Source organism: Salarias fasciatus, chromosome 18, assembly GCF_902148845.1.
Source record: "Salarias fasciatus chromosome 18, fSalaFa1.1, whole genome shotgun sequence".
Classification (NCBI taxonomy): Eukaryota; Metazoa; Chordata; class Actinopteri; order Blenniiformes; family Blenniidae; genus Salarias; species Salarias fasciatus.
The window spans coordinates 16,719,444-16,787,960 of NC_043762.1; the positions used below are offsets into that span (position 1 = coordinate 16,719,444).

The following is a 68,517-nucleotide window of genomic DNA, read 5'->3' on the forward strand; positions in this document are numbered from 1 at the left end:
TACCTGCAATTTCACATTTAATTTTTTTTAGATTTATATCTCATATGTAATCTGGTTTTATATTGCTTTATAGGCTGTAGAAAGTAGAATGAAATATATTTATATGTATATAATTTACTAAAGTAAGTGTCATGTAATGTTTATTGAAGTGACTTAAAAAGACTTTTTTATCCTACAATGTTTAATTTTCATTGATTTCTTCTCCATGCAGGTTGGCCCTCATCAGTATTATACTCTGAAGTTCAAACTGATCGGTGAGCTGTGCTGATCCCACAGGTAAATTTCATTTTTCTGTGACTTTTTCTTTCCGATATAATACAGAGATAAAGCTCCAAAGCTTTAAACAAAGATGTAAATAATAGGAAATAAAAATGAAAGTTTCAAATGAAAAAAAGTTTCATAGAATTAAATAAAAATATCACATCTGGGATAGACGGAGTTAAGAAATAGGAATTGATTGAGTCTTTTGTGTGTGCGCCAGTGTAACCATGGGGGACGCAGAGATGTCTGTGTTTGGGAATGCCGCCCAGTACCTGAGGAAGTCAGAGAAGGAGCGTATGGAGGCCTCCACTCGGCCCTTCGACATCAAGAAGGAATGCTTCGTCCCGGATCCGGTGGAAGAGTTCGTGAAGGCCACAATCACCAGTCGAGAAGGAGACAAGGTCACTGTGGACACACAGCATGGGAAGGTAGGAGGCAAAATCCATCAGAAATATGATTTATACTGCTACAGTCCCATGTATTGATTCACTGCGCTGAATACCTTACTCTAAACTGGACCATGATCTTTCAGGCTGTCTTGAATATATTCAGTCTTTATCTTTGATATAGTTATCTTGATTGCATTATAAAACCACTTACAACATTTGTAGATTTTTATAAATAAAACGGGTATTGCTATTACAAAATCCAATCAAATCACTAAATAAAACATTTTATGTGAAGTTGCATTTCAATATATGAGAGTATCCGGTAGAAAATGTTAATCTGCATGTGAATCAAGTATAATATAAATTTTGTTTTGTTGTAACCATCAGAGCCTGTGCGGCGGTACAATTAAAGCGTGTCAAAAAACTATTACAGCGAGCGGGTGGGTGATGATACGAGACAGTGCTGCCATCTGGCAGTAACAGTGACATGTTGATGTTGTTTATTGCATGTTGACAACACGACTCTGGTACAAGCAGGAAACAGGCCCAGAACGAAGGGCGTTATATGGTTTAAACACTCTAATTCCCCTTCTTCCAGACTCTGACCTTCAAGGACAGTCAGATCTTGCAACAAAATCCTCCAAAGTTTGACAAGATTGAAGACATGGCGATGCTGACCTTCCTCCATGAACCAGCCGTGCTGTTTAACCTCAAAGAGCGTTACGCAGCATGGATGATCTACGTGAGTATGCTTTCAGAGACCGATGAACAACTAAAAGCATGATTAAATAAACTGCATTTTTAGAAAATATTTCTCTGCAAGCATTGCATTGAGTGAACTCAGAGGAAAGTCTGTAGTGTTGCCATCAATATAATGCTCCTGTTTGTGTTCTCAGACCTACTCTGGGCTGTTCTGTGTGACTGTCAACCCCTACAAGTGGCTGCCAGTCTACGACCAAGCGGTGGTTGTAGCTTATAGAGGAAAGAAGAGGAGTGAAGCTCCTCCTCACATCTTCTCCATCTCTGACAACGCCTACCAGTACATGCTGGCAGGTAAAGATGCACGCAATTAACATTGTTTCCAATCAACTATGCTAAATATTAAGCAACAGAAGTGTATCTTTCTTATATGTGTTTTTTTGCAGACCGTGAAAATCAGTCAATTCTGATCACGTATGTATATCTTATACTTGAAAAGCATCTGCCATCAAATGACGGTTGTGAATGAGGTCTGATCAGATACTGTTTCAGAGTCACGACTGACATTTGAACTTTTTAATTTCAGCGGAGAATCTGGTGCAGGAAAGACTGTCAATACAAAGCGTGTCATTCAGTATTTTGCAAGTATTGCAGCTGGAGGCATAAAGAAAGACCCCAACGCCAAGGACAAGGTAAAATCAGAAATGCAAAATAATACTTTTTTTTAATGACACATTAAATGGAGAATCACAAAGCCAGCAAATAACTGCTCAAATTGCCTTTTCATCAAATGCAAGCTTGATATAGAATGGGATTTCTCAGATTACAAAGTTAGGAGGGTCTTCAAACTTGTGAAGGTGCTTGATTCCACTAGAGGGTGCTGGATGCTGGATGCTGGTTTGTCTGTAACAGGGTACCCTGGAGGATCAAATCATCCAGGCCAACCCTGCGCTGGAGGCTTTTGGGAATGCCAAGACCATCAGGAATGACAACTCATCCCGTTTTGTGAGTGTCTAGTATTTGTGCGACCCTACATTGCAAATGTGTCATTTTCATTTCTCTATTTGAGTCATTAGCAGGAACAAGAATTAAAAAGTCTTTGAAAATCTAAAAAAAATACTTTGTTTCAGGGTAAATTCATCCGAATTCATTTTGACACCAGGGGGAAATTAGCTTCTGCTGATATTGAAACATGTGAGAATGAACCTTTTCATATGTACATTTTCAGTTTTTTGTTACATATTACAACATCAATGAAAAGCGTGATCTCTCTAATTGATTTTCTGTTCAGACCTTCTGGAGAAGTCTCGTGTGATCTTCCAGCTCAAGGCTGAGAGAGATTATCACATTTTCTACCAGATCTTGTCAAATAAGAAACCCGAACTTCTGGGTGAGTGAAAATACAGTGGAATGGGAGCAAAAATACAGAACTGCCATTGTCCAAGATTCGGCACTGGAGTCTGGCCACCTGTCTGAGTTTGTCATGTTCTCTGTCTGCTTTTGTTTATTCTGCAGAGATGCTGCTGATCACCAATAATCCCTACGACTACGCCTTCATCTCACAGGGGGAAACACAAGTGGCGTCCATAGATGATGCAGATGAACTGATGGCAACAGATGTCAGGCCATTCATCTTTTCTTGTTTGACACTGTTTGCATTAGTAACTGCATTAAGAGCACTCTTAGGGCAGCTATCAATCATGTACATCTAACTTTGGAAAAAAGATACAATCTGCAGAGATGCCAGAAAGTCTGTTTCTATGCCTTTCCACAGAGCGCCTTTGATGTTTTAGGCTTCACTCAAGAGGAAAAGAACTCTGTGTACAAGCTGACTGGTGCCATCATGCATCATGGCAACATGAAATTCAAGATGAGGCCTCGAGAGGAGCAGGCCGAGGCCGATGGCACTGAAGGTGAGGCGTGCCGTTTGTGTGTAACATGTGTGTAACTGACAACTTGAAACTCAATGAGTTTATTCACTGTCATTCCTCAGATGCTGATAAAGTGGCATATCTGATGGGCCTGAACTCTGCTGACCTGATCAAAGGTCTCTGTCACCCAAGAGTCAAAGTAGGAAACGAGTGGGTCACCAAGGGACAAAATGTCGCCCAGGTACAGTTGATGGGAATTCCATGATGGCAAATAGAAATTAATAGAAAATTAAAATACATTAACAGATAAAACTAATTCTGTCACTTTTCTCAAGGTGAACTATGCTGTTGGAGCTCTATCCAAAGCTGTTTATGAGAAGATGTTTCTGTGGATGGTAGTAAGAATCAACCAGTCACTGGAAACCAGGCAGCCACGACAATACTTCATCGGTGTGCTGGACATTGCTGGATTTGAGATCTTTGATGTAAGTAATCTTATGAAATTGAAGTAAACCAGGCCGATTTCCACAAAGATGGGCCAAAAAAAAAAAAAAACCCATCACTAATACATGTTCATCGTTGCAGTTCAACACCTTTGAGCAGCTCTGCATCAACTTCACCAATGAAAAACTGCAACAGTTTTTCAACCATCACATGTTTGTGCTGGAGCAAGAGGAGTACAAGAAGGAGGGGATTGAATGGACTTTCATTGATTTTGGTATGGATCTGCAGGCCTGCATCGACCTGATTGAAAAGGTGAGATGATGAAATGCTCACAACAATAATGTCACATTATTTTTCTTTTCTCAATAAACAAAACAAAAAAAACTCTAATTTCTTTCCTCATAGCCCATGGGCATCATGTCCATCCTTGAAGAGGAGTGCATGTTCCCCAAAGCATCCGACACCACCTTCAAAGCGAAGCTCTATGACAACCACCTGGGAAAATCCAGCAACTTCCAGAAGCCCAGAATCGTCAAAGGAAAACCAGAGGCTCATTTCGCCCTGGTTCACTACGCTGGAACTGTTGATTATAACATCAACAACTGGCTGGTGAAGAACAAGGACCCTCTGAATGAGACCGTTGTTGGACTCTACCAGAAGTCGAATCTGAAACTACTCGCAACATTGTTTGCAAATTATGCTGGAGCGGATTCAGGTACACTCGCATGAATATTTATTCCCAAGAATTCCTGCATGTACATATTTCCAGACAGTGATAAAATTGAACTTTTTTACTCTGAACAGCAATGGGTGAAGGTGGTGAAGGTAAAAAAGAGAAGAAAAAGAAGGGATCATCATTTCAGACTGTGTCTGCTCTCCATAGGGTATTGTACATGCAGGTCTTTTTTTTGCATATTTGATATTTTGCACATGGACGGGAGTTAATAATTTGTCTTTTTTTCAATTTTGAAGGAGAATCTGAACAAGCTGATGACCAACCTGAGGTCCACTCACCCTCACTTTGTGCGCTGCATCATCCCCAACGAGACCAAGACTCCTGGGGCCATGGAGAACCCTCTGGTCATGCACCAGCTGCGCTGTAACGGCGTGCTGGAAGGCATCAGGATCTGCAGAAAGGGATTCCCCAACAGGATCCTCTACGGAGATTTCAAGCAGAGGTATCATATCAAGATAATTTTTGAATCAAAAGTATTTAAGGTACCGTTCTTAAACTTTTTTTTTTTACTTTTTTCCAGATATCGCATCCTGAATCCTGCTGCCATCCCTGAAGGCCAGTTTATTGACAGCAAGAAGGGAGCTGAGAAACTTCTTGGGTCTTTGGATATTGATCACAATCAATACAGATTTGGACATACCAAGGTAGAGTATTCCCTTTAATTTCTCTAAAATGAACAACAATGAACAAGTCTGACAGACTGTTCAAAGGGATAACACATTCATTTTTATTCTTAGGTTTTCTTCAAGGCTGGACTGCTGGGTCTGCTTGAGGAAATGAGAGATGAGCGTCTCTCCAAAATTATCACTGGAATTCAAGCCAGGTCTCGGGGTCTTCTGTCCCGTATTGAGTATCAGAAGATGGTGGAGCGCAGGTATCTTTCTTTTGTGCTAGGCAGAGCAATTCAACTTTCTGAAGACGTACTTCTTTATTCAGATCTTACTGTTCACCAAATCTCTTGTATCATTTAAAAATCCACTAGGGATGCTTTACTGGTAATCCAATGGAACATCCGTTCCTTCATGGGAGTCAAAAATTGGCCCTGGATGAAGCTGTTCTTCAAGATCAAGCCTCTGCTGAGATCTGCTGAGGCAGAAAAGGAGATGGCCAACATGAAGGAAGAATTCCTGAAGTTGAAGGAGGCTTATGCAAAGTCTGAAGCCCGTAGAAAGGAGCTTGAGGAGAAAATGGTCTCGCTTCTCCAAGAGAAGAACGACTTGCAGCTTCAAGTCCAAGCAGTAAGAATTCTACTTTAGGTATATTTTCACTTGAATTTTTTATAAAGGAATATTCTAATTCAAATAAAATGTCTGGCAGGAGCAAGATAATCTCTGTGATGCAGAGGAGAGATGTGAGGGGTTGATCAAAAATAAGATTCAACTCGAAGCAAAAGCCAAAGAGCTCACAGAAAGATTGGAGGATGAGGAAGAAATCAATGCTGAACTTACAGCGAAGAAGAGAAAACTGGAGGACGAGTGCTCTGAGTTAAAGAAAGACATCGATGACTTGGAGCTGACTCTGGCTAAAGTGGAGAAAGAGAAACATGCCACTGAAAACAAGGTAGTGCAACTGCTTGACCAGAGACACGAGTCAATTTCCACATTTTTACAAGAAAATGCTTTCTAAACTTGATGAAATTTACAGGTGAAGAACCTGGTTGAGGAGATGGCAGCTCTGGATGAAATCATCGCCAAGCTGACCAAAGAAAAGAAAGCCTTGCAGGAAGCTCATCAGCAAACACTGGACGACCTGCAGAGTGAAGAAGACAAAGTCAACACTCTGACCAAGGCCAAGACCAAGCTGGAACAGCAAGTCGATGATGTAGGACATTTTTTTTTTACAGTTAAAGTTAAATCGTTAGATAATGTAGTCAGTATTATTATTATTCACACATGCTGTTTTCAAATGTATTTGCTTTAAGCTTGAAGGATCTCTTGAACAAGAGAAGAAAATTCGAATGGATCTTGAAAGAGCCAAGAGAAAGTTGGAGGGAGACTTAAAGTTGACCCAGGAGTCTGTGATGGATCTAGAAAATGACAAACAGCAGCTGGAAGAGCGTCTGAAGAAGTACACATTTATCAACAACAGCAAAAGTCAATATAATTATGAAATGCATTTGTTAGTACTGACATTGACATAACAAACCTGCAGGAAAGACTTCGAGATCAGTCAGCTGAACAGCAAGATTGAAGATGAACAGGCCATCATCCTTCAGCTCCAGAAGAAGCTGAAAGAGCTGCAGGTGATGAAGTGCAATATCTCGTTCAAATTATCGCCAACTATTCACTCATTCACACAAGCTACTGTGACTTTAGGCCCGCGTTGAGGAGCTGGAGGAAGAGCTGGAAGCAGAGCGAGCTGCTCGAGCCAAGGTGGAGAAGCAGAGGGCAGATCTGGCCAGAGAGCTGGAGGAGATCAGCGAGAGGCTGGAGGAGGCCGGAGGAGCAACATCCGCTCAGATTGAGATGAACAAGAAGAGGGAGGCTGAGTTTCAGAAGCTCCGCAGAGACCTTGAAGAGGCCACTCTGCAGCATGAAGCCACGGCCGCCACCCTCAGGAAGAAACAAGCCGACAGCGTCGCTGACCTGGGAGAGCAGATCGATAACCTGCAGAGAGTCAAGCAGAAACTGGAGAAGGAGAAGAGCGAGCTCCGGCTGGAACTGGACGACGTGGTCTCCAGTATGGAACAAGTAGCTAAGTCCAAGGTATTTCAACAATTCTGCAAGATGTCTAAATGATGAGTTTAATGCTGACATAATGCATCATGTTCTTGCAAACAATGTGTATTTGTTTTCAAGACCATTTTGGAGAAGACCTGCAGAACTTTGGAGGATCAAAACAATGAATACAGGAACAAGTGTGATGAGTACCAAAGATCCATTAATGACTTCACTACGAGCAAAGCTAAACTTCAGGCTGAGAATGGTTAGTGTTGTGCTTTCTTGTTATTGACTAGGTTATCTACATAGAAAAGCAATTCACAACTTCACTCCCATCTTCTCAGATGAGCTTGCCCGACAGATGGAGGAGAAAGAATCTCTGATATCACAGCTGACCAGAGGGAAGAATTCCTACAACCAACAACTTGAGGATCTAAAAAGACAACTCGAAGAGGAAATAAAAGTACAAAAACATATGTCAACATGTCAATTCATAAACAAATAAATGCCAAAAACAGTTACATGTTCAAGTAAATAATCATTATATTCATCTAGGCAAAGAACGCCCTGGCCCATGCAGTGCAGTCTGCTCGCCACGACTGTGACCTCCTCAGGGAGCAGTATGAGGAGGAGCAGGAGGCCAAAGCTGAGCTGCAGCGTGGCATGTCCAAAGCCAACTCAGAGGTGGCTCAGTGGAGAACCAAGTATGAGACTGATGCCATCCAGAGGACCGAGGAACTGGAAGAGGCCAAGTGAGTCCATTGCATAAAAGAGAATATATCAGAATGTGATGTATACTGAAGAGTTGAATAGTACAACTGTTTCAACACCAGAAATAAGTCAAGCACAACTAAATTTATTTACTTTTTATATCCAGAAAGAAGCTGGCTCAGCGCCTGCAGGATGCTGAGGAGGCTGTGGAAGCAGTGAATGCTAAATGCTCCTCTCTGGAGAAGACCAAACACAGACTGCAGAATGAGATTGAAGATCTCATGGTGGATGTAGAGAGGTCTAATGCTGCTGCTGCTGCTCTGGACAAGAAGCAAAGAAACTTTGACAAAGTATTGTTCCTCCCTCAAATGCTCCAAACACCACCGATGTTTCAATCTATCAATCACCATTAATTGAGCTGCAACATAATATTGTAAACTAGAACCGAAGACTCAACAAATGCGACATTTTTCTCAATAACAGGTCCTTTCTGAGTGGAAGCAAAAGTATGAGGAATGCCAGTGTGAGCTGGAGAGCTCTCAGAAGGAGGCGAGATCTTTGAGTACTGAACTCTTCAAACTGAAAAACTCCTATGAGGAATCCCTCGAACATCTTGAGACACTGAAAAGAGAGAACAAGAATCTTCAGGGTGACAAATCCTAGAAGGCAACAAAGGAAACACATACAGTACAAGTGTAAACTTCTGTTTAACTGTGACTCATTTCATTCACAGAGGAAATTTCTGACCTCACTGAGCAACTTGGTGAAGGAGGTAAAACCATTCACGAGTTGGAGAAGGTCCGTAAGCAACTGGATCAAGAAAAGGGTGAGGTTCAGTCGGCCCTTGAAGAAGCTGAGGTATAGTAAAAACCTTCAATTTAATGTGCATATCTTTTACATGAAACTAGTAAACATCACAGTTGATATTTGACCGACTAACTCCTCATATCTGCCTTAGGCTTCTCTTGAGCACGAAGAGGGCAAGATCCTCAGAGCTCAGCTTGAGTTTAACCAGATTAAGGCTGATATTGAGCGGAAATTATCTGAAAAAGATGAAGAGATGGAGCAGAGCAAGAGGAATATGCAGAGGACAATTGACACTCTGCAGAGCTCTTTGGAAGCTGAGACTCGCAGCAGAAATGAGGCTCTCCGTCTGAAAAAGAAAATGGAGGGAGACCTCAATGAGATGGAGATCCAGCTGAGCCAGGCCAACAGGCAGGCGGCCGAGGCCCAGAAACAACTGAAGGCTGTCCATGCACATCTCAAGGTAATAAATGGCAAAATGCAAAAATATTTTGCATTTTAGGATCCTGACAAGTTGATCTTACTTGGGGAACTTAAATCTTTTCCAGGATGCCCAACTCCAGCTCGACGACTCTCTGCGAGCCAATGAGGACTTAAGGGAAAACACTGCCATAGTGGAAAGACGCAGCAACCTGCTTCAGACCGAAGTGGAAGAACTGAGGGCTGCTCTGGAGCAAACGGAGAGAAGTCGCAAACTTGCTGAGCAAGAGCTTCTGGATGTCAGTGAGAGGGTGCAGCTCCTGCACTCACAGGTAAAACCAGCTCTCATACTGCGGGCTACCAAAAACTGTTTAATTTAATTTAATTTGCCTGTATTTTGCCACATAAACTTCCATATCCTCAACACAGAACACCAGTCTAATCAACCATAAGAAGAAGCTGGAGGCGGACACAGTCCAGCTCCAGTCAGAAGTGGAGGATGCAGTGCAGGAATCCAGGAATGCAGAGGAGAAGGCCAAAAAGGCCATCACTGATGCTGCCATGATGGCAGAGGAGCTGAAGAAAGAGCAGGACACCAGCGCTCACCTGGAGCGCATGAAGAAGAACATGGAGCAAACCATCAAGGACCTGCAGCACCGTCTGGATGAAGCTGAACAGATCGCCATGAAGGGAGGCAAGAAGCAGGTGCAGAAGCTGGAGGCCCGGGTGAGTACACAATTCATTTGTGTGATTTTAATCTTTTATGATAAGCAGTTATGTAGAGCAAGGTCAGTGGAAAGTTGCCTTCTGTCCGATCAGGTGAGAGAGTTGGAAAATGAAGTGGAAATGGAGCAAAAGAAAAGCAGTGAAGCTGTGAAGGGTGTCCGGAAATATGAGCGCCGCATCAAGGAGCTTACCTACCAGGTGTGTGATTTAACTCAGGTTTAACTGTTCTAAGTTTGTTGGAATAAATCTATAAAGAAAAGCAACTTTACTTCCTTTTTCACAGACTGAGGAGGATCGCAAGAACATGGCTCGACTCCAAGATCTGGTAGATAAGCTGCAGCTGAAAGTCAAAGCCTACAAGAGATCTGCTGAGGAGGCTGTAAGTTTGGCGAACTATTTTCTTCTTGTCGACCCATCCTCTATGAACTAGAATCCATTTTCGTAATTCACTTCCAACAGGAAGAACAGGCTAATGTCCATCTTGGCAAGTTGCGCAAGCTGCAGCACGAGCTGGACGAGGCCGATGAGAGAGCTGACATCGCCGAGTCTCAGGTCAACAAGCTGCGTGCCAAGACACGGGATGTTGGCTCCAAGGTATAAAGCATGCGCTCTGCAGTCGGAGCACGGCATCTGCCCTTGACACACGCTGCCCTCCCTCGCTGGTTATCACTTAAATGCTGCTCTGCTATTTATCTATTAGCATAATTATATTTTATGTTGATTGCAGTGCTTCAGTGCTAATAGCATTGTCTTCTTCTTTTTCTTTTCAAATTCCCTGGCTGCAACAGAAAGGCTTTGATGAGGAGTGAAGCTCGGGAATCCACTGAGAGCCTTTTTGTGTGCTGTGTGATTGTAGATCCCCTCAACTGTCACAATTCACAACCTGTAGAGATAATAAAATTTCATCAAGCTGTTGCAAATTTGTTGTCTTATTTTTTGTAATGGAGTCATGGGCAATTTCACTTAAAATATTTAGTTTTCAGTAACGATACCCTGATTGAATTCGATTCTTGTAGCATGCACTCAAGAATGTGCTGCACTAAATATCAGAAATCTAACGAGGTGACCACTAAAATAGAAGGAGATAAAACAAATCCGCTGTTCTTAATATAGAGTTCAAGAAAGCCAGAGAGCCTGGGCCTTAAAGTCAACAATAAACCAATGCTGATCATAATACCACACATAATCACTTGCAGCTGGTCAGTGAATCCCTATTTAAGCTGGTGTGTTTCTCCAAAATGCTGGCGGAGAATTTCAGGGAAACTAAGAAGCAAATAGCTCCTCATACTAAAACGACTCCAACAAGAATAGAAACAAGTAGATTTTGTCGCTATGCTGGTGCACAAACTACCACGTGTCCAAATGATTATTTATAGGCATTGAAAATCAAAGTTGAATCCTAAATCCTAACACACAGACCTGGAGTTGTAGTTTTCTTCAAAAAAAAAATGTGAAGTGACTACTGACTTATGCCCTGATCCACAAATTATTTGTGAGTGAAGGAATTTCAAAGGGAAACAATGTGCAAATATCAACAAATATGGTCTCAAATCCTAATTGCTTGGCTTTGGCTTGTTTACAGACATGAATGAAACTTGAACGCTCATAACTTTCACTAACACTGCTCACCTGACTGTCCAGAGCCCCGTCCAGGTCCTTGTGGGACGTCTGGGGTATTTATGCTTCTGCCGGACAGTCAATGAGGATTTGAGGGAGGAGGCAGGCAAAGGGAGGCGTAAGCCTCCACTTGTGTGAAACTCTGGGGGCCTTCTGTCTCTTCTCTTATTACTTGTCATGTCTTGAACTCCAGAGCAGAGAAGCAGGTAATGAGCTAATGAAAGCACATTGACACCTCTGCCTAAAGAGGTGGACCACATACAGCAGAATGTGTGTGAAGGATTATCAGTACGATTAGCAGGATATCTGAGCTCCTGTGAATAAGATCAGGCACCAAGGAAGGACAAGTCTTCTGCCTCTTTTATTGGACTTCCTTCAAGACTATATACAGCCTGAAAAGTGATTGCTTTTGCTCTTTAAGTTGTAAAAGATTGCGAAGTACTTTTACCAAAAGCTCTCCTCAGCTAAAAAACTAGATATTTATCATTATGAAAATTTGAAAAAGTGAATTCAAACCTGTTAATAGAGTCAAAGACCAGATACATTCTGTTGATAATTTATTTTACCTTAGTCTCCAGTTAAATTGAAAGAAAGCCATATATTTTTGTTTTCTTGCATCCAGAACTCCACAAAAAGTTAAACAAAAGGTTTGTTCCTGGAGGGTGGGCACTGTGGCAACAGCAACTGCATAATTTTACAGAAAAACCTCCATTAATACCTGCCTTAAACCTTTAGCTGTGATAAGAAACTCAATGGTAATTTGCTTCCTTGAGCACAATAAAGTTAATGTACAATGTTAGCAACTATTATGATGACAAGCTTTCTTTATGCAGAACACTGACTCATTTTAATAGAAAATAATGGAGAAAAGGACAAACTATAATGAACATTTTTGTAAAATAGCAACTCGTAAACAAAAAAACAGGAATAAACTTAATGAAATGAGTCCACTTATAGCATCTTGGTCACTCCTCCTCTAAACAACGCTTGGTGTTGATTTTCTTTTGTCCTCTGGGGTTGAAGGCCGTGCAGGGCCATGTGACTAAAACTGCATTTCAACACCGTTTCACAGTTTGCTATTAATTAAGGAGACGTGGTCACAATTTGTGTTTGTTTTGACATATACAGAGTGTTTAAATCATATATCCTTTGATGAGTTTAACCTCGAAGGTCGCCATTATCTTCGCTTGCTCTTTAGTGGGCACATGGAATCTCTCACTTCCATTTGCCACCCTGACGCCAGCTGTCAGTAACAGAGTCAGGGAAGTTATCAGAATGGAAATAATCTCAGCACTTGTCAGCGGCTGTTGACCCTCCTTTTATCTCCTAACCTCTGGAGGGGCTTTGATTGCTGGTGACGGGGACTGGCAATGCATTGTAGTTCCTAAATGTAATTACAGTGTGGGATGGAGAAGTCATAAATCATTACAGGTCACTGGATTCAGTCATTAAAAACAAATAAAATTCAGAAGCCTCGATAAAGACCATCTAGAGGTGAGTGTTTGCTGGAAATACTCTCACTCGTCACTTCCTAAATTGAACAGCCTAATGGAATCCACTATAACAGCTATTCTCTAAATTTAGCCTTTATCAGCAAAAGCCAATCCAAGTTTGTTTGTTTTTTTTTGGGTGGTGCATCAGTCAGTACACTTCAAACAGATTACTGACAAACTGAGAAACAACAAAAAAAAAAAGAGTGTTATAGAAAACAACAAATGTGTGGCAATTGAGAAAAGCATTTTGAAATGAGGTGCTTATAATGAAATAAATCAAAAAAGAAAATCCATCAGTGAAACCTGACAGCAAATGACATAAATGAAGTTAATTGTGTAAAATGGAATCAGTAAAGACTATGTACGTTGATCTAAAAAAAAAAACAAAAAAACAAAAAAACCCCCTGTACATTCTAGCATTGAACCCTGACCTCTCTTTTCACTGGATAGCAATAGTATTCAAAAATGTCCCTCATAAACTGGCCGGCGCGTGTATATTTCCAAGACTTGTAGCGCAATATAATCTGAGGGAGTTGATTTCAGAGATCTCAAAGTTACCGTTGGAAGTAAATCCTGCTATAAAACAGACTCCGCTTAGCTAAGACTCCACGCAGGAGTACGAATTTAAACACTGCAAACTGATTGGCTGCGACAGTCAGTAAGAGGATATTTATGTGAGCAAGAAGTCAGCGTGATGCCATCATCCGCTGCAGTTGATCCGAGAAGCAGGCAGGAGCAGGATCCTGAAAACCCTCCGTGGCTGTTCTCCTCAATCAGTGCCGGGTCCTCGGCAGGAATTTCACACAGTTATCTTTGTACTCAAAGACACAATGCCGTGTCAACAGGACCATAACCGAGAGGCCCGCTTTCACTCGCGGCTCCCTGATAATGGGAGAAGGCTTCTGCGGCGACCTTGGCCTCACATTGGAGCGTGTTGCGCTGGCACAGCCCTCCATTGTGTGTCATCATTACTGCCTTCCAGTGAATCTCAGGCATGTCACCTGTGGCAGACCTCTGTCTGTGCTGCCTCGCACTTGTCGCCTGGTTAATCTCGCAGACTAATGTTCTATTTTTAGACCGACCCACTCAGAATGTGATAGCTTTTTTTTTTTTTTCCTTACCAACCGAGTCCACTGTGAGATAACTAAATGTAACATGTTAGCGATGCCTTCCTCTGCCTCCACATAAGCCCTGTGAGTAACTGAGACTCCAACATGAGATGCTTCTCAAAAATATCTCTGGAGATATTTTGTGTATCTTTCTTTTGTGCTTAGACAACAATACCAGCTGCTAACAATTAGCTTTTTTTTTTGTGCTGTTAACGTGACAACATTCTTGATACAAGACAATATATTTATATAAAAAAAAGCCCTTCAGATTTTAAATAAAAAAATAATCTACACATCACATCCATTTTTATTTGGTAACTCTTGTTTACAGTCAGATTTGCTTTTTTGCAGTTGGATTTTGTAGGTTTATTTGTACATAACACCATCAAGTAAAAAGTTTGTCTTGAACTAGTAGACGTGGAATTTGTTCTTTGATTTACAATTTAACATTAGAGCACATAACTGGAATACGATGTTATCATCACTAATATAGTACGTGAAATTTAAAATTGAAGAGGCTTTGACACCTTGAGGGTGACCACGTAGTCATACTTGCAGCAGCTACTGAAATCAGACCTTATTTAAATATATTTAAACGTTTTTTAATGAGTATTGGTCTTAAGTGAGGATGCTCTAGTTGAGCACTGCGTGTATTGTTCCAGTGACAAAAGCAGACTTAAGGGATGATGGGAGAGAAATTCCTTGCTGCATCTATTTAAAGACTGAGTTGTGGTCCCCTGGCTGCTTGAGGATACCTATGATTAATCACTGCTCCAAATGGAGCTCCAAATATGGGCTCGCCTGGAGACCCCATCACTGATAAGACTACGACCCGCTGATTTCTATATTGCCCACCGCAACTCATTAACCCCCTCCCTCTATGTACACCCCCCCTCCAACCCAACTCAGACACAATAACATTCCTCGGCCCTGAACCACTCCTCCATATTTGGAAGATGGGCTTCATTTATAAAGAGAACTCATGGTGAAACCCCCAACAGGTCACCATTCTATCTCAAGGTAAGATGTGAGGACAATGGCTGTGCAGAGACACAAAGCCCTACCTAGGTTGGTGTGGCTTGCAGCCTGGACTCAATCATTTCCTTTATTTCCTTCCTCAGGACCCTACCACCTCAGTCAACCCAGGAGGGATTATAAAGGTAAGAGCAGTTTACAATATGGACATCAACAGTTTTTTTGGGGGGGAAATTAGCCTTCATGGAGCTGTTATACAGAATACAGACTTCTGTTAATCTGTACCTACAACTGTTTTTTGCAGACAAGGTGAAAAATGGGTGATGCTGCCATGGCAGAGTTTGGGGCAGCAGCTCCATATCTGAGGAAGTCAGATAAGGAGCGCCTGGAGGCCCAAACTCGTCCGTTTGACATGAAGAAGGAGTGTTTTGTCCCTGACCCTGAAGAGGAATATGTGAAGGCTTCCATCACCAGCCGAGAGGGAGACAAAGTCACCGCTGACACTGAGAAAGGAAAGGTCAGTGAGCTGGATGCAACTGTTACCCTGACACAGACACGAAAGATTCTCATTTGCTGTTTCGGTTGTAGTGCACTGATGCAGCAAACCCTCACAAAATCATGGAAATAATGTATATTGTGAACACCTGTCTCTATTTTCAGACTGTCACAGTGAAGGAGTGTGACGTCCACCCTCAGAACCCGCCAAAGTTTGACAAAATTGAAGACATGGCGATGTTCACCTTCCTTCACGAACCAGCTGTGCTGTTTAACCTCAAAGAGCGTTACGCAGCATGGATGATCTACGTGAGTTAAAGATATTAAAGAGATACATGAGGCAGAGAGTGTAACCCACTGACTCTAAAACTGCACACTGTACGCCCACGGAATGATGCTGCTTTAAAGTGTCCGGTCTTTGTTTTTGTAGACCTACTCCGGGCTGTTCTGTGTGACTGTCAACCCCTACAAGTGGCTGCCAGTCTACAACCAAGAGGTGGTTGTAGCTTATAGAGGAAAGAAGAGGAGTGAAGCTCCTCCTCACATCTTCTCCATCTCTGACAATGCGTATCAATACATGCTCACTGGTAATTTACCTTTGTTTCATGAAGTATGCTCACAATAGGCTGAGGAAATCAGTAAGAAATCAAGCAGAAATAAATGATCTTCTCTGTTCTTTTTCAGACAGGGAAAACCAGTCTATTCTTATCACGTAAGTCTCTTTTTCAGTGTATAAACATTTTTCGATCAATTTTAAAAATTTTCAATGAAAATTTGAATATTAAAAAAAACAAATGTCCAAATCTAAATTGATGTATACATTACAACTGTGACTTTCATTTTTGTTGATGGAACAAGTTACGGGCGACATGAAAAGCAAAACTATTTGATTTGTGTCTTCAGTGGAGAATCAGGAGCTGGGAAGACTGTCAACACCAAGAGAGTCATCCAGTACTTTGCCAGCATTGCAGCTGGAGGAGGAAAAAAGGATGCAAGCTCTGATAAGAAGGTTAGAGAGCTGAATTTACAAGAAATACAAGCTGTCAGTTCTGTACTGTTTAGCATGTTTTAACTGTGTTGCGTCACTGAACTTTCTCAGGGTACTCTGGAGGATCAAATCATCCAGGCTAATCCTGCTTTGGAGGCATTTGGGAACGCAAAAACGATCAGAAATGACAACTCTTCCAGATTTGTAAGCTTCTAAATGTAACACGTCTCTAAGTTCGTCGGTGTATGGTATGCATCGTCAAATGAGATTAAAAACTGTTCTGCAATACTTCTCAGGGTAAATTCATCCGAATTCACTTTGCGGCAAGCGGGAAGTTGGCCTCAGCAGACATTGAGACATGTGAGTGGTGAATTCTCCGTAAATTCCTCTGTCTTGTTCACATGTTCACTGTGGTCCTTGCTCCGCCTACATGTTGCAAATGTCTTTGCAGATCTGCTGGAGAAGTCCCGTGTAACCTTTCAGCTTAAGGCTGAGAGGGATTACCACATCTTCTACCAGATTCTGTCTCAGAAGAAACCCGAGCTGCTTGGTAAATCACTGTTCTGATGACAACTTGGAATTCTAACACCGCTGTATCACCAGACTGTAAAATTAAGAATGTCCTCTTTCTCTTTACAGAGATGCTGCTTATCACCAACAATCCTTATGACTACGCCTTCATCTCCCAAGGAGAGACCACAGTAGCCTCTATTAATGATGCTGAAGAGCTGATGGCAACTGATGTGAGTAGAAATGCTACGAAATGTATTTAAGTAATCATTGCAATATGTGTAATATGGGTGATTAAATGTGTTCTGTGTTTGTAACCACACAGATATTTGTGTTTTTATTCAACAGACAAATTTCAGCGATTAGAGAACAGTAAGGTATTAAACATCTGGTCTTAAAATTTTGCAATAGTCTAACAAAAAGATGGTTAAATCGAAAATAAAGGTGGCTCTTTATAAAGTAATCCTCTTCTGCATCCTATTGGAAAAAAATACATATATATATTAATGAAGAGTATGGGCTGTTTTTGCAATTTATGGAGGGAGGATCCATTTTTAGGTGCAAGGCATTGCTGGCATTTTTAGTTTTGGTAAATCTGGAGCTCAAGTGGGTGTAGCTGCAGATATGAAAGCTTTCAAAGTTGAAGATCCAATGACGATTATGCGGGGTGTTAGATCCTGTAACTCAGCATCTGTGCGCATATATGTAATGAAGTAACAAAACAAGCCTAGTGAGGAATTTCTTAACACAATGTATGCACTGACTCAAATTATTTTTGACAGCCGGATTCATCTGATTCAAACATTTTGGAATTTCTCTGACGGGAAAACCCATTACAGTCTACAAGCTGCCACCCAGCCCACTCACGTATACTTTTAACGTTGATGTCAGTTGTAACCGAGTACCACTGAGTCCCAATGATGTCTGGATTAGATCCGATGTCAAGATGTCCGTCACGGTTTAATGTGGGATGCTGGTGGAATACACGGCCTTATCCCCCCGGATCTCACTTGTCACTCGGCAGAGGAGATCCAGGGGATAAGGTAGCATGAAGAAAAAAAAACCTCAGAGACATGAGAAACTGTAAGCCCCCCCTATTCTCTTTCAGGACGCCTTTGATGTGCTGGGCTTCACCCAAGAGGAGAAAAACGGCATTTACAAGCTGACCGGGGCCATCATGCACTACGGAAACATGAAGTTCAAGCAGAAGCAGCGAGAGGAGCAGGCAGAGGCTGACGGCACCGAAGGTAGGCGACCCTGCCACCTGCTGCTTAACAAACAGAACAATTCTTTTTGAGGAATCAGTCATTTAATGTCAACTGTTTGACATTTTTCCTCAGATGCTGATAAAGTGGCATATCTGATGGGCCTGAACTCTGCTGACCTGATCAAAGGTCTCTGTCACCCAAGAGTCAAAGTAGGAAACGAGTGGGTCACCAAGGGACAGAATGTACAACAGGTGGGGGAAAGAAACTGCAGCTTAGTTTCCCTCGATGCGTTGAACATAGCTATCCCGTTTTTACAACAACCAAAGATGTTAAAGTATATAGTGCTTTCTTTCTTCCTTTTTTTTAGGTGTACTATGCTATTGGTGCACTGTCTAAGGCAGTGTACGAGAAGATGTTCTTGTGGATGGTGGTGAGAATCAACCATTCCCTGGACACCAAGCAGCCACGACAATACTTCATCGGTGTGCTGGACATTGCTGGATTTGAGATCTTTGATGTGGGTAGCACTGCTTTATGCTTCAATAATCTGTATTCTCAGGTTTAAATCAACATTTTAGCACACTTACTGCTGTAACTAAAGAAGATGGTCTCTCTCTTGTCACTTTTCAGTTCAACACCTTTGAGCAGCTCTGCATCAACTTCACCAATGAAAAACTGCAACAGTTTTTCAACCATCACATGTTTGTGCTGGAGCAAGAGGAGTACAAGAAGGAGGGGATTGAATGGACTTTCATTGATTTTGGTATGGATCTGCAGGCCTGCATTGACCTGATTGAAAAGGTGAGATGATGAAATGCTCACAACAATAATGTCACATTATTTTTGTTTTCTCAATAAACAAAACAAAAAAACTCTAATTTCTTTCCCCATAGCCCATGGGCATCATGTCCATCCTTGAAGAGGAGTGCATGTTCCCCAAAGCATCTGATGCCACCTTCAAAGCGAAGCTCTACGACAACCACCTGGGAAAATCCAACAACTTCCAGAAGCCCAGAATCGTCAAAGGAAAACCAGAGGCTCATTTCGCCCTGGTTCACTACGCTGGAACTGTTGATTATAACATCAACAACTGGCTGGTGAAGAACAAGGACCCTCTGAATGAGACCGTTGTTGGACTCTACCAGAAGTCGAATCTGAAGCTTCTGTCTTTCTTGTTTGCTGGATATGCTGGAGCTGATTCAGGTATTTTAACATTCAGGAGTAAAATATAGTAGGAATGTAAATCAAATAATATAATTTTGATACAGACACTTTGCAATTTTAATGTATTCTCTTTATCTAAAGTCACTAGAATTTAGCTTTTGTATTGTAAAGCGGTCTGTTGATAAATTTTGATCATCTCTATTTAGCTCAGGATGGTGGTAAAGGCAAAGGTGGGAGCAAGAAGAAAGGTTCATCCTTCCAAACTGTATCAGCTTTGCACAGGGTGAGATATATGTTGTGCTTGATCACACACATAAAATATGTACATACGTTTCTGTAAAACACTAATAACAACTCAAGACACAAGGAAAACAAAAACTAAAAATGATTAATAATTCACCAGAAAAGAACAAAACAAATTCAGCTCACATTAAACACAAACAATTTATGCAAGTTATTTGTGGAAAACTTTACAGGAGAATCTGAACAAGCTGATGACCAATCTGAGGTCCACTCACCCTCACTTTGTGCGCTGCATCATCCCCAACGAGACCAAGACTCCTGGGGCCATGGAGAACCCTCTGGTCATGCACCAGCTGCGCTGTAACGGCGTGCTGGAAGGCATCAGGATCTGCAGAAAGGGATTCCCCAACAGGATCCTCTACGGAGATTTCAAGCAGAGGTACTATCTTAGGTCAATTAATGTGTTAATTCAGATTATTTAAGGTACTGTTTTTAAATGTTTTTATGTTTTTCCAGATATCGCATCCTGAATCCTGCTGCCATCCCTGACGGCCAGTTTATTGACAGCAAGAAGGGAGCTGAGAAACTTCTTGGGTCTTTGGATATTGATCACAATCAATACAAATTTGGTCACACAAAGGTAAAAAAAAATTAACACAAGATGACAGAGATGCTTCATCCTGCTTCAAAACTGAATAATCATGACGCTCAAACCCCTGCGTTTAACACCTGTTGGAAATGTGTGCTCCTGAAAGGTGTTCTTCAAAGCTGGTCTTCTTGGACAACTGGAGGAGATGAGGGATGACCGTTTGTCACTTATCATCACTGGAATCCAGGCCAGGTCAAGGGGTCTGCTTGCAAGAGTGGAGTTCCAGAAGATTGTGGAGAGGAGGTCAGGCTTAACAAAACCTAAAACCGGCACAAAAAAGTTTTCTTGATAAGTTTGTAGTAATGATCGGTTTACTATTCACAGGGATGCACTTCTTGTGATCCAGTGGAACATCCGTGCCTTCATGGGAGTCAAAAATTGGCCCTGGATGAAGCTCTACTTCAAGATCAAGCCTCTGCTGAGATCTGCTGAGGCAGAAAAGGAGATGGCCAACATGAAGGAAGAATTCCTGAAGTTGAAGGAGGCTTATGCAAAGTCTGAAGCTCGTAGAAAGGAGCTTGAGGAGAAAATGGTCTCTCTTCTCCAAGAGAAGAACGACTTGCAGCTTCAAGTCCAAGCAGTAAGTCTCAATGAGAACGCTACAACAGTTAAATGTGAAAACACAACACTACAATGCACAAGATGTTAAAATTGTTGACATTGCTGCATTTCAGGAGCAAGATAATCTTTCAGATGCTGAGGAGAGATGTGAGGGGCTGATCAAGCACAAAATTCAAATGGAAGCAAAAGCCAAGGAGCTGTCTGAGAGATTGGAGGACGAGGAGGAGATAAATGCTGAACTGACTGCCAAGAAAAGGAAGTTAGAGGACGAGTGCTCCGAGTTAAAGAAAGACATCGATGACTTGGAGCTGACTCTGGCTAAAGTGGAGAAAGAGAAGCACGCCACTGAAAACAAGGTAGTGCAACTGCTTGACTGCAGACAAAAGGCAATGTCCAATGTCTGACAAGAAAGACTCTTAATTAACTATAATGAAATTTACAGGTGAAGAACCTGGTTGAGGAGATGGCAGCTCTGGATGAAATCATCGCCAAGCTGACCAAAGAAAAGAAAGCCTTGCAGGAAGCTCATCAGCAAACACTGGACGACCTGCAGAGTGAAGAAGACAAAGTCAACACTCTGACCAAGGCCAAGACCAAGCTGGAACAGCAAGTTGACGATGTAAGGACTCAAATATAAGTCATCTATATCTTTCTTTTTCTGAAGCCATTCAGTGACCTTCTCATGTTCTTTTATATTCATGTAATATCATTCAACTTTACGCTATGCCGTTCAGCTTGAGGGTTCTCTGGAGCAAGAGAAGAAAGTCAGGATGGACTTGGAGAGAGCAAAAAGGAAGCTGGAAGGAGACTTAAAACTGACCCAGGAGAGTCTCATGGACTTAGAGAATGACAAACAGCAACTTGAAGAGCACTTGAAAAAGTATGTACTTAATTTTATAACCAGCATATTCAACAAAGCTCCTGAAATGAGCAGATATATCCTGGTGTTCTAACTTGTGATATATCACCACAGGAAAGACTTCGAAGTAAGTCAGCTCAATAACAAAATTGAGGATGAGCAGGCCATCGCCATTCAGCTTCAAAAGAAACTGAAAGAGCTTCAGGTAATACACTTCATATATACAGTATTTTAAAACCGGTCAAGCAAGTGAGAGAAAGCAAAATAACTAATAGTAATTTTGCCTTCAAAGGCCCGCATTGAGGAGCTGGAGGAAGAGCTGGAAGCAGAGCGAGCTGCTCGAGCCAAGGTGGAGAAGCAGAGGGCAGATCTGGCCAGAGAGCTGGAGGAGATCAGCGAGAGGCTGGAGGAGGCCGGAGGAGCAACGGCCGCTCAGATTGAGATGAACAAGAAGAGGGAGGCTGAGTTTCAGAAGCTCCGCAGAGACCTTGAAGAGGCCACTCTGCAGCATGAATCTACGGCCGCCACCCTCAGGAAGAAACAAGCCGACAGCGTTGCTGACCTGGGAGAGCAGATCGATAACCTGCAGAGAGTCAAGCAGAAACTGGAGAAGGAGAAGAGCGAGCTCCGGCTGGAGCTGGACGACGTGGTCTCCAACATGGAACATATTGTGAAGACAAAAGTGAGCCCAAACTTGTCTGAACTTCCATTATCTTGCCATTGTTGATATGGAGAGGCCAGTATCACACGCTAATGATGTGACTGATCTGTTTTCAGACCAACCTGGAGAAAACATGCAGAACTCTTGAAGATCAAATGAATGAATACAAGACCAAGTTTGAGGAGGCTCAACGCTCCCTTAATGACTTCAATATGCAAAAAGCAAAGCTTCAAACTGAGAATGGTAAATGAATCATTTAGTGCAAATCCTACATTTTGGTATAAAGATGGATGATGGATCATTCTGTATTTTTCCAAACCCCAGGTGAGCTCTCAAGGCAGCTTGAAGAAAAGGACTCATTGGTGTCCCAACTGACCAGAGGAAAAATGTCCTACACTCAACAGATTGAAGACCTGAAGAGACAGCTGGAAGAGGAGACCAAGGTTCACTCCCCTCAGAAACATTGCCAGATGACACTCAGCAGTCGTTTCTGTGAAAGGATCCCTCATTAACCATGTGTTGTTTTCACAGGCAAAGAGCGCTCTGGCCCATGCAGTGCAGTCTGCTCGCCACGACTGTGACCTCCTCAGGGAGCAGTATGAGGAGGAGCAGGAGGCCAAAGCTGAGCTGCAGCGTGGCATGTCCAAAGCCAATACTGAGGTGGCTCAGTGGAGAACCAAGTATGAGACTGATGCCATCCAGAGGACCGAGGAACTGGAGGAGGCCAAGTGAGTCCCCTGCTGAATTCACACTGGCGTTCTCAGCATTAAAGCACATCAAAGCTGCATTCTTTGCATGAATCTTAGCCACAACACTGCACACAATTAATGATATACTTTCTAATTCCTGAGACTTTTGACTTCGTCTGGCAGATCAGCTTTTTGTTTGTGTTATGTTCCGACTAAAATGTAAGACGAACAAAAAGTTTGTCTGTTTGATGAATCAGCAGCCAGTCATAGTGGTTCACATTATTACAATAACAACCTCAACGCCAGCAGGAGTAATTGAACAATGTCAATAATTATTCTTTAAGGAAAAAGCTGGCTCAGCGTCTGCAGGATGCTGAGGAGGCTGTGGAAGCAGTGAATGCTAAATGCTCCTCTCTGGAGAAGACCAAACACAGACTGCAGAATGAGATTGAAGATCTCATGGTGGATGTAGAGAGGTCTAATGCTGCTGCTGCTGCTCTGGACAAGAAGCAAAGAAACTTTGATAAGGTGAAGTACTGTGAAATATTTGTTATCAGCAAAGGTTTGGGATGACGTTGTATTTTTGAAAATATACAATTTTTTGGTTTATGCATCTTGAAGCTCCTGAAGGGCTACATGAATTGCAGGAATCTTAAATGATTATCTTGAGGACAACAAGACTAATTAAAAGTAATGAAAAAATACGTGGTGGCATTAAAACTCTAGAATACCTCCTCAGGGAGTAATTATCATAATTCATGGTATAGTGAGAAAGTTTACTATGCTTGTTTAGTATAAACATCCCTGTTGTTCACAACAGTGAGCTTTCCAAAGCTGTATTACTTTCTCCATCTACTCGTTATTAAACAAATGCTCTTATCACGGTCATTCCACTGCAGGTCCTGTCTGAGTGGAAGCAAAAGTATGAAGAATCTCAGTGTGAGCTGGAGAGCTCCCAAAAGGAAGCCAGGGCTCTGAGCACGGAGCTCTTCAAACTGAAGAACTCCTACGAGGAGGCTCTGGATCATCTGGAGACCATGAAGAGAGAGAACAAGAACTTGCAGGGTAAAATCTACTGAGGGTCTTTATGAACAGGCACATATTGTCTGAACATGTTTAAACCAACTTTGATGTATTTCTTGTTGTTCAACAGAGGAAATTTCTGACCTAACTGAGCAACTTGGTGAGGGTGGAAAAAGTATCCATGAACTGGAGAAGTTACGAAAACAACTGGAACAGGAGAAGAGTGAAATCCAGTCAGCCCTCGAGGAAGCTGAGGTGCTGAGCCTTATTTATGAATGATGCTCTGAAGATTCAAACACTTGTTACATTAACTATGTGTACCCGATCTATCAGGCCTCCCTGGAGCACGAAGAAGGGAAGATTCTCAGAGCCCAGCTTGAGTTCAACCAGATTAAAGCTGATATTGAACGCAAACTGGCTGAGAAAGATGAAGAGATGGAGCAGAGCAAGAGGAACCAGCAGAGAACAATAGACAACCTGCAGACCTCCCTTGAAGCCGAATGTCGCAGCAGGAATGAGGCGATGCGCCTGAAAAAGAAAATGGAGGGAGACCTCAACGAGATGGAGATCCAGCTGAGCCAGGCCAACAGGCAGGCGGCCGAGGCCCAGAAACAACTGAAGGCTGTCCATGCACATCTCAAGGTAAACTTTAAACCCCAAAAAAAAAAAAAAAAGAAAAGAAAAAAGGCATATTTCCATTTCATTTCATGTAAACTTTGTTGAGTATAAACACTAATGTGGCTGTTTTCCTCTTAAGGACTGCCAAATTCAGCTGGATGAGTCTGTTCGTGCAAATGATGATCTCAAAGAGAACATTGCCATCGTTGAGAGACGCAACAACCTGCTTCAGGCTGAATTAGAGGAACTGAGAGCTGCTCTGGAGCAAACGGAGAGAAGTCGCAAACTTGCTGAGCAAGAGCTGCTGGATGTCAGCGAGAGGGTGCAGCTCCTGCACTCACAGGTGAGACCAATTCGTTTGTCACAACCTTTACATAACACAAAGATCTCAAAACTCATACAATAACTTTTCTTAAATTTTCTTTCTCATATCCATCTAGAACACTGGGTTGATCAACCAGAAGAAGAAACTTGAGAATGATGCTTCTCAGCTTCAAACTGAAGTCGAGGAAGCAGTGCAGGAGTGTAGGAATGCAGAGGAGAAGGCCAAAAAGGCCATCACTGACGCTGCCATGATGGCAGAGGAGCTGAAGAAAGAGCAGGACACCAGCTCTCACCTGGAGCGCATGAAGAAGAACATGGAGCAAACCATCAAGGACCTGCAGCACCGTCTGGATGAAGCTGAACAGATCGCCATGAAGGGAGGCAAGAAGCAGGTGCAGAAGCTGGAGGCCCGGGTGAGTGTGTCTACTGGACCGAACAACGCAGTCTGGCCACAGTGACGGTGAAGTCCGTATAAAAAAGATAGACATGCAGCCCTGAAATCATACTGGAATTTTATTTTCTGCTGTTTTCAGGTGAGGGAGCTTGAGAATGAGGTTGAGTCGGAGCAAAAGAAGAGCAGCGAAGCAGTGAAAGGAATACGCAAATATGAGAGGCGCATTAAGGAACTCACATATCAGGTGAATTTCTTGTATTTTTACCCCCATCCCTTTAACTAATATGCCAAGTTATGTTTATTTCTATTTAATACAACTTCCACGCACTGAAGTCCTGTTATCACTCTAATTTTTGTCAATATTCCCTCAAAGTTGAAGAAAAGGCTGGTGAAAATACTTCTTAATTTCTTCTCAGACTGAAGAAGACCGCAAGAATGTTTTGCGTCTTCAGGATTTGGTTGACAAACTGCAGATGAAAGTCAAAGCCTACAAGAGGTCTGCTGAGGAAGCTGTAAGTATGAGCTGGTAAAGCAGCATCTTGATGAGTCTTTAAAGCTGATGTGTTTTTATTACTTCAGCGCTCTTCCATTGGAAAAGATTCTATCATTGCTTCTTTTGGATCTTACAGGAAGAGCAGGCCAATACTCATCTGACCAAGTTCCGTAAGCTGCAGCACGAGCTGGACGAGGCTGAGGAGCGAGCCGACATCGCTGAGTCTCAGGTCAACAAGATGCGGGCCAAGAGCCGCGACGTGGGGTCAAAGGTAAAACGCTCCTCTACACACACCTTTACAATCATGCACCTTTTTTTTTTTTTTTTTAACTCATCACTCCAATTCTAATTGAAATAGAATTTATTCTAATCAGTTTCAATTCAACCATAAAAAATAAAAAAATATTAGGAGACAATAACTTTTCAGAGACGGAGAACTAAAAAAACGAGACCAGACTTTGTAACAGATCGTTTTTATTTGGAGTTTTAATATATTTGTGAGTTGTGTTATTGCAGTTTGACAAGTTAGTTGAAATTCAAGCCAACAACACAACATTTAATTGATTTGGAAAATTTACTGCATTGATTAAAGAGTTGATAACAAAATCATGAGTTATTGAAATGAGGGTGACGGTGTTGATAGACTGTATCTCCTGAGTCAAAACAGGAACAGCTCACAGTTAGCTGGTCAACTACGTACATCAGGATAAATATTCTTTTCTTATTATTTATTATTTATTTGATTTTTTTATTGCATATAACTCCAGACAACGTGTTAATGTATAACTCAGTTCATGTTAAGTGTCAGTTACAAACTATTTCTAGTTTCTCATTGTCCTTCATGCAGTAAGACTGTAACTTACCTGCATTTCTAATTCAGCTGCTAGAAAAGACCCAGTCGAGTTCATTAAGCTGTGATAAAAACTGTCATACATCTTGATTCATTGTGGTTCTTCGCATCAATACCACTTTTGATCATCCAAATCATTTTACAGTACATACAATTTAAAAAAAAAAAGTTATGTCAAGGCCAATTGGTCTTAGTGAGTGGATCATGTCTGTTTTAAAGCAAAAAACAACAATATAGTATTTGTACATTTCAGAACATGATTTACCTGGAGTGAATTGTTTTGTGTGACATGTGGTGGGTGTTGCTGGTCCTCTGTCACTCATCCCTCTCTAACTGTCTACTCTCTTATCATTCTTCATCACAGAAAGGGCTAGATGAGGAGTGAAACTCTCAGAAGGCCACCTCAGACCTTTGGGATCTCCTGTGGTGTAGTCCCTTCTGTCTCCAAAGTAACTCTGTAGAATAAAGCAAAATGCATTCAAAATAATGTGTACAGTCCTCATTTATTTAAAAAGTATACAGCATTACGCTGAACACACACATGTTCAAGGTATACCTGTCATTTTGTACACATGCCAATGTGTTGAAAATAGCCAGTTTAAGTGAAGTGAAGGGATCTAGTGATATCTTACCACCTCCTCATATGTAAGGGAGAATCTACTGTAGCCGGAATATGTAGACAGCATAGCACAGTAGACAAGAACCATTTCCTGTTCCTGCATGAAGGCTTTATTTTAGAACAGTAGTAGTTATTTGTTAGAGTTGAACACTCTGCTGTACTCTTCCTATGAATGGCGTTTTGAACGTTACCATTTAAGCATTACTGTCTTAGGACTAAACATGTTCCCTAACATCCAGACTGTAGAGAATCTTACTGCAACTAACTGACCAGATTTCAGCCTCACCTGCAAAGTCTTAACTGCTCTGCAAAATGTGATGATCCAGCCATGTTCACAAACAAACAACAGCAGACCCATTTAAAGGACACAAGTAAATGGAAAGTTAGTTAGCCTTTTTATTTTCCACTGTCTCTTTCCCAGAACTAGTAACTCATTTTTCAACAATGAACATGATGTGCTCTCAAGTTATTGTCCCATCCACAGTTATCTCTCTTAATAAACTGACAATAGAAGCTATTTGGCAGGCTGAGTTATCAGTGACAGGGCCAGCACTCACTTCTCCTTGATAACTAGTAGAAAGACCTTCATAGCTAAATTATTCAATAGTATGCAATAAAACAGTCAAATTTCTGATAGAAACAGTCCAAACAGCAGCTACTTATGCTTTTTGAAAATTTAAGTGACATATCTAATGCTTTTGGAGTGGCTGGTCAAATCAAAACCATTGCTAAGATTCTATTTCATCATGAAAGTTGCTCAGCAAAGCAGAGATGTCCGTTTTTTACAGGAGCTGGATTTAAAAATCCGAACCTTCAACTGCTTGTTTTAGATCAGTGTTATTTAAACATAAAGTACATCAGCTGAAATTGGTGCACTGGAGTGTAAAATCTGGGCTGCAGTTACAAGGTTGCAAAGGGGGAGAGAGAATATGAACTTCATATTTACCTTGTCCTAGAATTACTTCTAATTTGTTGAGGTTAAATTTGAACCTTTTCCTCAAGCATCCCTTGGTACAAGAACAAAGTGAAACATTTGGTGTTCTCATTCAAAGGTCAGCATGCCCTCATTTTTATTTTTTGTTGTTGTTGTTTTTTTGCTTCTTTTTCCTGATTGGTTCCACCTGAGACTGGAGGCTGGATATGACCACTAAACTAGGATGAGTTTGACTCCTCTGTGTCTGAACTGAAGTGCTGAACTGTACACAAACATTACCAGCTTCTTCTGAAAAAATAACACCAAGGTTTGTAGATATGAGAATAATTGTTTCATGTGACTGAAATGTTTATCTTAAAATTATATATTTTTCATGAAAAGTGACTCATGGTGGTCTAAATATCTTTTAGATTTAGGGACAAGTGATTGAGCATTTCCAAATCTAGCATCACTAGATGGAGACAAATAACAAAATTACAAAAACTATGTTAATTTAAAGAAGACCCTCTTTAGAAGAACATATTTTTTGTAATTTTGTTACAATTGTTGTATTTTTGTATTAATTGTTTGTTACTCAGTCATGATGAATAATAAATGTAAAAACAGACTATTATGCCATTAAACATTATGAAAGTTGAACATCATCTGTTTTTATGTCAGACCGAAGCAACAACTTTAATAGATTGCAAAAGTCTCCATTACAATGAACTGAAGTTGCTAATAATTTAACCACTGCTGTGGAAAAATTGATTAAGACTCCAGGTAACTGATTCAGAGTGAGCTTCATGAAAATAAGCATCAACTTCAGGAGATTATTCATTTGGTTCTGTAATAAACATGTTACAGTGGAACACAGTGAAAACATTGCAATTTTGCATATTACACTATTTTTTTCTTATATTGCACTATTTTCTGTTGAATTTCACTTTGTTTGCATGCTACATCTATTTATTTGCACTCTGAGAGAAGCAGCTCTCCAGCTCTCTTTTACATTGTATGATGGCAATAAAAGGCTATTCTAATTTTGCCTATTTTTCTGAAATTGTGAATTACATGCTGGCATTGTAACAGTAGCAGTTTTATGGTTGAGAACAACATTCTGTTATATCTTAAAGTACGGTGTCTGCTTAAACAGAATCATAAGAGTTTCATGCAGTCAGAGGAGAAAATGCTACTGAACGCATGTTAAGACGTAGGAAACAAATACATTTGTGATATGCTTACCGTACCTCATACATCTGAAGCCACTCGAAAGACGGACAGAAGCACACCAATCCGGATGGTCCGAATGGGGGAGGCTGCAGATCTCGGTGACCCTTGTCTGGCACCATAAACAGACTTTGATCTCGAGCCTTTGAGCCTCGAAGATTTCTGACATCTGTGGAGAGAATACAATGCACTAATTGAATTGCACAGTATTACTCTGTCATCCTAATTTTAACACTAACCAAACTCTCAAATCCACGGCTCTGTTCACCTTCCTACCGACTCTTTCAGGCCACACAGGTTTTTTAATGCCGTTACCTTCGTGCCCCACGCTTCAGTGCGTCAACTGTTTAGCACCTTTGGCTGTCTTGTTTTGAAAGGCTTCGGTAATATTTAGCACACACAACCACCACCAACAGCATGTTAGGTGACACCATATGTTCTTTTTCCATCCAAGAATAACTGGCCTCAACTCAAAAGAGAAAAGAATGATCGCCAGGAAGGGGCCATGAAACACACCAAGATATCCAGAGGGATTTAGACAGCTGACAATGAGAGTGACTCCAACAATGCGAATGCAAATTCTCCACAACTCTCAAAGGGTTCAGAGGAACAATGTTCAGCTACACACGCACACGCACACACACACTCACACACAGAAAGATGACAGTGAAGGTCATTACACTGTAGGAAAAACTGAGTGTGCTCATGTCTTCAACTAAATCTATTTTCTCCTCATGTGGTTAGAAACGGTGTCAGTAACAGTGATGAAGCAGAACGCCTTGAATCCAAACTATGGTGAAATAAATATATAAAACTAAAACTTGTGGTGGGTCTTGATCAATAGTTTTCAACCTGGGGTCTACATCTACCTTGTAGAGATGGGCACAAAACTTCATTCAGTTTAGAAATCCGAAGTTCAAAACACAATCCCTTTTTTTTGGCAAATCAAAGCCCATTGAGAGTTGTGCAGCAATTTTTAGAGAAAAAATGCAGATCAGTCGGTAAAATAAAGGTCTTCACATGTACTTTTTAGTGCAGTGCACCTGCTGTCCTCATCCATCCTGCCTTCAGAGAATAGAGTTGTTCTGCAGTGCTGCCCTTGACAATCCAAGAGAAAAAAAATCCGGACAAGAATTTCACAGGGTTATCTTTGTCCTCAAGGACAAAGGAAAGGGGACAATGCCGTGACGACACCATGAGACACAGGGCGTCAACTTAACCATGAAGTGATGAGTGATAACTGACCACTGTTCTGTGAATTTAACTCCCAGTTCCTGACCTGAACCTTCGCTTGACGACAGCTGTGGCCGTTTGTGACTTTGATCGTGCCTCAGATACCCCTGTCACTTCACATGACTGACACAACTGCAAAGTTATCTTTTTGATAAGGAATCTTAACAACACGTTAGGCACAAAGCACAAAGCGAAGAGCAAATTAATCTCATTAGGTCAGTCATCTGATTTGCCCGTTGTCCTCTTGGGATTGAAAAAACAGACACGGAACTGAAAAGGTGTTGAAAGGATGGAAGCCACCGGGGAGAAAAGCATATAGGTATTTTCCTGTCCCTTTCACTTCACTTTAACAACGGCTTGTTAATAACTTCAGCAAGTTTAGATACTGAGAAAAAAAAATACATAGAAAGAAATTGAAGACGATCGCCACAATCCTGCTACGAGTTGTCAGTCTGGGTACTTTTCATATGAAGAAAAAAATACAAGAAAGAAAAGGGAAACAGCAGCAAATAGAAGAAGCTGAATTCGAAGTGGAACATATGGAATTACACTCAATGTTAACTCAAACACATCTACTGCTAGAAGGAGATGTTCAAAGCTGGCTCGCGCCTATTATTATTTATATCAATAAAATAAAATGTCATTTGATATCAAGCCTGTCCCTGAACCCCACCTCTTGCCCTCCCCCTTCTTTGTATTATGCATTGTTGGCACCTCGTCTGTCACAGGGTGAAAGCAACAAATAGCTGTTGTACATCCTGCCCAATTAGGAGAACGCTTTTTCAATGTGTAATCTTTCTCAAAAGATTCTTCCCATATTTGGTGGATAAAGTACCTTTATTAACAGCGGGAGGACTGCAGTCAGTGACGTGCCTCAAAGCTCCTTTGGTAAAAGGCTGAGTGTCAAAGGTAAGTAAAACACTGCAATATCTGGACAGGGCTTACGTTTTACAGAGAACTGTTGTGACCTGGTCGCACTGGTACAAGTTATTCTTATTCACAATGCGCATCTCTTCTCATCTGTATTGCGCCCTTGGCTGGAGGTGAGGAATAATGTTTTAGTTTATGTTTGCACAGGAAGACCTTCAGTGAAACTGGTGGATTTTCTGGAGTTCAGCCCTCCCAAGGTAAAAGCCATCTTGACTTCTCTCCCCAAAGTCACTAACCTGTGTGTTTGTGTGTCTAAACTACAGAACAGTTTAAATTACATAATTCTTTTCATCCATCTTCTATAAGTAGATGATACATGCCATGGTTTGGGGGCCTGAACTGGATCTTATTTGACCTTGGATCAAAAGCGGGGCAGACCCTCGGCACTGTCTCTAATAACAGGGCGAATATAAGTGGATTAACAATCACTCACCTAAATATAGTAGCAACATAATTACCAATAAACCCAACAGACATGTCTCTGGATTATGGAAAGGAGCTAAAGTATCAGTAGAAAAACTAACAAGGGACAGAAAAAAACATGGAGACTCGACTCAGAAAGACCAAATCTGAAACCTGAATGTTCTCTCAATAAGACGACAAGTGATAATGACTGCACCTCAGCGTTGACTAACATAATTAACATTGATTCCACTTGAAAATAATTGACTAAGACAATGACAAAAACATTTGAATATATTTGCATCACTCTGGTTCCTTGTCATGAAAGGACAAATATGTTGAAATATCAACAGGTTTAAAAATGGGGGACGCTGCCATGGCAGAGTTTGGGGCTGCTGCTCCTTTTTTAAGAAAGTCAGACAGGGAGCGCCTGGAGGCCCAGACTCGCCCCTTTGACATGAAGAAGGAGTGTTTCGTCCCAGACCCTGAGGTTGAATACGTGAAAGCATCCATCACAAGTCGTGATGGCAGCAAAGTTACTGCTGAGACCGAGTTTGGAAAGGTAAAGAAATATTGGGCTGTGGTGGAAAATGTCCATGTGCATGTATCTTAACGGGTGCTGCCTTGCTGAGTTTGACTGCAACATGTGTTATTTTCTTTCTTTAGACTGTCACAGTAAATGACAGTGACGTCCACCCTCAGAACCCGCCAAAGTTTGATAAAATTGAAGACATGGCAATGTTCACCTTCCTCCATGAACCAGCTGTGCTGTTCAACCTCAAAGAGCGTTACGCAGCATGGATGATCTACGTGAGTCAGACGATTAATTTAAAGTTTTTCTTCACTTTCTAAGTATCATCAATTATTTGCAATCCTTCTGCTATTCTTCTCTTCACATGTCAGACCTACTCTGGGCTGTTCTGTGTGACTGTCAACCCCTACAAGTGGCTGCCAGTCTACAACCAAGAGGTGGTTGTAGCTTATAGAGGAAAGAAGAGGAGTGAAGCTCCTCCTCACATCTTCTCCATCTCTGACAATGCGTATCAATACATGCTGGCAGGTACAACATACACAAGCACTCATTCCTGACATCAAAACATTATTCTTCAATCTGGTGATATCTTACTTTGCTTTTCTATTGACAGACAGAGAAAACCAGTCAATCCTAATCACGTAAGTCATATCAACAACTGAATCTTCACAGCAGTCAGATCTCAAATGTCTCAGTACAAACCTGTTCTTCTCTTCTCTCACTCAGTGGGGAATCAGGAGCTGGGAAGACTGTCAACACCAAGCGTGTCATTCAGTACTTTGCCAGCATTGCTGCTGTCCCAAGTGGGAAGAAAGACGCAGCAGCTGAAAAGAAGGTTGCAATTACTCATGAAATCATGAATATTTAAAAGTCATGAGTTTTATGATGTTTTATGATAGATGTTGAACTGAAAAATCTTGAACCCGATCCTATAATTTAAAGGTGTATTTTTATTCAACAAAATCAGGGTACCCTGGAGGATCAAATCATCCAGGCCAACCCTGCTCTGGAGGCTTTTGGGAATGCCAAGACCATCAGGAATGACAACTCATCCCGTTTTGTGAGTTTCTGTGGAACTGCAATTGTATTTTTTTTAAGTTGAGCTGCACTGACTAAAAAGTGGCTGTAAAACTTGTAGGGCAAATTCATCCGTATTCACTTTGACAACCGAGGGAAGTTGGCCTCAGCTGACATTGAAACATGTAAGTAACAGCATTTCTGTAAAAAACCTGAAAGTGGCCTCTCTTATCTGTGTCCCAAAATAAACACTCCTATCCTCCAACAGATCTTCTGGAAAAATCTCGTGTGACCTACCAGCTCAAAGCTGAGAGGGATTACCACATTTTCTACCAGATCCTGTCTCAGGTGAAGCCTGAACTACTGGGTGAGTATAAAGTACTCATATGATACTTGTGGAATCAAACGATGGACATAGATGTACTTTACTGATACATATTTTCCAATTGGTTTTAGAGATGCTGCTCATCACCAACAACCCCTATGACTACGCCTTCATCTCCCAGGGAGAGACCACAGTGGCCTCCATCAATGACTCAGAGGAGCTGATGGCTACTGATGTGAGCTAAGCTTTGATTCAAACAGAAAACCACTGTGAATCAATTAACTGACAAACTAAGAAAATACTGAAATCACACTTTTGATTTTGAATTAGGACGCGTTTGATGTGCTGGGCTTCACCCAAGAAGAGAAGAACAGCATTTATAAGCTGACTGGTGCTATCATGCATTATGGTAACATGAAGTTTAAGCAAAAACAGAGGGAGGAGCAGGCAGAGGCTGAAGGCACCGAAGGTAAGAGATGCAGTTTCATATAAGAGAACAGAGTTAGCGTACAGGATGAGTCCCCCCCCACAAGAACTACAAACATTCTTATGTTTAAGTGTTAAAGGTCAAAGAGAAAAACAAAATAGCTGAGAAGATGCCGTATGTCATATCTTAGACTGTATGAATATGTGACTGAAATGTTTCCTCTCCATTCCTCAGATGCTGATAAAGTGGCATATCTGATGGGCCTGAACTCTGCTGACCTGATCAAAGGTCTCTGTCACCCAAGAGTCAAAGTGGGAAACGAGTGGGTCACCAAGGGACAAAATGTTGCCCAGGTACAGCTGATGGAAGCTCCATGGTGGCCATAGAAACGAATAAAACTCAAAATACACTTTAAAAAATTTAACTAATTGTCTCTTTTCTCAAGGTGTACTATGCTGTTGGTGCGCTGTCGAAGGCAGTGTATGAAAAGATGTTTCTGTGGATGGTACTGAGAATCAACAACTCCCTGGACACCAAGCAGCCCCGCCAGTACTTTATTGGTGTGCTGGATATCGCTGGGTTTGAGATCTTTGAGGTGAGCTTTTAAAGAATACTAAATCTCTTAAAAGTATTACATTGCTGTTTTGGTTTAAGCTAATTCTGATTGCAATGTGGCTCATTTCATTATAGTTCAACACCTTTGAGCAGCTCTGCATCAACTTCACCAATGAAAAACTGCAACAGTTTTTCAACCATCACATGTTTGTGCTGGAGCAAGAGGAGTACAAGAAGGAGGGGATTGAATGGACTTTCATTGATTTTGGTATGGATCTGCAGGCCTGCATCGACCTGATTGAAAAGGTGAGACAACAAATCATTACATGTTCAAAAATAAGAACGGCTTCTTTTCAGCCAAATTGTATTTTCCTCCTCAGCCCATGGGCATCATGTCCATCCTTGAAGAGGAGTGCATGTTCCCCAAAGCATCCGACACCACCTTCAAAGCGAAGCTCTATGACAACCACCTGGGAAAATCCAGCAACTTCCAGAAGCCCAGAATTGTCAAAGGAAAACCAGAGGCTCATTTCGCCCTGGTTCACTACGCTGGAACTGTTGATTATAACATCAACAACTGGCTGGTGAAGAACAAGGACCCTCTGAATGAGACTGTTGTTGGACTTTTCCAGAAGTCGACTATGAAACTACTCGCAACATTGTTTGCAAACTACGCTGGAGCTGATTCAGGTCTGTTCTAAATAACATTGACTTGGAATTGCATTTTAGTCTGGAAAAAAATCTATTCTAATAAGAACACAGACTGTTTGGATCTTCTTATATAAAAGTTAAAGACATATTTCTCTGATATTTATTTTAGCCCAAGAATCTGGTGGAAAGGGTAAAGGAGGCTCCAAAAAGAAAGGATCATCCTTCCAAACTGTATCAGCGTTACACAGGGTAAGATCAAAATAATGTTGTTTGTGATACAACAACAACATGTTATTTCCAGATGTGAGAGCCGTAGTTTTTCATTCACAGTAATAGGAACAATCCTTTCTCTCCACTGTCAGGAAAACCTGAACAAGCTGATGACCAACCTGAGGTCCACTCACCCTCACTTTGTGCGCTGCATCATCCCCAACGAGACCAAGACTCCTGGGGCCATGGAGAACCCTCTGGTCATGCACCAGCTGCGCTGTAACGGCGTGCTGGAAGGCATCAGGATCTGCAGAAAGGGATTCCCCAACAGGATCCTCTACGGAGATTTCAAGCAGAGGTGGCTGTCAGAGACAAAAGTGTTAGACATGCAAAACTATGTTTCATCGACTTAATTACATTGTCTCACCACCTTACATTGAAATATGTCTGACATGTATTAAATATTGTGTTAAGTACTGCGGTATTGAAAATGTGTTGATATTTTTTCCTTAATTGCTATCATGGTTACATCATGCAGTGATTTATATGAATTTAATTTACTTTACCATGAGGTTTTCATCTTATTGATGCATTTTCCCAAAAGTTTTTTTTTCCAATTCTGTTTTTAGGTGAGCATAATTTAATGGTATGTAACTTGAAATTATTGAAATAAATAAAATTGCCTTTTAATTTCCATTAAAGATATCGCATTTTAAACCCAAGTGCAATCCCTGAGGGACAGTTCATCGATAACAAGAAGGCTTCAGAGAAGCTTTTGGGCTCTTTGGACATAGATCACAACCAGTACAAACTGGGACACACCAAGGTAACTATTTGAGACTAATTTTTGGAGTGTATTTCAGCATCTTGCATTGTACTGACTTCTACTGATCTCACCAGGTGTTCTTCAAAGCTGGGTTGCTTGGTCTGCTGGAAGAGATGCGAGATGACCGCTTGGCTCTAATCATCACCAGGATCCAGGCTCGATCTCGAGGTGTTCTGGCAAGAATTGAATACCAGAAGATTGTGGAACGAAGGTAGTGCACATCCGACACTGTGAAGCATTTTTGAGTGAGAATCAGGCATATCTCAAAATGCAGCGATTTTAAAATAATGGTCAGTAATGTCCATAAAATGAAAAGAACAGTTTATAATATTATTGGGTGGGTTTCGAATAAAACAGACTTCTAAAATTCTAAAATGAAAAACTGAAAAACAAACAAAAAACACTGTATTTTGAATTCAGTCTAAAGGTTGATTTTAGCAATGTTCTTATCTGCTGTATACAGGGATGCTCTGCTTGTAATCCAGTGGAACATCCGTGCCTTCATGGGGGTCAAAAATTGGCCCTGGATGAAGCTCTACTTCAAGATCAAGCCTCTCCTGAAATCAGCAGAGACTGAGAAGGAGATGGCCAACATGAAGGAGGAGTTTACCAAACTCAAAGAGGCTTTTGCAAAGTCAGAAGCCCGCAAGAAAGAACTGGAGGAAAAAATGGTCTCTCTGCTCCAAGAGAAGAACGACCTGCAGCTCCAGCTTCAAGCTGTAGGTTTAAAGACCTCAATTGTGCCTACAAAATGTATTTGTGCGTGCACTGGCACACAATTTTGTAATGCTATGCCTTTCAAATGAACACAGGAACAAGACAACCTGGGTGATGCTGAAGAAAGATGTGAGGGGTTGATCAAAAGCAAGATTCAGCTGGAGGCTAAAATCAAAGAGCTGACAGAGAGGTTGGAAGATGAGGAGGAGATGAATGCAGAGTTGACAGCGAAGAAGAGAAAGCTGGAGGACGAGTGCTCTGAGCTCAAGAAAGACATCGATGACTTGGAGTTAACTCTCGCAAAAGTGGAGAAAGAGAAACATGCCACTGAGAACAAGGTATAAATAAACATTGGCTTGGAAAATGTTTCTGATGCTGCACAAATTGCTGTGAAACATCTACAATTTCACTGGCTTTAGGTGAAGAACCTGGTGGAGGAGATGGCAGCTCAGGACGAAATCATCGCCAAGCTGACCAAAGAAAAGAAAGCCTTGCAGGAAGCTCATCAGCAAACACTGGACGACCTGCAGAGTGAAGAAGACAAAGTCAACACTCTGACCAAGGCCAAGACCAAGCTGGAACAGCAAGTCGATGATGTAAGGAAATTACATGATCAGACTTTTTATTGAGTCATTTTTAAGTAAAACATGCAGTTAAACATGTTGATTATTACTGCCCTCAGCTTGAAGGATCCTTAGAACAAGAAAAGAAAGTTCGCATGGACCTTGAGAGAGCAAAGCGAAAGCTTGAAGGAGACCTGAAATTAGCTCAGGAGAGCCTCATGGATTTGGAAAACGACAAGCAGCAACTTGAAGAGAGGCTGAAAAAGTATTCATGGGAATTTCTATTTGGAAACCTTTAAAACATATATTTAAAATATCTGCTGGCTGGTGTATTCAACTTTTTATTCCTTTACAGGAAAGATTTTGAAATGAGTCAATTAAATGGAAAAATAGAAGATGAACAAGTAATGAATGCCCAGCTCCAGAAGAAACTGAAGGAGTTGCAGGTAATACCTTCAACGGTAATGGATACACAGGCAAATAACAGACTGCCATCCAAAATCATATTTCTAAATGTTTTTTTTTTCTTTCAATCTGCTTTTCTCAAATGTTGGCCTAGGCCCGCATTGAGGAGCTGGAGGAAGAGCTGGAAGCAGAGCGAGCTGCTCGAGCCAAGGTGGAGAAGCAGAGGGCAGATCTGGCCAGAGAGCTGGAGGAGATCAGCGAGAGGCTGGAGGAGGCCGGAGGAGCAACATCTGCTCAGATTGAGATGAACAAGAAGAGGGAGGCTGAGTTTCTGAAGCTCCGCAGAGACCTTGAAGAGGCCACTCTGCAGCATGAATCTACGGCCGCCACCCTCAGGAAGAAACAAGCCGACAGCGTCGCTGACCTGGGAGAGCAGATCGATAACCTGCAGAGAGTCAAGCAGAAACTGGAGAAGGAGAAGAGCGAGCTCCGGCTGGAGCTGGACGACGTGGTCTCCAACATGGAACAAGTTGTCAAGGCCAAGGTGAACTACTTTCATAGATTTCTTTTTTCTTAAGAGGATTAAAATATCTTATCACTGCTGAGAGGTGTGTGTGATTTGCAATGACAAACATTTGTGTTTCCAGAACAATTTGGAGAAAATGTGCAGGTCGCTGGAAGACCAGATGAATGAATACAAAACAAAGTCAGAAGAGGGACAGCGCACCATTAATGACTTCAGCATGCAGAAAGCAAAGCTTCAAACTGAGAATGGTACACAGATGACCAAAGCACAACATTTTATTTATGCCTGAATGGAAGATTCATTTTTATCTTCTGGTTAATCAGGTGAACTTACAAGGCAGCTTGAGGAAAAGGACTCCCTGGTGTCTCAACTCACCAGAGGAAAACAGTCCTACACTCAACAAATCGAAGACCTGAAAAGACAACTGGAGGAGGAAGTCAAGGTAGTTCACAAATCTCAATGACACCTTGCAAGCAAGTGAAAAACAAAGGACTGTCTATTGAATATGGTGTCATTGTAGGCCAAGAACGCTCTGGCCCATGCAGTGCAGTCTGCTCGCCACGACTGTGACCTCCTCAGGGAGCAGTATGAGGAGGAGCAGGAGGCCAAAGCTGAGCTGCAGCGTGGCATGTCCAAAGCCAACTCAGAGGTGGCTCAGTGGAGAACCAAGTACGAAACTGATGCCATCCAGAGGACCGAGGAACTGGAGGAGGCCAAGTGAGTAAAATATCTTGAAATAAACCACTGGGGAACGCTTAAAATGAACTAACCCTCACCCATTCACTTTATATCCAGAAAGAAGCTGGCTCAGCGTCTGCAGGATGCTGAGGAGGCTGTGGAAGCAGTGAATGCTAAATGCTCCTCTCTGGAGAAGACCAAACACAGACTGCAGAATGAGATTGAAGATCTCATGGTGGATGTAGAGAGGTCTAATGCTGCTGCTGCTGCTCTGGACAAGAAGCAAAGAAACTTTGACAAAGTATGATGTGTGATGAAGTACATACAAACAGGAAAATAAAAAAGAATCTAATTTAAACTGTCTTTCAGATCCTGGCAGAATGGAAACAGAAGTATGAAGAGTCTCAAACAGAGCTGGAGGGCGCTCAAAAGGATGCCAGATCTCTGAGCACTGAACTTTTCAAACTGAAGAATTCTTATGAAGAATCTCTTGAACATCTGGAGACCATGAAGAGAGAGAACAAGAACCTTCAGGGTCAGTTCAGATTTAAAGTTTTTTTTTAAAACCAATATATTTAACTTTAGTGGACATTACACTGGATGTGTGTTGCTTTATGACTTTCAGAGGAAATATCTGACCTCACTGAACAAATTGGAGAGAATGGAAAGAGCATTCATGAGCTTGAGAAGATTCGAAAACAGCTGGAACAGGAGAAGTCTGATATACAGACAGCTCTGGAGGAGGCAGAGGTATGCTGACATTACTGAGAGAGAAATTTTCTCATTTGAATTTTCTCTGTAGAAGATATGAACAACAACATTCTTGAATTGCTAGGCTTCACTGGAGCACGAGGAAGGGAAGATTCTCAGAGTCCAGCTGGAGTTCAACCAGATTAAGGCTGAAATTGAGCGTAAGCTTGCAGAGAAAGACGAGGAGATGGAGCAAGCAAAGAGAAACCAACAACGAATTGTGGACACTCTGCAGAGCTCATTGGACGCTGAGACTCGCAGCAGAAATGAGGCCCAGCGTCTGAAAAAGAAAATGGAGGGAGACCTCAATGAGATGGAGATCCAGCTGAGCCAGGCCAACAGGCAGGCGGCCGAGGCCCAGAAACAACTGAAGGCTGTCCATGCACATCTCAAGGTTATTTTTTTTCATTACTAAGAATCCTGTCCTAGCTACATCAGACTTATAGTAATTTGGGTTTTTATTCTTCAGGACACTCAACTCCACCTCGATGAATCTCTTCGAGCCAATGATGACATGAAAGAGAACATCGCCATCGTCGAAAGACGCAGCAACCTGCTTCAGGCCGAAGTGGAAGAACTGAGAGCTGCTCTGGAGCAAACGGAGAGAAGCCGCAAACTTGCTGAGCAAGAGCTGCTGGATGTCAGCGAGAGGGTGCAGCTCCTGCACTCACAGGTGGGGCAGAACTCTTGATAAACACATGCAGATTTGTTTCATGTACTTTCACACTGAGATTATTTACTTTTGAAAACAGAACACCAGCCTCATAAACCAGAAAAAGAAGCTGGAGGCTGATACAACCCAGCTTCAGTCAGAAGTGGAGGATGCTGTGCAGGAGTGTAGGAATGCAGAGGAGAAGGCCAAAAAGGCCATCACTGACGCTGCCATGATGGCAGAGGAGCTGAAGAAAGAGCAGGACACCAGCTCTCACCTGGAGCGCATGAAGAAGAACATGGAGCAAACCATCAAGGACCTGCAGCACCGTCTGGATGAAGCTGAACAGATCGCCATGAAGGGAGGCAAGAAGCAGGTGCAGAAGCTGGAGGCCCGGGTGAGTACATGTCGGCCCATAAATTCTTTACATTGTTAAAATTATTAACATAAATCAGTTTTTAAGAAACTACCGTATACATAATTATCTTGTTGCAGGTGAAGGAGCTTGAAAATGAGGTGGAAAGTGAGCAGAAAAAGTCCAGTGAAACTCTGAAGGGCATCAGAAAGTATGAAAGACGCATTAAGGAACTGACTTATCAGGTAGCTGTCAGTCGTGGCAATATCTGTCATGCTGTGACAACTACAATGAAAATTAAAGCTTTATTGGATTTTATTTTGTGCCATTTAGACCGAGGAGGATCGTAAGAATCTCGCACGCCTCCAAGATCTTGTGGACAAATTGCAGCTCAAGGTCAAATCCTACAAGAAATCAGCAGAGGATGCTGTAAGTTTCTTCAATATTATCACACTTGAAAACAACCTAATTCTTTTTTTAAGCTGACTTGATGCTGCTTGTGTCCTTGAAGGAGGAGCAAGCAAACAATAACCTCACCAAGTTCCGTAAGCTTCAACATGAGCTGGATGAAGCTGAGGAGAGAGCCGACATCGCCGAGTCTCAGGTCAACAAGCTTCGTGCGAAGACCCGCGACGTGGGGTCAAAGGTAATATGGACATGGACGTAGTCCTGAATATTGATTTTCATCAAGCTTCATTTTGTTCTCAGCAGCACTGTACCCTTCTAATACTAAAGATTCTCAATCAAACCTTCCATAATGTGTAGTTTCAATGCAGAATCCCTATCAAGTGCTTGAAAGAGTTCATCCTCTAAAGCAAACAAAACCTGACTCATGTTTTCTTCTCTTTGTTTCAGAAAGGACTTGATGAAGAATAAAGTTCTTTGAAAATTGCATCTCTGAGACACGGTTTCGCCTCTGCCACGGTGTCTCCCTAAGCATGGGTTTTTGTTCAGTAGAATAAATTTTATGTGCATCTGAAAAAAGCCTCCTGATGTTTTATTGATTAAAAAACCCCGATGAAGATGGATGATCAAAATCAATGTAAAAATGAAAACATTATTCCTATGAAGTAAATCATAAAATGACAACAGACAACAGTAATTCTATCATCACAGAGGTAGTGAAATAATGCTAATGATTTATTAATGCGTTTCACAAATATCATGGGCATGCATCTCATACTCGTGTACGTTTACTCAGAGTGGATTACAAACAAATCTACAACATCAAATACAGAATATGACTCTGTAAATTTTTTTAAATTGCTTTCTTGTTCCAATATAATTCACCATTCCATCACCTTCGGCAGCATTCAGAAGCTTTTCCACATTCAACTTATGTCATTTACGTCAATTAAACAGGAGAGGGCGCTCTTTTATCCCATAACAAGCTGGATAAGAAGACATGGAAATACTACCCCTACTATTACACCATGGGAGTATTGATGATTTTGCATTTCTTCACAAATAAATAAGCCATTTTCTGTTATTCACTGAACGAAATACACGACACAGAAAGCATCTCTTGGGGTGAATTAGAATTGGAAATAAAATGTACATGCAGGTTTTCAGACTCTGTGGATGATGTTTGCTTTGTGGAAATGTAAAGACTACAAGAAGGGGCGTCCAGATCTCAAAATGATAAGTGATAATAAGTGTAGTTTAACACATATCAATCTCATGTTTACTGGAGTATTAGTCTATGTGGCAGAAGGTACCTTACATTATGAGATTGCGGTAGATTTTGTGGTGGTGATGATGATGATGATGATGATGATTACTGTTATTATTATTGAACAGCCAAAGTCAAGTTTGATGCATGCAAAATTGTAATTGCTCGTGTCTGAGTCAGTTAGAAATGAGTGACACATTTGTAGAGAAGCACAAATACGACTCATAAGTTAAAGATATGCTTCTCACGTTAGATACCATGAGAGATAAATAAAAAAATTTCGGTAACACTTTACTTGAAGCCCCTCTTTATAACACATTATAAGTAGTTATAAACACTAATACATGATCACAATGCTTTATAACTCACTATACAGCAGTATACAGCATAGGATTAAGGTTAGGGTTAGGGTTAGGGTTAGGGTTAGGGTTTGGTCCTGGCATTGTGATCATCTATGAATGTTTATAACTACAGCTACACATGTTATAATGGCATTATAATGCTTTATGAATGTACTTATAATGTGTTATGCAGGGGGGCTTCAAGTAAAGTGTTACCAAAATTTCATCAGACAGTGGATATGAATTTCCACTTTGTGTGTGTGCTGACATTAGTATTTACCATTTATCTTTGTCAGCTCAAAACAATTATACATCATTATTTATGTTTCTGCATCATCTTATGATATGTTCTCTTGTAATGAGATGGCAAACAAAACAGACTAAAGATGTCCATTATAAAAAGTGAAAATGCTTACCTTCACATCAGTCAGTGAAGTGAGGTTTTCAGAAGTAACAAGCATCCTCTGTCTGTGTGGCCGTACTGACGGCTACATCAGTAAAGCTGGGTGAAAGATCTGCAATTCAATGGAGAGTTGAAAAGTTAGTTATGAAGTCAGTTGGAAGATAGATTACAAGTAAAAAGAAATAAAGGTACTTTAAGTACTTTAATCAAATATCCAATACAAGTGGTGGCGAATCAAAACAGGATTCCTAATGGAGTACTTTACATAAAGTTAAGACCAAGACAATAGTAAGAAATCCAACAATTTAACAATTCCCACATTAGCAGAAGTAGAGGGAAATATTCTCTTGAGCTGAGAACATAACCTTCCTGCAACTGGCATGAGTTGCATTCAAATATAATTTGTTTCCCAAAGCTATTTTTGACAGAATAACGAACAAATGTAAACAAAAGCTTCAGATGGTTTACTGTACCTTTTCATTATTTTATCACATCCTGGCCTTGGATCGATCAAAAGACGAGACGCACTCCTGAGTCTTTGCAGAGGTCCAAAGTCTGAATGAATGAGGAGAAGACAAGAGAGGAAAACCACGAACTTGTTTTAGCCTCCACAGAAACTCAACACCACTTAAAAATGACCTTTCATTCAACAGAGAGCAAATACTTCTCATAGTTTTTGCTGGCTCCAGTTTCAAACTTAAGTGAGTCAAGGTGCTTCACACCTTTGCTGTGTGTCTATGTGATCCAAAAAGACAGCAGACAGCAGACAGCTGAGAATGAGACCTTAACTAGACGGACAAGTGGTCTCCTGGAGCCTGGAATAGACGAGCGGATAACTGAAGAAGATGGCATTTCCAGTTCAAGCAGCAGCGACGCCTGCCTGCTAGGATTAGATGTGATACGAAGGAAAACTGCTGAGGTCCTGAATGAACCATATACCTTAGTATCAATATACCTGGGTTTCATTTGGTGTTGAACCTGTAAAAAAAAAAAAAAAAGACAGTTCGTGTTTTGTCCTAATTTGTCACTTAACTAGTAGGTGTATAAATTCGATATCATCCAGCATGTGACTACACACGCCATATCTTTTGTTTCTTGTGGGCTTATCACCTGCTGCTGCTGGTCAGAGGAAAAATAAAACCACGGACGTCACAAGCTGTTTCCAAGCTATCCTCTGAACCACCAAGGCCCGAAAGGCAGCCAACTGGAATTTCACAAGTTATCTTTGTGCTCAAGGATGAAAGGAAGAAAACAATGCCATCCCAATAGGAGCAGCTCAAGGGCAATGTCTGGAGTACAGGCTGCAATATGAATTCATGTCAGTGCCAGAAATAGATTTGATCTTTCCTGAAAAGGACAGGGTGACTGAAATTTCATTTCATTGTTAAATATTCAAAATTAATAAAACAAAAACAGCTGTCTCATTATGTATTGATTGCAGTAGGAAAAAAGAAGACAATATCATCTGCAAAACCAAGTTTATCAGCATTACAAGTCATAGCCACACAATGGGGTCGTGGTTAGCACTCACACCTCTCTGTCTAAAGTTTGCATGTTTATCCTGTACGTGTGGTTGTGTTCTTCCTTCAGGTGTTTTGGTTTCCTCCCATCATCCACAAACATGCTTTTTGGGCAATCAGTGACGCTAAAACTGCTTGAAAGTGTGAATGCGAGTGTCTCTCTAGCATGGACAGAGTTGAAATTGGCAACAGTTACAAAAGATTGTAAAGGAATGGACGGATAACTTGGCACTTTTACCAACTGATGATTCTTTACTGCTAAATGAGACGGTAAATTTCAAAAACACATACTCTTGTTGGAAATTTGCTTCTCTGGTGACTAATAGCAAGGTTTTATCTTGCATATTAAGAGAAAGTATCACACAAAGCACACAGGAGCATGCGAGTAAGTCGCCCTGAAGTTACAGAGCAAAACATCTCAATACAGAAAATGTTCAGATGAGAAACTGAGAAAATCTTACATCTGATGGTGCGAATTAGGGATTTATGATTATTGTGGTCCACACATAAAAACATTTTAAATGTATAAATGTAACTCAAAATATAAAATGCATAACACCATCTGTACTGGTTTACGAGGTTGTAGCGTTAAAAGCAAATGAGATAAAAGCTGTGTTTCTATATTTCTTAGATGTACTGAAGTGTTTTTGTGCATATAGTCTTAATGTATACACCCAAAACATTAGAGTTGGTCATGTCATACAAAAAAAAGGCTTAAAGTAATTGACTATATTTATGACATTCTTGTTACTTCTATTTGCAAAAAAAAAAAAAAAAAGTAGTAGCAGCACTATTTAAAAAGCAAAAGAGCACTACATGAAAACAACTGTTTTAATCAGTGACTTGTACTTCAACTCTCGCTCTCTGGACATGCCTATTGTTTTGGGTTTGTTTTTTTTCTTCGCTCAATTGACCAGAGTTAGATTAAAGGAGTAGACATAACTGTGAACAGCAGTGGTGAGTGATAATAAAGGCACTTCACAGCTGCGACCTTGTCTTGTCTCTTCATAGACAACAGCTGCAGCCTTTTACTCTCCCTCTTGAAATGTATTTCGCACCCTATCACTTCACAGACTATTGTTGAACTTTCGATCTTGAGATGTTTCAAGTTTCAGAAATCCTGCTTGCTTGCTGACCCGGCTCATGAAGTCTGAGTTGGAGATACAGAACCCCACCTAATTACTGTGAAAGAGCTGACAGAGGAAAGAATGATGAAATAATTACATTATAGCTGAGTCAACACGCTCATCAAACGGTGTTCTGCAACCAACAATATTATCATGTCTCTAAACTTTTTTTTTTTTTTTTTTTTTTTTTTTAAATAAATCAGCCATTTGTGATGCATAAGCTCTAAACTGACTTAAACCGTCATGAATTAAATTTAGATATGATATGTTGAAAAGTGACTCTAACATTTGATTGTAAAGGTAAAACAACTTGGCATAACATACTTGGACATGTGAGATTCACTTGACCCTGCTTCCCCACCTCCCGCCTCCCCCTTTTGTTGCCATGTCCACTCCGGTATATTAGTCTGTTGTTCCCAAGGTGAGAATGACACATGGCAGCACAAGGGTCGGCCCAATTTGGACAATGCTTTTTGTGATAGACAACCTGGATGCCATTTCTCTGATATTCACCCCCATATTTGGTTGACGTTCAACCTTTATTAACGGAGGGGCAGCCTGGTGTTAACCACTGGATCCATCATTTCATCTGACAAGGCTGACAGTCAAAGGTAGGAAAGCGTACCTCAGTTGAAAAGCTAATAAAGTTCTACTATACGTGTTATTTCTACAATATGTCAAAGATATTAAAGTTACTTTAAATTATATAGCAACGATTTTTTTTTGAAGGACATTTCTGATTAATTCCTTTTGGAGAGTTTATTTCTCTGTTCACCTGTCGGACATGACTTGTGTTAATTGATGATATGTGACCTTTGCTTTTTTATCTACCGGATATAAATAGCACACATCCCAGTTTGAAGTGAAGTGACACTGCTTCAGGTAAACCTCAAGTGTATGGAACCTTTTGTGTGATTTTAAGCAATTCTGATTGGGACTTCATCCATTTATTGCAAATGTAATAGTTGCAGAGATTCAGATTCTTCTCATGCAAACAATTTCAGAACACTTTACAAGTCTATCATTTGAGATGCAATACTTCATGTTCACTGAAGACGAAAATTAAAATGGTCAGATATTTACAGGATTATAAGAAGCATGAAGACGTTTATTTTTATGTCTTGACTGCAGCAAATTAGCAGAGTAATGATGCAAAGACTCACTGATCTGCTTTACCTGTGTCTTACACAAATAGTAACTGAAGATATTAATACATCATTAATATTTCTTCTTTTTTTCAAAGTCTAAAAATGGGGGACGCTGCCATGGCAGAGTTTGGGGCTGCTGCTTCTTATTTAAGAAAGTCAGATAAGGAGCGTCTGGAGGCCCAGACTCGTCCCTTTGACATGAAAAAGGAGTGTTTTGTTCCCGACCCTGAGGTTGAATATGTGAAAGCAAGCGTCACAAGCCGTGAGGGTGACAAAGTCACCGTCAACACTGAATTTGGAAAGGTGTGTGCATTGCATGAGTTCCTGTCAAACGTATTTCAACACAAGTCTTCATGTTTCTGTAAGATTTGTTACTTTTCTTTCTGTAGACTGTCACAGTGAAGGAGTGTGACGTCCACCCTCAGAACCCGCCAAAGTTTGATAAAATTGAAGACATGGCGATGTTCACCTTCCTCCATGAACCAGCTGTGCTGTTTAACCTCAAAGAGCGTTACGCAGCATGGATGATCTACGTGAGTCAGACGATTAATTTATAGCTTTTCTTCATTTTCTAAGTATCATCAATTATTTGCAATCCTTCTACTATTCTTCTCTTCACATGTCAGACCTACTCTGGGCTGTTCTGTGTGACTGTCAACCCCTACAAGTGGCTGCCAGTCTACAACCAAGAGGTGGTTGTAGCTTATAGAGGAAAGAAGAGGAGTGAAGCTCCTCCTCACATCTTCTCCATCTCTGACAATGCGTATCAATACATGTTGGCAGGTACAATCTTGGCTTTGACCTTCATACACAAGCATTTATTCCTGACATCAAAACATTATTCTTCAATCTGGTGATATCTTACTTTGCTTTTATACTGACAGATAGAGAAAACCAGTCAATCCTAATCACGTAAGTCATATCAACAACTGAATCTTCACAGTAGTCAGACCTCAAATGTCTCAGTACAAACCTGTTTTTCTCTTCGCTCACTCAGTGGGGAATCAGGAGCTGGGAAGACTGTCAACACCAAGCGTGTCATTCAGTACTTCGCCAGCATTGCTGCTGTCCCAAGTGGGAAGAAAGACGCAGCAGCTGAAAAGAAGGTTTGTTCAGGAGGTTCCGAGTATTTTCCAGTAAAGGATTTTGATGAACAGTAGACCTTAAGCTGGCAAGAGAGAGAGAATTTGAAAAGCTAAATTTACATTTTGAATTTGAGGTTCTATTTCTATTTAACAAAATTAGGGTACCCTGGAGGATCAAATCATCCAGGCCAACCCTGCTCTGGAGGCTTTTGGGAATGCCAAGACCATCAGGAATGACAACTCATCCCGTTTTGTGAGTGTCTGTGAGACTGCAGAGGGTGCACTGAAACTGCTTCTTTAGTACAAATTACCTGACTGTATTCCTTTTCGCACATATAAAAACCATTGTTTTTCTTTCTAGGGTAAATTCATCAGAATTCATTTTGACAACCGAGGAAAGTTGGCCTCAGCTGACATTGAAACTTGTGAGTAAACCAAATGTCATCTTCTGAGCTACTTGTGTTCTGCACTGATATGGGGCAGAAATATGTAAGCGGTAGAATACACCACGACATGGTTAAAATTGCAAGATAAAATACTGTGCTATATGTCCGAAACAGATCTTCTGGAAAAATCTCGTGTGACCTACCAGCTCAAAGCTGAGAGGGATTACCACATTTTCTACCAGATCCTGTCTCAGGTGAAGCCTGAACTACTGGGTGAGTATAAAGTACTCATATGATACTTGTGGAATCAAACGATGGACATAGATGTACTTTACTGATACATATTTTCCAATTGGTTTTAGAGATGCTGCTCATCACCAACAACCCCTATGACTACGCCTTCATCTCCCAGGGAGAGACCACAGTGGCCTCCATCAATGACTCAGAGGAGCTGATGGCTACTGATGTGAGCTCAAGCTTTGATTCAAACAGAAAACCACTGTGAATCAATTAACTGACAAACTAAGAACATACTGAAATCACACTTTTGATTTTGAATTAGGACGCGTTTGATGTGCTGGGCTTCACCCAAGAAGAGAAGAACAGCATTTATAAGCTGACTGGTGCTATCATGCATTATGGTAACATGAAGTTTAAGCAGAAACAGAGGGAGGAGCAGGCAGAGGCTGACGGCACCGAAGGTAAGAGATGCAGTTTCGCATAAGAGAACAAGGCTAACGAACAGGATAATTTAGTCCAGAAATCACAGACATTCTTGTGTTCAAGTGTTAAAGGACACAAAAAGAAAGATAAAATAACTGAGGGAGGATGTCATCTATCAGGTAGAAGTAACTGGATCATGGACTGTGTGAATATGTGACTGAAATGTTTCCTCTCCATTCCTCAGATGCTGATAAAGTGGCATATCTGATGGGCCTGAACTCTGCTGACCTGATCAAAGGTCTCTGTCACCCAAGAGTCAAAGTGGGAAACGAGTGGGTCACCAAGGGACAAAATGTTGCCCAGGTACAGCTGATGGAAGCTCCATGGCAGCAATAGAGATTGATGGAAAATAAAACTAAGCTTTCAAAGATCAAACTAATCCTAATCGTCTCTTTTCTCAAGGTGTACTATGCTATTGGTGCACTGGCTAAGTCAGTGTACGAAAAGATGTTTCTGTGGATGGTCGTGAGAATCAACAATTCCCTTGACACGAAGCAGCCCCGCCAGTACTTTATTGGTGTGCTGGATATTGCTGGGTTTGAGATCTTTGATGTATGTTTAGAAAATATGTACGATTTTTATGTTCAACATTCTAACAACTGACGACAACTAACTAACTAACGCATTCTTATATTAAAATGTATTTCAGTTCAACACCTTTGAGCAGCTCTGCATCAACTTCACCAATGAAAAACTGCAACAGTTTTTCAACCATCACATGTTTGTGCTGGAGCAAGAGGAGTACAAGAAGGAGGGGATTGAATGGGAGTTTATTGACTTTGGAATGGACTTGCAGGCTTGTATTGACCTGATTGAAAAGGTGAGTTTTGGAGGGAATTTTATTTGAAATCAAACACAAATGTTTGTCGCAATACAACTCATTATCTTTGTCATTGTATTCCCCATAGCCCATGGGCATCATGTCCATCCTTGAAGAGGAGTGCATGTTCCCCAAAGCATCTGATGCCACCTTCAAAGCGAAGCTCTACGACAACCACCTGGGAAAATCCAACAACTTCCAGAAGCCCAGAATCGTCAAAGGAAAACCAGAGGCTCATTTTTCATTGGTTCACTACGCTGGAACTGTTGATTACAACATCAACAACTGGCTGGTGAAGAACAAGGATCCTCTGAATGAGACCGTTGTTGGACTTTTCCAGAAGTCGACTATGAAGCTTTTGAGCATTCTCTTTGCAAATTATGCTGGAGCTGATTCAGGTATTTTGACATTCAGGGGTAAAATTCAAGGCCTCTGAGGCAACTGTTGTTGTGATACTGGGCTATACAAAAATAAAATTGATTGAAATTGATTGATGATAAAATGTAATACGAATGTAAATCAAATAATAGAATTTCTGATATGGACACTTTGTAATTTTAATGTATTCTCTTTGTCTAAAGTCACCAGAATTTATCTTTTGTACTTTAAAGTGGTCTGTTGATAAAATGTAATGATCTCTATTCAGCTCAGGATGGTGGTAAAGGCAAAGGTGGGGGCAAGAAGAAAGGTTCATCCTTCCAAACTGTATCAGCTTTGCACAGGGTGAGATATATTTTGTGTTTGATCACACCCATAACAAATGTACATGTGTCTCTGTAAAACACCAATGAGGACTCAAGAGACAAAGCTAACAAAACATATAAATGATTCTTAATTCACCAGACGGACACGGAAAAAAAAATTAGCTACCATTCAACACAAACAATTTATGCAAGATATTTGTGGAAAACTTTACAGGAGAACCTGAACAAGCTGATGACCAACCTGAGGTCCACTCACCCTCACTTTGTGCGCTGCATCATCCCCAACGAGACCAAGACTCCTGGGGCCATGGAGAACCCTCTGGTCATGCACCAGCTGCGCTGTAACGGCGTGCTGGAAGGCATCAGGATCTGCAGAAAGGGATTCCCCAACAGGATCCTCTACGGAGATTTCAAGCAGAGGTGTGTATTTCATGAATCCTCACATATTTATACGTACATGGAGAAGTGTCTATTTTCTGTTGCAATCCGATTTCTAGATACCGCATACTGAACCCAAATGCCATCCCTGAGGGCCAGTTCATTGACAACAAGAAGGCTGCTGAGAAACTCCTGGGATCTTTGGATATAGATCACAACCAGTATAAACTGGGTCACACCAAGGTCAGTATTTCCATTGCCACTACAATATTCACAACAGAAACACAACTTTAGCCAACATAATAGTAAAGATGTGACTGAATCAAAGCTTTCCCCATGAAAAGGTATTCTTCAAGGCTGGACTGCTGGGTCAGCTCGAGGAGATGCGAGATGACAGATTAGCACTAATCATCACTGGCATCCAATCTCGGTCACGAGGCCTTCTGGCAAGAGTTGAATTTCAGAAGATTGTTGAACGTAGGTACGAGTTTACAGTACTTCTGTCAGTGGGACAACTTCACACATGAGTCCAAATGTCTCAAACACTTTTTACTCAAGGGACTTCAAAATCTGCATGGCATACGTATCAATTTGTCTTCATCCATTCAATTTCGGGAAAAGACAAAACATCATTAAACAATAAAATAAGATGAAACATAACCCAAAAATGTATAATAAACCTCATCCCTAGTAAAAGCTATATCTTCTCTCCAAAATACAGACCGACCAAAACAAGGACCTCAGAAAATATAACCACAAGACAAAATACAATTTCTAAGCATTTGCTGTAATTTATGGCCTACTGAAAACCATAGTAATCACATAAAACTATCTTTCCTATGTTATATCAGATTTCAATGGCCATAATTATGATGTTATCCACAGGGATGCTCTGCTTGTAATCCAGTGGAACATCCGTGCCTTCATGGGGGTCAAAAATTGGCCCTGGATGAAGCTCTACTTCAAGATCAAGCCTCTCCTGAAATCAGCAGAGACTGAGAAGGAGATGGCCAACATGAAGGAGGAGTTTACCAAACTCAAAGAGGCTTTTGCGAAATCAGAAGCCCGCAAGAAAGAACTGGAGGAAAAAATGGTCACTCTGCTCCAAGAGAAGAACGACCTGCAGCTCCAACTTCAAGCTGTTGGTTTCAAATCATCATTCAAACTTACAAAATGTATTTGTGTATGCAAAGCTGCATATTTTGTAATGCTATGCCTTTCCAATGAACACAGGAACAAGACAACCTGGGTGATGCTGAAGAAAGATGTGAGGGGTTGATCAAAAGCAAGATTCAGCTGGAGGCTAAAATCAAAGAGCTGACAGAGAGGTTGGAAGATGAGGAGGAGATGAATGCAGAGTTGACAGCGAAGAAGAGAAAGCTGGAGGACGAGTGCTCTGAGCTCAAGAAAGACATCGATGACTTGGAGTTAACTCTCGCAAAAGTGGAGAAAGAGAAACATGCCACTGAGAACAAGGTAATAAACAAGACAAATTACTGCAGGAAATGTTGGAGAATAAAAATCATGCTTCAATTACAACATTTCACTGGCTTTAGGTGAAGAACCTGGTGGAGGAGATGGCAGCTCAGGATGAAATCATCGCCAAGCTGACCAAAGAAAAGAAAGCCCTGCAGGAAGCTCATCAGCAAACACTGGACGACCTGCAGAGTGAAGAAGACAAAGTCAACACTCTGACCAAGGCCAAGACCAAGCTGGAACAGCAAGTCGATGATGTAAGGAATTTACATGATCAGACTTTTTATTGAGTCATTTTTAAGTAAAACATGCAGTTAAACATGTTGATTATTACTGCCCTCAGCTTGAAGGATCCTTAGAACAAGAAAAGAAAGTTCGCATGGACCTTGAGAGAGCAAAGCGAAAGCTTGAAGGAGACCTGAAATTAGCTCAGGAGAGCCTCATGGATTTGGAAAACGACAAGCAGCAACTTGAAGAGAGGCTGAAAAAGTATTCATGGGAATTTCTATTTGGAAACCTTTAAAACATATATTTAAAATATCTGCTGGCTGGTGTATTCAACTTCTTATTTCTTAACAGGAAAGATTTTGAAATCAGTCAACTGAATGGTAAAATAGAAGATGAACAGGCAATGAGTGCCCAGCTCCAGAAGAAACTGAAGGAGTTGCAGGTAATAACTTCAATTCAACAGTCATGGGAACATGACTGCTAACAGGAACATTAAAAGTTTGCAATCAAAAATTGGATTTATAGTTTATCTGTAAAAAATCTGCTTTTCTCAAATGTTGGCCTAGGCCCGCATTGAGGAGCTGGAGGAAGAGCTGGAAGCAGAGCGAGCTGCTCGAGCCAAGGTGGAGAAGCAGAGGGCAGATCTGGCCAGAGAGCTGGAGGAGATCAGCGAGAGGCTGGAGGAGGCCGGAGGAGCAACATCTGCTCAGATTGAGATGAACAAGAAGAGGGAGGCTGAGTTTCAGAAGCTCCGCAGAGACCTTGAAGAGGCCACTCTGCAGCATGAATCCACGGCCGCTACCCTCAGGAAGAAACAAGCCGACAGCGTTGCTGACCTGGGAGAGCAGATCGATAACCTGCAGAGAGTCAAGCAGAAACTGGAGAAGGAGAAGAGCGAGCTCCGGCTGGAACTGGACGACGTGGTCTCCAACATGGAACAAGTTGTCAAGGCCAAGGTGAACTACTTCCATTGGTTGAGTTTTCTCTCTTTGAGCGATTAGTTTGCTGTATGCAGTATGTAACTGCCATCTGTTTTCAGAACAATTTGGAGAAAATGTGCAGGTCGCTGGAAGACCAGATGAATGAATACAAAACAAAGTCAGAAGAGGGACAGCGCACCATTAATGACTTCAGCATGCAGAAAGCAAAGCTTCAAACTGAGAATGGTACGCAGATGACCAAAGCACAACATTTTATTTATGCCTGAATGGAAGATTAATTTTTATCTTCTGGTTAATCAGGTGAACTTACAAGGCAGCTTGAGGAAAAGGACTCCCTGGTGTCTCAACTCACCAGAGGAAAACAGTCCTACACTCAACAAATCGAAGACCTGAAAAGACAACTGGAGGAGGAAGTCAAGGTAGTTCACAATTCTCAATGACACCTTGCAAGCAAGTGAAAAACAAAGGACTGTCTATTGAATATGGTGTCATTGTAGGCCAAGAACGCTCTGGCCCATGCAGTGCAGTCTGCTCGCCACGACTGTGACCTCCTCAGGGAGCAGTATGAGGAGGAGCAGGAGGCCAAAGCTGAGCTGCAGCGTGGCATGTCCAAAGCCAACTCAGAGGTGGCTCAGTGGAGAACCAAGTACGAAACTGATGCCATCCAGAGGACCGAGGAACTGGAGGAGGCCAAGTGAGTAAAATATCTTGAAATAAACCACTGGGGAACGCTTAAAATGAACTAACCCTCACCCATTCACTTTATATCCAGAAAGAAGCTGGCTCAGCGTCTGCAGGATGCTGAGGAGGCTGTGGAAGCAGTGAATGCTAAATGCTCCTCTCTGGAGAAGACCAAACACAGACTGCAGAATGAGATTGAAGATCTCATGGTGGATGTAGAGAGGTCTAATGCTGCTGCTGCTGCTCTGGACAAGAAGCAAAGAAACTTTGACAAAGTATGATGTGTGATGAAGTACATACAAACAGGCAAATAAAAAAGAATCTAATTTAAAATGTCTTTCAAACTGTCTTTCAGATCCTGGCAGAATGGAAACAGAAGTATGAAGAGTCTCAAACAGAGCTGGAGGGCGCTCAAAAGGAAGCCAGATCTCTGAGCACTGAACTTTTCAAACTGAAAAATTCTTATGAAGAATCTCTTGAACATCTGGAGACCATGAAGAGAGAGAACAAGAACCTTCAGGGTCAGTTCAGATTTAAAGTTTTTTTTTTAAAACCAATATATTTAACTTTAGTGGACATTACACTGGATGTGTGTTGCTTTATGACTTTCAGAGGAAATATCTGACCTCACTGAACAAATTGGAGAGAATGGAAAGAGCATTCATGAGCTTGAGAAGATTCGAAAACAGCTGGAACAGGAGAAGTCTGATATACAGACAGCTCTGGAGGAGGCAGAGGTATGCTGACATTACTGATAGAAAAACTTTCTCATTTGAATTTTCTTTGTAGAAGGTACGAATAACAACATTCTTGAATTGCTAGGCCTCACTGGAGCATGAGGAAGGGAAGATTCTCAGAGCCCAGCTGGAGTTCAACCAGATTAAGGCTGAAATTGAGCGTAAGCTTGCAGAGAAAGACGAGGAGATGGAGCAAGCAAAGAGAAACCAACAACGAATTGTGGACACTCTGCAGAGCTCATTGGATGCTGAGACTCGCAGCAGGAATGAGGCGATGCGCCTGAAAAAGAAAATGGAGGGAGACCTCAATGAGATGGAGATCCAGCTGAGCCAGGCCAACAGGCAGGCGGCCGAGGCCCAGAAACAACTGAAGGCTGTCCATGCACATCTCAAGGTTGTTTTTTTCATTACTGAGAATCCTGTCCTAACTACATCAGACTTATAGTAATTTGGGTTTTTATTTTCAAGGACACTCAACTCCACCTCGATGAATCTCTTCGAGCCAATGATGACATGAAAGAGAACATCGCCATCGTTGAACGACGCAGCAACCTGCTTCAGACCGAAGTGGAAGAACTGAGAGCTGCTCTGGAGCAAACGGAGAGAAGCCGCAAACTTGCTGAGCAAGAGCTGCTGGATGTCAGCGAGAGGGTGCAGCTCCTGCACTCACAGGTGAGGCAGAAATCTAGATAAACATATGCACATTTATTCAAAGTACTTTCACACTGAGATTATTTATTATTTACTTTTGAAAACAGAACACCAGCCTCATAAACCAGAAAAAGAAGCTGGAGGCTGATACAACCCAGCTTCAGTCAGAAGTGGAGGATGCTGTGCAGGAGTGTAGGAATGCAGAGGAGAAGGCCAAAAAGGCCATCACTGACGCTGCCATGATGGCAGAGGAGCTGAAGAAAGAGCAGGACACCAGCTCTCACCTGGAGCGCATGAAGAAGAACATGGAGCAAACCATCAAGGACCTGCAGCACCGTCTGGATGAAGCTGAACAGATCGCCATGAAGGGAGGCAAGAAGCAGGTGCAGAAGCTGGAGGCCCGGGTGAGTATCAAACATTTGTATAAAGTCCAACAAAGAATAAAGATTCAAATATATAGTTTGATCAGGAAAGCCAAAGAGTATTAATAGAATTTAGTCATAATGAAAACTTTGAAATTGTATTTCTGAAAGCAAACGGACTACTCAAGCATTAAGAAGAAAAAGAAAGAGTGATTTTCTCATATTCTCAACAGATCAAAGAACTGGAAAACGAAGTGGAGGCTGAACAAAGAAAGTCCAGTGACTCCATCAAGGGAATAAGAAAATATGAAAGACGGATCAAAGAGCTGACCTATCAGGCAAGTTTGAATCCGCTTACAGTATCAGCGGCTTGCAGTGTATTTTCAAAATAATTAAAAAGGCTATCTTCTTTCTTGTTTGTAGACGGAGGAGGATCGTAAGAACCTCGCCCGTCTGCAAGATTTGGTGGACAAGTTGCAGCTGAAGGTCAAATCCTACAAGAGAGCTGCTGAAGAGGCTGTAAGTATTCTCGGTTTAATAGGTAAACTACACTCAGACCACAGTCATCAATACGTTTCTGATATGGTCCCCCTGGTGTTCCTGTTTCTGCAGGAAGAGCAGGCCAATGGTAATCTCGTCAAGTTCCGTAAGATTCAGCATGAGCTTGATGAAGCTGAGGAACGAGCAGATATCGCCGAGTCTCAGGTCAACAAGCTCCGTGCCAAGAGCCGAGATGTGGGGTCAAAGGTCAGTTACTGTAGTTTTTTGTTTGTTTGTTTTGTTTTTTAGGTTGTTGTTGTTCATAAATCACATCATCAGATTACAGGAACTGTAAAATATTAAATGCAAAAAAAATAAAACTGGGGTTTTAAATGATTTGGGAATGAACCTAAAACTACATCACTTGCAGTTTTTGATTACACTACGTTTCAGAATCAAAAGAAAATGTTCTTCTTTGTGGGGGGAATAACAATGTTTCATTGTACTCTTCATGTGTCATATCATTCATTTCGACCTTTCTTCTGTCTTATTTCAGAAAGGACACGACGAAGAGTGAAGCTCACAGATGAAATTCCTGTTTCTGAGGCACCTGCTTTCTTATTTGTGTCTCCTTATGCATGTTGGTTGTTCAGTAGAATAAAATATATGTGCATCTCAGACTGCTTCTGGAATTTTATTTTTACACTACACCATAAATAATACAACTGGAACAGATACTTTACATAGCAGAGATGTTGAATCTAAATCAGGGCTCTTTATATTTTGGCATAATGGATACTATGCTGCTGTCAATACTCAAAACGTCCCAAAGACACATAGTTTTTAAACTGTAGCACAGTTGGCTCACTGCAGAACGACCTGAGCTGGGATTTGTAAAGTTTGCATTGGTAGGTAAACAAGTAAAGAATGTTTTTTTTTTTTTTTTTTTTTTTTTTACACACACTGTGCTGTCTGTGAGACTCTAATAAAGTAGGTATTGAGAATGGATTAAAAAACTAAGAAAGAAAAAGAACTGCATCAACAAACACACACCCCTGCCTCATCAACAAATTCCTGATGAATAAAGTACGTTTTAAAATTAATGAATATTTCAACATGGAATTAGATTTAAAATTTAGAATTAAAAACACAGTACATTTTTTACACAATGAAATCTTGATGGGGAGAATCATTCAATATGAAACGTGCACTATGAACTGTTACTGTACAGCAACTAATGGATAGTCAATGGAAATTATTGATTTGCTGTTGATTGTGTGAGTCAGTGAACATAGCAATGCAAAGGGAAGTCAAAAAAATGTTTCATGTGAATGGGAGAACCCCAAGAGGTGTCCTTCTTATAACCATACACACTCTTCTGTGTGAGAGTGGGAGTACGTCACTTCAGTGATCTCTTACAGATCAGATCAACATATAAAGACCAACGATATATAAATATCAACGTGTAAAAATATGAATATTATAGCAGTGTTTAACTGATAACAAAAAGTAATGAGTTCATTGTGAAGAAATATATAACACAGACAGGCAGGGAGAACTCATTGGAGAACCATTAAGATTATCTGAACTGTCTCCATTCGACTTACCTGTATTGGTGAGATGTCGTGTGTTCCTCTCCTGGTGTGTGTTGTATCAAAATAAAACCCTACGGAAAAAAAACATTGAATGATGAGGAAATCATATCCACGACTACGCAAATGCAATTCAAACATGCATTGTAAATTTCACTTTGTTACAATAACTATATTATTCAAGTACAATGTTAAACTGAAATGCAGTATGTAAGAATTTCACAGCAACATTACAACAATTACTCTTCTATTATTATTAGAGTCCTGTGTTATTTTCCTGATGTAAGTTTTACATGTTAAAACAGCTTGAGGAAGCAAATGTTAAAAAACGCACATCGTGAACAATTGAGGTGAGTCAAGCATGTCTCTTAAGATAAAAAAATCATAAATAACTGCACAAAAGTTACTCAATCAATGTGTATATCAGCCTTACCTTAATCCAACCGTCTGTTTCCGCAATATCTTGATAGATCTTTACATTTTAAGGAGTTTTTCACCTCTCAGTGCCAACACACCAGCCACTTACTGTTTCAATGTCTGAATGGAGGCAAGAAAACAGGGCAAGACAAGACAAGGACATATGGAGGCTGGGGCTTACACTCAACACCTCCTCAAGTGACTCTTGCTCCATAGCAAACACTTGCTGGCTCAGATTTCAAACTCAAGAGTCAAGGTGCCTCGCACCTTCCTTTGTGAACATGTGACCACAGAAGTCTAGAGATCCAAGGACTGTGAACAGCTGGGAATGGGACCTTTGACAGAGGACTTACTGCCACACTTAGGCCTGGAATAGAATTCAGAAGATTGGTATGAAAGCAAAAACAAGGACACTCTGTACATCTACTGCATGTCTTGTACTATGCAGCTTAAGCCAAGGCCTTTTTTATCCATCTGCTGCATGAATTATGAAAGCCTCAGTCAAGTTTTTTTTTTTTTCTAAAGTGTTTTTAGTCTTCCCAGGACATGAAAAAACACACTTGTGTTGCATTGTAAATACACAAACACTTGTTCCTTTTTATGCTACGGAAATCATTTCAACATTTTTTAAAATCTTTTCTTCAATTTCAACACTGTATAAGCCAGAGTCAGGCAGTCCTGGACTTGGAGGGCAACGCGCTTGAAAGCAATGATTGGTTTGTTATCAGGTTTTCTACAGATTTCTCCTGATCCATTCATTAAATGTTGGTGTGTTGGAGCAGAGAATTATTGAAAACATGCAGGACTGTGGTTCTTCAGGACCAGGACTGTTCAACCCTTGTAATGGCACAATGTTTAGGCCTAAATAAGAAACCGATGACAGTACTGTGAATGTTCTACCTAAATGTTTCAAACTACCTGGAGAAACAATATTATGAGTCTCTGCAGTTCTATCAGGATGCGAGACTGGTATTACCAGGCCCTCATACTGGCATGCTGTTTGCAGACACAGAAACTGACACTTTAGTCTCTGTTTCTCCGAACACCCGTGTTCATCAACACCCAAGCTGTATGAACGTTTACAAAGCATCACTGGAACAGTGGCACACAACGTCCAGATGTGATTGGTCTTCTACGTGCATGCAGCACCATGACATCTCTTTGCATTTGTCACCTCTGTGACTTGGGGCGAGTGATTTCCTGATACTCTATGTGACTGTATATGATCATATTTTCTTCATCTCTGGATTTGTTCTATTCCAGAAGCACTGACTGGAAACGCCAGCAGTGGTTGGCAGTGGAAGCTGTTTCTCAGTCATCCTGGATTCAGAGTAGGGCAGCAGCGAGCACTCTAGAGGCTGATATGCAGTTCCACCATAAAAACCATTGGATTTAAGAGAAAATGAGTTTTTATAGCTGTCCACTGCAGTGAAAGCACTGCAGCAGAGGGTTCGGCTCATTAATGAGGCGTTTACATATGGAGGCCCGCCTGGATGGGATTCCCCCAATGCTCTGATTTTCTTCAAACGTTAACTCTAATTTGCTTGATTTGAACTCGCGTCCAACATGTTGGCTATTGGAAACCATTCATCTCCCATAGACACCACAAATCAAAATATAATGTGACAATAAATGCATGAATGTTACAAGAAAGATTGGAACAGTGACCTACAGTATATTCAAACAAAGGCTGAAGGTTTCTTATTTCTTTTTATGATACTGTTTGTCTGGATGTCAACATTGTTTACTTCTCTGAATATACAGACGTGCACAGATTAGAGATTATTTTACCTCGATAAGACTCGTCTGTTGCTGTCTGTATGTTGGCAGTTCATCAAAGTAGTATCCAATTCTTTAAAACTCTTCAAAAACCGGTGTTACCATAGATATGGGTGTTACGGTATGAGTTAAAAATACAAACTATGAACTGTATTTGTCGTTACATTGCCGTAGATTTGTTTAAGTTTGACACGATCTACTTCCGGTTTTCTATTTTTACTCTGAGACTGGGTCTCAAGCGCCTCCTGCTGTCCAAATGTAGTCACTGCAACAAGTTCCAAGCATGCAGAGGGAAATTATAGTTGTGGCCTCGGATATGATGTTCAAAAGATATCTGATCGAAAAATATTCAGAGAAACTTTGTATATTTATTTGCAGACTGAATTATTGCAATGGTGTGTGCAGGCCCTCCGACAGGGGGGTCCCGGGCCCAGGGTTGGGGTGGGGGTTTTGTGATGTGTGCTTCTCCTGATGTTATCCTGTTAGCCGACCCTTTATGACCCCAGTCTGATCCTCACTGATCCTCACTGATTAACTCTGGGAGATAGTGTTCCGTTCTTTAGAGATTGAATAGTTTGTATTCTACATTTAATATAGAAATTGGGCGATAGGATTCACACTGTTCTTCGCTCTTGCCGAAACAACGCTGTCAAAACAATGAGCAGAGTCTGAAAAACCAGGGAAATGTAAACGTGTGAACACTGACAACCAAGCACCAGACACATGGGGGAAGGAAGCTTATGTACATGAGGAAGAGGGGAGGAGACGAGAGACGGCTGAACAACGAGATAATAGAACGATTCAAGGAGTGAGGTGAGGAGAGGTGAGGGAAGCAGGAAAAGACAAAGACCAGAAGAGGCAGAGAGAGACTTGTAGCACAGAGTGGAAGCAGCAGAACACCCAATGTGTGATGGGAAGGTCCAGTGAAGACACAAACCGTTTGATGGGGTCTTCATCTGAATCTGATGGCTGTGAATATAGGGTTTCATAATAATTTTTGAAGATTTTTTGAATGTCCTCTGTGTAAGTCACCAGTGTGTTTGTCTTTGGGTCTCTAATCTTGTTTATTGAGGTCACTATAGCTGTGTTCTGAGATGTTTTGCTAAGATTTTTGTTGCTTTTTGACCTACTTCGTAGAAGGTTTGTTATGTGGTTTCTCAGTTCCTTTTCTAATTCTTTATCAAAAATATTCTCTGTTTGTCTTTCAGTTTCTTTTATCTGCCTTATCTTTTCCATATCTTTACCCTTTTGTTGTTCCTTCTCTAAGTCTCTGATGTATGTTCCAACTCGTTGCTTTTTGCCCTCCTTGTCCTCTTCAGACAGGCTGTGCTGGAGATTAGTTTCCCTCCCAGTCCTGCTTTAACTGTATGAAGTGTCCTTGAGCAAGACGCTGACCTAAACTCACTAGTTTCATTTCATTTCCTGTGTTGTTGCAGTCCCCTCTCGATCTTTCAGAGGCAGTTTGTTGCAGTACATGCATACATGAATGTGTCAGGACTTTTTAACAATTGAACCCAGAAAAAAAAAGGAAGGATTTGTTTTTGGCCCAGAACAGGAATGATTAAAGATAGGCGCTCATCTTGATTCCATGTCACTCAAGACAACATATCAAACCAAAAACCTGGGTGTATCATCGTCCCCATCGCAGTTGGCTGTGCAGTCGGTTAGCGGACGCCTTCAGGTTAATAATCACCTGTTTCTGTTTCTCTGCATGTCGAATCACACTGACACTCAGCCGTGCGTCAGAAGCTGCTTACTAAATCATCGGAGTCGAGAAGTCAGCCAGCAGGAATTTCACAGGTTATCTTTGTCCCCCAAGGATAAAACGCCTTGCCGGAACACAAAGACAAGGGTAGAATCAAGGAGACATCTCATGTTAGGAGTTTCACTGAGAGGATCTTATGGAATCTTTTGATTCTGTATCTGTGTTGTGTAAGTAACTGAAGATTTAAAAAGAAAACAGAAAAAAAATCTGCTTTACACAATAACAAGAACATTTTGTGTACGATTTTGGACGATTGAAAAGGTGCTGTGTTGCTGGGACAAATTAACTGAGTTAAATTTCCCATAAGTTAAATGCACGAGTCAAGGAAAGATGACGTGGATGTTAGTTGTTCTTGAAAAGGAATTACAAATTGCCGCATTGGGCAAACGGCAAACATGCAGACAGCAAGTACAAATGACAATACATTTCATACATTTCATCTTCGTGAACTTGCTTTTTTCGGGTCAGGAGTCACAGCTGACAGTTCACCACTGTGGCTCCGTATTCCAGACCCTTGATCCTACTGAGTGCCCGTAGTATGTGTGGAACTAATTCTTGACAAAGGCAACTTCACTTAATTACGAGAGGCTGTTAGAGTTTACACTGGTGTCTCACATTGAATGACACAAAAGACACACTTTCTTTTTGCTCATCTTTTTATTTAATGATTAATATTCACGTCACTAGTTAACAAGTAATCACAATAAACATCTCTTTCATACCAAATATTCAGAATTGAAGGGGGGAGATGAGCTCTATCTAATAGGACGGATGCTTCTAACAACCAGCAGTTTGTTGTCTTCTGCATGCTCTTGCTATGGTGTTGTGCCCTACAGAATAATACAGCACACGCTACAGCGGATCCACGCCACAGTACTGAAATGCAGCCGCTTTTATTCTGTTAGCGAGTCAGGACAATCGCAGAGACGACGGCCAACTTAAAGTTCTCATGTCCCCATGACATTTAAAGAGCTGGAACGAGTTTTGCCTTGCTGGCAGCTGGGGGTCGCTGCATAAGGGGTGCCAAACATGTCACCTGCTGCTTCTCAGTACTGAGGTGCTGACAAGCCTCTGTAGGTGGGAGACACAGCTAGGGGCTCCAGGTGCATATCTACCAACACGCCTCTTTCATCAATTTTAGTTTTTTATTCCTGGAACAGTTTAAGCTTCAATCTCACTATTCAATAATTAAGAGTGCAAACTGTTTCTAAATGTTCCAGTGGTTTTTGTCACTGACACTGAGAGAATAATTTGGTCCAAGACTTGCTTTAATACTGTCCCGTGTTGGTAGATATGTCGAGGTGTATATTTGGAGCTGTCTAATACAGGACATGACTTTCTACCACATGCCAAAAGACGAAGTCTGGTTACTGGTAGCCTGGCTGGGGGTTGTGGCGACAAGCAGGTGAAAGGGCTGGCCAGTGTGTGTCACTGCATTTCACATCAAAGCCATTCAATCTGGTTTCCTTCTAGTTCAACTGATTTTTAAACTGATTTCCTCTTTTTTTTTTTCCCTTTTGCTTTTGTTCTTTCTGCAAGTCATCAGATGCCTGACGCGACACACACCGCCTCCTTTCCTGCCTGTTCGGATTGAATCTGGTAAATAGTGTTTCCATATGTGATCGATCTTCCCAAACAGAACAGAGACAAACCTCATACATGTATTCTTGCATCTTTAATACATTTTAAAAACATTCTTGAAACTTCAGCAGCCCTTTTCTTGACGGAAAAAAGGCAGACACTGAAAAAAGAAAAAGTACACTTTTCCTTTCCTATGCTTTCAATCTTATAATAATAATGTTATGAACCTTAACGGTAACAAGTTTATGAACGTGAACGCTCATCCCTCGACATCCACAGCATCTTGTTATTAAGTTTTTTTTTTTCTTAAGCTTTTTCTTTGATTTTAATTAATTTGAGTTATTTCAGGTGTGATAAAAACATGGTGGTTTCTATATACAAGAGACAGTGTGAGAAACTAGTGGACAAACAGTTGTGAACAGACATCAGAGTGAATCTGGTTTTTACATTTTGCCCAAGCTGCAAAGTAACGTTAACTTAATTCATGAATCCTCTTCAGGAACATGGACTGCTTCTCAGTCTGTAATGTGGTCTTTAATTAAAGTCTTACCTCCGTGCTTTGACTGTTATAAAGTGATCCCTTATTAAAACATAATTAAAATGATTTTGTCACTAAATATTGAAAAGAAAGTCTGGGGTTATATTGATATTTATTACATAGTATAACAAATCTCAATTTTAATAGCTGATAATCTGAACTTAATTTAAGGACATGTCCCTGTCTAAATATTCATAATATTATAGATGTTTTATTAAACCTTTGAGCTCTGGGCTTGGTAAATGTTTAAAAAAGACTGTCCAAAGATATGTTTGAAAATATCGAATTTTCAATATTTGGGACATTTAGTAGCGTACCAGCACAAAAGTAAGCAGTTTTTTTTTTTATTATTATTATTATTACTTGTTTCCTAAAAAATACAAGTTCTTAAACTTGCTTAATCTGAATTTCTGCATCTTCTGACATGAAAGACTTTGAATTGAGGTTACAAGAATTCTTCTTTTGCAAAAAAAATTAGATACACCTTCAAACATTTGAGCATCTTTTTGAATTTTCAAACATAACTATAAAATTTGATGACACAGATTTATCACACAACAGATCCTGCATTACTGGCTGTGACTGCTTTGCACTTCACTACATGTCATTTGATTTTTTTTTTTTTTTTATTTCTATGATCCCAGCACAGACACCATGCCTAAATCTGATTAAATATTAAAGAATCTGTAATTTCACTTATGAATATAGAGGGTGTATAATTTTTGGAACCTGTAAATTTCACATTTTAATACTAATATGACAGCTTCAACAGCTGAGAGAATAAACTGCAAGCTTCCTTTGTGATTCTTTCAGTTGTGACAGTGCCTTACAATTACGAATCGCACTTTATATAATATCTTCATTTGAGTGACAACATTGGACCGGAGGTAGTTTTGATCCCTGACCTATCAGTGCGTGTCAAATATTCAGCCAACTTCAACTTTGTAGCTTGGCCAGAATATACCAACCAATAAATGTTAACAGGAACAACATGAGGGCAGACTGGAGAGTTGAGTGTTAAACCATCATAGCCAACAACACAACACCGACGACCAAAGTTCCACTAAAATCCACTAAGGTGACCAAGATGATAAAGTTAGTGATGTTTTCATTTGGAGATACATCAGCTCATCCTGTCACAGGGCCACACACTCTTACACTGAGCTTCTTACAAACAATAAGACTACAACTTGCTCCTATCCTTATGTACACAATGCAGCTTCTACACCTAGAAAAGTGCTTTCGTACCTTTTGTTCTTCTGTTCCTGAACAAAAGTTCACATTATCGTTTTCACATACGATCCACGCATATGCAATGCCACGTGTTACTTTTAGGCAACTCATGGGGATGGTTTGCAGGGAGAAGTACGATATTCAATATGCTTATATTATGCTTTTAGGTGTCTAATCCTAATTGCAGACTATTTGATCACTTGCTCTTTGAGTATCAGAACTTAGTCTAACTACCAAAGACTGTTTAGTTCCCAGAAGCACACAGGTACAGTACACAGCTGACAATTTCTTACCAATATACAGTAAAGCAACTTTTATATCACTTGAGTGCATCAGGAAGTGAACAAGACTATGTTCAAGTACACAAGAGTTTTTGGAGGGGGGGGGGGGGGCTGTACACGATCCATATGATTTCAGATAGTATTTAGTGTTCTAGACACAGCGATATAGTGCTCGTTTGTATGAGGGCAGTATGTGAGTCTACCGTAGCTTCTCCAGTGGTGCTGCGAGGTTTCTCAGTCAGCCTTTGTCAGAGTCACAGAGCCAGACTATCAGTGTTTCCAGAGGCAAAGCAGCACTCTCTACAGGATGGATGCAGTAGTTAACACTTCACACATCTGACAACTACGGCAGCGCGCCACGGACACGCCACTGTCTTCAGTGTTATCAGCGGAGATCGTCCCAGTCTTCAACGCGCGGTAATACTGGTCTGATGCATGACAATGCTTTTGGTCTGCAAATCAGTCACATCACAGTGTTGGGTTATCAGAAGCTAAAGTTAATCTGAACCGATCAGAGTGATTTCTTGGCATAACGCGCTCCCCAAAAAAAAAAAAAAAAAAAAAAAGAGGAGAGATCTCTTTTCTCAACTGCTGATCATGTTAACAAACGTGAAAATCCAGCAACATTTCTTTTCACCGGGCTTCTTTCTCTGGGATTTTGTTTAAGACTCAGTGTTCTCAGACAAATTAAATAGCATTCAGCTCATGATGGAGTTTTTTAAAGCACAAAATAAGTTAAAAAAAAAAATCTGTTTCCGAACCTGAAACTGCACTGGATAGTCCCAACAGCATTTTAAAGCTGCTCTTTAACATGCCTCACTGAAATACTGCTGCATTCATGGCATTTTGGAGCCGGGCAGTTCCTGCTGTCCAGTGTTGCACATTTTTTCAATACATTATTTTAAACTGTAAAAAATGTCCGACTATTTCTTTCACCGGTCATATCATATTCTAAACAATCCAACCAAAAAAGAAAAACAAAAAACCCAAAGCCAAATGAAAAAAAAAAAAAAAAAAAAAGGAAAAAAATCCAAACTATTTTCTTGTACCTATTTACACAACATATTTATGATAAACTATCAACAATACAGATAGCTAGAATTTTGACCAACTATGAGAAGCTGGTAGCAAGTTTGAAATCTTAATAAAGTTCTGTATGAGTAAATGACTAAATCCTCTAAAAGTTGTAAACAAAAAAGCCAACATCACGTTTGCCATGAATGCAACATTATTCATTATTATACATCATTCCTTTCAACTGACAGAATCTATCGACAGGTCAACGCACCCTCCTCTCTGAACTCCCAGTGAACAACGGCAGATGTCTGTCCATCTCTGTATGTCTGTACACCCTATATATACGCAGGTAACAAAGAAGCCTTGACTACTAATATAACTGTATTGCTGTAAGAGAGTCGGAATAAGGTGAGTCTATGCTGAAAATGTTCGACAGTGACTATGACAGGAACAACACACCGACACAGCTCAGCGCTGTTTTAACAATATCAGCATTGATCACCAAAACACAATAAAGAGTTGGTTTCATTCTAGTACAGAGGAGTGCTTTTACGAACAGCAGTCTGTTCTTATTTTAGGGGTGCCGAGTTGTGTTTTGTGTGTGTGTGTGTGCGATATACGGGTATGTTTGAGTGTCCACACTAACAAGCATGTAAGTGGTTTCCACAACAACCTGTAAGTGTGTGTATGTGTGTGTGTGTGAAGTGTTTTTGTCTGTGTGTGCGTCCAGTTTGCAGGTTTCACAGGGTGGGTTGTACAACGCACTGACTTGATGGAGGACTTAACAAGAGGGAATGGCTCTGCAGCCCCAGCCTTCCACACGGGTTGAGACACACGGCCAGGAAGTGTCAGCTGTGCGCACGGGGAGGAAGGCGCCGTCTATTTTCTACAAATCACGCATTAACTCATCACACAGATCAGGGTGAACGCCGGACGGTGCAGGTCTATGGGTCAGAATGAAAACCTAAACGATACAAAACAGAATAACAGCTGCATGTTTAATGCTGTAAGTCTTAGTTTAGGTCGCACAGACGGTCAAACGTGACTTTGTTTCTAACCGATAAAAGTTTGAAAGTAGTAAATTGTACATTGAAATAGTTGTTAATTAAGGTGCTTTTGTGTTTTATTTTCAATACTGTCATCAACCCAAAGCAATGCTTCTAATGCTTAAAGAGCCAAAGTAACGTGAAGACTTGTGCTATGAATATTTTGCAGGACTAATCTCAATCCAGCCGCATTATCAGCTGACATACATCATAACATGCAGAATGCATGCTAATATCAGTCATTA

The 68,517-nt window shown here is 41.0% G+C and overlaps 4 protein-coding genes and 1 long non-coding RNA gene across 5 annotated transcripts; 4 read left to right on the forward strand and 1 right to left on the reverse strand.

Annotated features, from left to right (window-relative positions):
* Positions 1 to 211: 211 nt before the first annotated feature.
* Positions 212 to 10,640, forward strand: LOC115404843 (myosin-7-like). Its single transcript, XM_030114178.1, has 38 exons — positions 212 to 276; positions 482 to 689; positions 1,249 to 1,392; positions 1,547 to 1,703; positions 1,796 to 1,823; positions 1,936 to 2,041; positions 2,262 to 2,354; positions 2,480 to 2,543; positions 2,641 to 2,739; positions 2,865 to 2,968; positions 3,124 to 3,262; positions 3,343 to 3,461; positions 3,556 to 3,705; positions 3,806 to 3,976; positions 4,070 to 4,379; positions 4,469 to 4,548; positions 4,637 to 4,842; positions 4,921 to 5,044; positions 5,138 to 5,274; positions 5,383 to 5,638; positions 5,718 to 5,960; positions 6,045 to 6,221; positions 6,322 to 6,467; positions 6,552 to 6,642; positions 6,716 to 7,105; positions 7,199 to 7,325; positions 7,405 to 7,523; positions 7,616 to 7,812; positions 7,938 to 8,121; positions 8,255 to 8,420; positions 8,505 to 8,629; positions 8,730 to 9,038; positions 9,124 to 9,327; positions 9,425 to 9,721; positions 9,815 to 9,919; positions 10,005 to 10,100; positions 10,181 to 10,315; positions 10,510 to 10,640. The coding sequence occupies exons 2-38, from the start codon at positions 489 to 491 to the stop codon at positions 10,528 to 10,530; spliced, it is 5,820 nt and encodes a 1,939-aa protein (XP_029970038.1). The 5' UTR covers positions 212 to 276; positions 482 to 488; the 3' UTR covers positions 10,531 to 10,640.
* Positions 10,641 to 14,947: 4,307 nt separating this feature from the next.
* Positions 14,948 to 27,128, forward strand: LOC115404844 (myosin-7). Its single transcript, XM_030114179.1, has 39 exons — positions 14,948 to 14,960; positions 15,062 to 15,100; positions 15,220 to 15,432; positions 15,576 to 15,719; positions 15,841 to 15,997; positions 16,095 to 16,122; positions 16,314 to 16,419; positions 16,510 to 16,602; positions 16,695 to 16,758; positions 16,850 to 16,948; positions 17,038 to 17,141; positions 18,017 to 18,155; positions 18,249 to 18,367; positions 18,484 to 18,633; positions 18,747 to 18,917; positions 19,010 to 19,319; positions 19,487 to 19,563; positions 19,757 to 19,962; positions 20,040 to 20,163; positions 20,279 to 20,415; positions 20,497 to 20,752; positions 20,847 to 21,089; positions 21,176 to 21,352; positions 21,468 to 21,613; positions 21,707 to 21,797; positions 21,885 to 22,274; positions 22,370 to 22,496; positions 22,578 to 22,696; positions 22,785 to 22,981; positions 23,287 to 23,470; positions 23,842 to 24,007; positions 24,096 to 24,220; positions 24,299 to 24,607; positions 24,723 to 24,926; positions 25,024 to 25,320; positions 25,441 to 25,545; positions 25,718 to 25,813; positions 25,931 to 26,065; positions 27,009 to 27,128. The coding sequence occupies exons 3-39, from the start codon at positions 15,232 to 15,234 to the stop codon at positions 27,027 to 27,029; spliced, it is 5,817 nt and encodes a 1,938-aa protein (XP_029970039.1). The 5' UTR covers positions 14,948 to 14,960; positions 15,062 to 15,100; positions 15,220 to 15,231; the 3' UTR covers positions 27,030 to 27,128.
* On the reverse strand, positions 26,267 to 36,681 carry LOC115404845 (uncharacterized). The gene is made up of 4 exons (XR_003933379.1): positions 36,586 to 36,681; positions 35,883 to 36,025; positions 29,427 to 29,575; positions 26,267 to 27,099 (listed from the first exon to the last, which is right to left on the reverse strand). It is a non-coding gene; the product is annotated as an uncharacterized LOC115404845 (long non-coding RNA).
* On the forward strand, positions 32,333 to 42,145 carry LOC115404841 (myosin-7-like). The gene is made up of 37 exons (XM_030114175.1): positions 32,333 to 32,533; positions 32,638 to 32,781; positions 32,875 to 33,031; positions 33,117 to 33,144; positions 33,230 to 33,338; positions 33,471 to 33,563; positions 33,642 to 33,705; positions 33,789 to 33,887; positions 33,977 to 34,080; positions 34,176 to 34,314; positions 34,507 to 34,625; positions 34,718 to 34,867; positions 34,963 to 35,133; positions 35,208 to 35,517; positions 35,648 to 35,727; positions 35,841 to 36,046; positions 36,391 to 36,514; positions 36,589 to 36,725; positions 36,978 to 37,233; positions 37,327 to 37,569; positions 37,651 to 37,827; positions 37,914 to 38,059; positions 38,150 to 38,240; positions 38,354 to 38,743; positions 38,847 to 38,973; positions 39,049 to 39,167; positions 39,246 to 39,442; positions 39,521 to 39,704; positions 39,773 to 39,938; positions 40,029 to 40,153; positions 40,239 to 40,547; positions 40,623 to 40,826; positions 40,906 to 41,202; positions 41,301 to 41,405; positions 41,494 to 41,589; positions 41,672 to 41,806; positions 42,016 to 42,145. The coding sequence occupies exons 1-37, from the start codon at positions 32,333 to 32,335 to the stop codon at positions 42,034 to 42,036; spliced, it is 5,823 nt and encodes a 1,940-aa protein (XP_029970035.1). The 3' UTR covers positions 42,037 to 42,145.
* Positions 42,146 to 46,740: 4,595 nt separating this feature from the next.
* LOC115404842 (myosin-7-like) lies at positions 46,741 to 57,701 on the forward strand. The gene is made up of 39 exons (XM_030114176.1): positions 46,741 to 46,834; positions 47,068 to 47,105; positions 47,467 to 47,674; positions 47,761 to 47,904; positions 47,998 to 48,154; positions 48,256 to 48,283; positions 48,369 to 48,477; positions 48,617 to 48,709; positions 48,818 to 48,881; positions 49,017 to 49,115; positions 49,205 to 49,308; positions 49,405 to 49,543; positions 49,750 to 49,868; positions 49,968 to 50,117; positions 50,215 to 50,385; positions 50,474 to 50,783; positions 51,032 to 51,108; positions 51,304 to 51,509; positions 51,587 to 51,710; positions 51,812 to 51,948; positions 52,353 to 52,608; positions 52,701 to 52,943; positions 53,024 to 53,200; positions 53,287 to 53,432; positions 53,523 to 53,613; positions 53,738 to 54,127; positions 54,211 to 54,337; positions 54,413 to 54,531; positions 54,610 to 54,806; positions 54,885 to 55,068; positions 55,149 to 55,314; positions 55,406 to 55,530; positions 55,616 to 55,924; positions 55,999 to 56,202; positions 56,289 to 56,585; positions 56,777 to 56,881; positions 56,967 to 57,062; positions 57,156 to 57,290; positions 57,580 to 57,701. The coding sequence occupies exons 3-39, from the start codon at positions 47,474 to 47,476 to the stop codon at positions 57,598 to 57,600; spliced, it is 5,820 nt and encodes a 1,939-aa protein (XP_029970036.1). The 5' UTR covers positions 46,741 to 46,834; positions 47,068 to 47,105; positions 47,467 to 47,473; the 3' UTR covers positions 57,601 to 57,701.
* Positions 57,702 to 68,517: the final 10,816 nt, after the last annotated feature.

Excerpts from the sequence above, each read along its gene's own strand:
- LOC115404841 (XM_030114175.1), top strand. The coding sequence starts at position 32,333 with ATGGGGGACGCTGCCATGGCAGAGTTTGGGGCTGCTGCTCCTTTTTTA. Across the intron at positions 37,234-37,326 it reads TGCAGCTCCAGCTTCAAGCT|GAACAAGACAACCTGGGTGA; the intron begins GTAGGTTTAAAG and ends AAATGAACACAG. Across the intron at positions 40,548-40,622 it reads CTGTCCATGCACATCTCAAG|GACACTCAACTCCACCTCGA; the intron begins GTTATTTTTTTT and ends TTTATTCTTCAG.
- LOC115404842 (XM_030114176.1), top strand. The coding sequence starts at position 47,474 with ATGGGGGACGCTGCCATGGCAGAGTTTGGGGCTGCTGCTTCTTATTTA. Across the intron at positions 51,109-51,303 it reads CTGTATCAGCTTTGCACAGG|GAGAACCTGAACAAGCTGAT; the intron begins GTGAGATATATT and ends AAAACTTTACAG. Across the intron at positions 57,291-57,579 it reads GCCGAGATGTGGGGTCAAAG|AAAGGACACGACGAAGAGTG; the intron begins GTCAGTTACTGT and ends GTCTTATTTCAG.
- LOC115404843 (XM_030114178.1), top strand. The coding sequence starts at position 489 with ATGGGGGACGCAGAGATGTCTGTGTTTGGGAATGCCGCCCAGTACCTG. Across the intron at positions 3,977-4,069 it reads GCATCGACCTGATTGAAAAG|CCCATGGGCATCATGTCCAT; the intron begins GTGAGATGATGA and ends CTTTCCTCATAG. Across the intron at positions 9,920-10,004 it reads TCAAGGAGCTTACCTACCAG|ACTGAGGAGGATCGCAAGAA; the intron begins GTGTGTGATTTA and ends CCTTTTTCACAG.
- LOC115404844 (XM_030114179.1), top strand. The coding sequence starts at position 15,232 with ATGGGTGATGCTGCCATGGCAGAGTTTGGGGCAGCAGCTCCATATCTG. Across the intron at positions 21,353-21,467 it reads TGGAACAGCAAGTTGACGAT|CTTGAGGGTTCTCTGGAGCA; the intron begins GTAAGGACTCAA and ends TATGCCGTTCAG. Across the intron at positions 25,321-25,440 it reads TGCAGAAGCTGGAGGCCCGG|GTGAGGGAGCTTGAGAATGA; the intron begins GTGAGTGTGTCT and ends TGCTGTTTTCAG.